At 39.3% G+C, this 72,089-nt stretch overlaps 1 protein-coding gene across 1 annotated transcript; it reads right to left on the minus strand.

The window, feature by feature from the left end:
• Positions 1-6,022: 6,022 nt before the first annotated feature.
• Positions 6,023-50,133, minus strand: RAB11FIP2 (RAB11 family interacting protein 2). The gene is made up of 6 exons (XM_065923410.1): positions 49,191-50,133; positions 43,440-43,882; positions 42,262-42,727; positions 16,426-16,471; positions 10,149-10,386; positions 6,023-6,713 (listed from the first exon to the last, which is right to left on the minus strand). The coding sequence occupies exons 1-5, from the start codon at positions 49,541-49,543 to the stop codon at positions 10,159-10,161; spliced, it is 1,536 nt and encodes a 511-aa protein (XP_065779482.1). The 5' UTR covers positions 49,544-50,133; the 3' UTR covers positions 6,023-6,713; positions 10,149-10,158.
• Positions 50,134-72,089: the final 21,956 nt, after the last annotated feature.

Here is a 72,089-nt window from a genome sequence, read left to right on the forward strand (position 1 = left end):
ACAAGCTCCCTTGCTCTGGGGAGACCCACCCATGGTGCCAACCTGCCCTCATCCTTCACCAATTCAGAGGAAAGAAACAAATAGGTTCAACTTCCAACCGGATTTGTTTCCTCCAAGGCTTAGGATTCCCCTGCACCCAGCTCATTGTTTCCAAGATTACCAAATTTAACCTGATGCTCCTCCCAGACCTGTCCTCCAGGGATGACCCCAAGACACCCAGGTTGTCCTAGTCACGGTTTCCCTCTCTGGTCCACTTCACACAGCAGCCTGCTTGTCCTGGTTCCCACACGGCTGCCGCCGGTACTCTGCCTTAACTTCTCACACATAGTGAAGGAAGCACAGAAGCACAATTCTAATCAGTACTAAAATGCCAATATTTTTATTTAAAATCTATTCACTTAAAGTCAAAGTGACATCTTAATGCCATTCAGCACTGATGAAAATGCCACTCAGCATTGATTCACTTGATGAAAGTGAAAGACGAGTGAAAAAGCTGGTTTAAAACTGAACATTCAGAAAACTAAGATCATGCCATCCAGTCCCATCACTTCATGGCAAATAGATGGGGAAATAATGGAAACAAGAGACAGACTTTATTTTCTTGGGCTTACAAATCACTGCAGATGGTGACTGCAGCCATGAAATTAAAAGATGTTTGCTCCTTGGATGAAAAGCTATGACCAGGCTAGACAGCATATTAAAAAGCAGAGACATGGCCGACAAAGGTCCATCTAGTTAAAGCTATGGTTTTTCCAGTAGTCATGTATGGATATCAGAGTTGGACTGTAAAGAAAGCTGAGTGCCAAAGAATTGATACTTTTGAACTGTGGTGTTGGAGAAGACTTGAGAGTCCCTTGAACTTCAAGGAGATCCAACCAGTCCATCCTAAAGGAGATCAGTCCTGAATATACATTAGAAGGACTGATGCTGAAGCTGAAACTCCAATACTTTGGCCACCTGATGAAAAGAATTGACTCATTGAAAAATACCCTGATGCTGGGAAAGACTGAAGGTGGGAGAAGGAGATGACAGAGGATGAGATGGTTGGATGGCATCACTGACTCAATGGACATGAGTTTGAGCAAGTGCCAAGAGTTGGTGATGGGCAGGGAAGCCTCGCATCCTGCAGTCCATAGGGTCGCAGAGTCAGACACGACCGAGTGATTGAACTGAAAATTGAGAATGCCACTCAGCAAAGTAATTTGCCCAGAATAAAAAAAGAGCTTCATTTTTGGAAAGACTTCCTGCTAAATTTCAGACATTTTTTTAAATTAAAATACAAGGGTTGTCTTCACAAACTCTTCCTGAATATTTCATGTGTTTTCTGCTTTATTTGCTGTGCATATCTTCACAGTGTGCGTATTATTTTTAAGTATTCCTAACAGATGGCTTCAAGTGCTACATATTATATAGCATTAAGTGAAGAGCTTGGTAAACAAATGAGTCAAGGATTAAAATATTTTACAGCTTATAAATCATGAGAGATGTTCAATAATAGTATATTAATAAAAAATCTTTGAATGTAAACATAAAACATGCAATACTGCCATTGGATCGGTCAACTGTTTATGACAAATGAATTATTTCTTAAAAGAAGCGCTAGTCCTATATGGTCTCAGATTATAACCTAAATTAATCTGAGGTTGGCAACTAGTTTTCCTATGAGCCTGGCCTATTCCTGCTTTCTCCATCCAATTCCCCAGGCTTCTCTGCCGTTTTCCCCTCATTAATGCCTCCTTCCTAACTAGGAAAGGAAATGAAATTCATAAGTCAATTTGTTACCATTTGTCCAACTTTAGTAAAATTTTGCTGAAAGAAGTTGAAAGCACAGGTTCAAGCTGAGAATTCAGAATAATCAGCTGTGATTTTAATGATCTATGCTCTCTAGTTCCTTTTCTACAAGAGACTAATCTAGTGATTGGCACTAGAGTTTCCACTGAGGGTTTGTGCAATGATTGAAACAAAGACAACCAAAAAACCCAATAACTTTTGCCAGTGTACTGATGTCTTTGAATCCATTTTACACTGCTAACTTCTTAGCCATTATTCCACCGAGGGATTAAAAACCAGTGAAATAGTCTGCTACTCAGTGTTTCTCTCTTATGTGTGAAAGTGTCAGTTGCTCAGTCGTGTCCAACTTTTGCGACCCGGTGAAATGTAGCCTCCCCAGGTTCCTCTGTCCATCGAATTCTCCAGGCAGGAATACTGGAGTGGGTAGCCATTCCCTTCTCCAAGGGATCTTCCCGACCCAGAGACTGAACCTGTGTCTCCAGCATTGCAGGCAGATTATTTACCACTGAGCCACCTGGGAAGCCGTCCTCTCTCACACTAACCTTATTTTAAATTGTTATTTTCAACCTAGTATGTAATGGTCTTTTCCTAATCGTTCAGTGTTTCTAGAATCTGATGTAAGATCTAACAAGACTCTTACATTTCATTCTCGATTTCCCCAGAAATGAGAACTCGACTCAGTTTTGATTGTGAAAATAATGTCAGCTTTTCATGAACGATCTGACAAAATGCTTATAACCAGCAGTTACAAAGTGCCTGTTAAATAAAACCTCTCACCTTCAGCCCACAAGCTGGCTTCACCCGTATCAAGGTTCACTGCCCAATTTCACATATAAATTCAAAAACTTTATTCTACTGCATTCCATATGTGGCTGCATCGTTTCCTTTCTACACTAATATCTCGTACGTCACTTTTCCAGACCTCTGTGAGGCTGAGAAGGATGCCCTCCTGAATCAAGGTTGGCCACCACATCAAAACAAAGGCAGGCAGGCATTCTGGCAGTTTCACATTAAGGCCTGTGGGCATTTTTGCCGTCCCTATCACAACAGTGAATCTTACTGCACAACAAACATTTAGAAGCATCAGCAGTATCAACTATGTATCTATTCTGCATAATGTATTGTGCATATCTTATAAGCACTCTATCTATATGAAGTTTCATCAGACAAGTTTCTTTAAAATGCAAAATATTCATATCCTCAAAAAACTAGGGGAAAAAAAAAAAAGAAAATCAACCAAAACATGTTCATAAATAAATTCAGGACTGGCAAGGGAAGTTGCTTAAAGTTTAAAAAGAAAAAAAAAAGATTCTCTAAACTACATTAAACTAAGAGAAAAGGGAGTGGGTCTCTATCTCAGTGGTACTTAGATTTAAATATGCATTTGAACCACCTGCAGTTCTTGTTAATAGCGCTTTCTGGGTCCTGTCCCCGGAGTTTCTAATGAAGTGGGTCTGGGGTTGGGCCTGAGACTCTGCATTCTTCCAAGTTCCCAGGTGCCACTGCCATAGCCACTCTGGGGACACCACTCTGAGAACCAGTGATCTCACCAACCAGCTTTCCAGATCTGGCTGGCCAACTCCCCTAAAAGTACAGTAGAATTTTAAACAGCTGATGTACAAAATCAAAGAGACTCTGGAATCAAGGACCACTGTACTTCAACAGAAAAATGTACTTTACTTCCCTAAAACACATCACCCACCACCACACTGGCTTTAGATGACTGGAAGCTGTCACACACACGTGATATGACCTTAACACAGGACAGTACTATGTGCTAAACTGACCGCTGGGATGCTGAGTTTTTACCAAAAGGCAAGACCACCATAAATGACATTGAAAAGTCAGTTACCACAAAGGGGTGTGTGTCAGCTCCTAGGTAGCGTTCTGGAAGGCTCTGATCACCAGAGCAGCAGCCCACGGACTGTCAGTCAGATGACCTGCACCGCCAGGCCTGGAGGCAGGTGCACTTGGGTAGAAAGGCTTTTTCTTTATCGCCGTAAGAACACCTCACATGAGCTCTACCTCTTAACAGATTTTCCGTGCACAACACAGTCTTGTTAACTGCAGGCACCACGCGGCACACATCTCCAGAACGGACTCACCTCGCGTAACTGAGACTTCTTTAGTCATCGAGTTACTCCCTACACTCTCCCGCCTCCCGCCCGAGCCTTGAGCTGTGGTTCCACATCACACGGGCCCTGCATGCCCCTTGGCCAAGCCAGGTTTACACCAGATCATCTGCGCGTGAACTAAAAAGTACACTCTGCACTTGTGATATGACAATGATAGTGGTACATCAGAAATAGGGACGCACTGGACTTCCCCGGAGAGCCAGTGGTTAAGACTCTGTGCTTCTAATGCAGGGGCCACCAGTTCAATTCCAGGTAGGGGAACTAAGATTTCACTCGTGCTGGTGCAGTTAAAAATACTTTTGCTTTTAATTAAAAAAAAAAAAAAAAAAAAAAAAGAGATTCACTTAGGGAGAGACGTGTACTAGTGGCCTACAGTTTTGTTTTTTTTTTAAAGAACCAGTTACTAACATTTGGACATCATATTTCACATAAAAATCTGTGCTGTCAGTCACTGAGACAATCAGGTTTAGCAACCCTGGCCTAATGTTCATTTCTATCTGGCCACCATGAGCTGGGGCTGAGAAGTTCAGCTTTCCCACAACGTCACTGTCCTCAGTAACCCCTCTTCTCCTGCCCCTGGCCTGCCTTCTCCTCCACTGCACCTATCCGGCTCTATAAACATTTCAGTTTACAACCCCTGCCCCAAGGTTGTGGTATAAATGAAAAGTTTGCTGGGAACTGTAAATCTCATGCACTTTCCTGTCATTCACTAGAGCACAAGAGAATGTGACATTGTAATAATGACCATCTTTGCTGTCCTCCAGTTTTTTAAATCATTTTCAAACTTTGGTTCTAATATTATTAAAAGTGGACCATATCTCACACTTGACAACACACCTCTTAATACCTCTGAGAGAGAAATTTGATTTCATGCTTCCTACCATACATTCCGGTTTTTGAGTATGTCTAACAAATGATGAAACCCTTGAAATTTCAAGAATCACATTTTAGGAGTATAAGAACAGAATCAAGCACTTCTAGTTCATGTAATTATAGGTATGTAAAAATGTGGCTTGTAAACATTTATACAATCATAAAAATGTGAAAATATGACATTTGTGTTATCATGTAAAATCATTTAGGGGGAAATGTAGAATGCTGGGCATCCTACAAGCTTATTACTTGAAAAGCTGAACAAAAAACATTTCTGAGAGGCACTGCAATAGAGCAAACTTACATGGAAAATATTGCCACTTTAACAGAATAACAACTCTCTACTCCCAAATTACCCCAAATAACTTTGTCTCAGTAGACTAAGGAAAATAAATGTGAGTGCTAGGGACAGGCAGAAAGGGGAACGACCTAGAGAAATACTAGAGGAGGTGATGAGATACATTAAATGGACCTCTAAAACTGAGGACAATTAGGGGTGAGGAAGGTATTCTGTCTGCAGAGAACTCCCTTGTTTCAAGTGTATATTCCTTACCTTCACAACTACGACGTGTGGATCACATCTCATCTAGAATACAACCACTTAACATCCTGCCACACCCACCATCATCCCACGCCCTTTGATTCCTGCTGCCCTCGGACAGCATCTGGGATGGACAGGTATTGTATGCCTGCACTGCAGGCTGAGAGGGCTGGAAGTGGGCAGGAGTCGGTGGTTTTCGCCAAGAACCAGACCATAAACAGTGGTGAGAAATGCTATGGGACTGCCAACTCTAGTCTACTGTGAGTTCTGGAAGTAGATATTCTGTTAATCGTCTTCGACTTCCCCTGAAAGCTTGTACAGTCCTGACCTTAGAAGGCTGTTGTGAAGAATAAATGAGATAATGCACTCAGTACAGGTCTCAGGTTCTATACAAACATTCAAGATGTAATTTTCCACCAAATCGTTAAGTTCTGTCCCTGTGGGGGATGATGTATTTATAAAGGGCTGCTCAACAGTGTCCACAGTGAGGTATAAGCCACTCTCTCAATGAATTTTCAAAACTATTTTCATAGTGAAATGAGTCTGCAGGTATTATAGAATCCTTGCTGCGACACATCAAATGATAAGGCATCCAAGTACTGCATTTTTAGAAAAGGAGGGCTCATGGACAAACACATATTCATGCTGTGCTATCTACAATAAGAAATTATGACAACCAGACTAAGATTAAACACTTTAATCAACTATAATAAACCAATAATCATATATTATGTAAAAATTCTGACTCATGCATCAGATTACATAAATTACACAACTGTCACATTATGTAATGCTTACATACTTTTGAGTTTGTACCTGCAAAAATGTATACAAGTTACTAGAGCATTTTCCTTAGTAATTGTAATACTCCTCAGTTATAAATAATGCTTGTATTTTTCAAATACCTGCTAAATATATACATTTCTAGATCTGCAGCATTTTTTTTGTACCTCAAAATACAAACCACCTAGAAGACTTAAGATTATAAGCCCAATGTATCGTTTGTTACAGACTTCAGTTCCATTGTAAGAGTGGATTTTTTGACATGGAAAATAAATGAAATAAAATGTCAACTCTAGTTTAATGCTTGAAGAGCTTCTACACTTCTTATTAAATACATCAGAACACTCTTCATATGCAGATTAATTAGTTAAGGTGCTACCTATTGCATATTAAATACTTCCAATGAGTGCATCTGGATTATTAAAGTTATAAATCTGTTAAAATGGGGGCTTTCGGTGTGGGCTGACAGACCCTTCCATCTACAATCATGAGCCAGCAGCACTGCAATCCTTTTCCTTTTACTTCAAAGAGATCGAGGAAATGAGCATGCTTCGTATTTCACTTACACACACGAATGACACCAACCGAATCTATAAGACATATGAGCACACAGACATCAGAAAGTTTCACCTTGTTTTGCAAATCCAGGGTAGGCTGCTTTTTCTAAAAAGCTACAGAGGAAAATAAAAGCTCTAGTGTAACAATTAATAGGTATATTAAAGGCAGAAATTTTTTTCATTTTTTTTTTAAGATCTTTTTGCTGAAGAATAAGCACTCTTACGAGGGTGGAGGAGTTGGTGAAGGATGAGAAGAAAGCAAGTCTGTCACTAACGAGCTGAGTTTTACTTTAGGTTTCCATTCATGAAACCCCTTTAAATACAGGGCAACATTCACAGCTGGAAAATTACAACAAAATCTTCATTTGCTGTTAAAAGCAACAGACATAGTTATGTATAATCTACGGATAATACTACATTCATGAGAGGATGGCAGAACTAGGCTCAATGCAGAAAATAGCAGCAAAAAGCCATACTTAAAAAGAGTTGTAAACGGGTGACACACTATTTTATATACAATTATAAGATTTACTTCCTGGTATTCAATAAATGAACTTGAAGCCTAAGTGGTAGGAGTGTATGTTCAATACTTTGAAGCTGAATTTTAGAACTTGGAGGGGAGCTGGTTGTATAATTACACTATTTAAAAAATATTAGCAGAGACATTTTTAATTACATAACAGAACTGTGTTAGCTTAAGACAGGTTTAAGACTATCACAAATGCAGCAATTTTACAAAAATCCTCTTTTTTGTGGAAATATTTTTGAGCATTCCTTTTTTAAGCATAAAAGCAGAAGTAATCTGTCTATAAGTCTATTGTGCTGTGCATTAATGAGTACATATGTTTTATTTCCACACCTAAGTTACTAACAAAACATACCATTATACTACTTAAAAGTTACAGTTTGGAAAAATAAACCAATGTGATCTTCTGACCTTTTTTCTACAATGCTAGAAATTAATACTACTCCACTTTCACTTCCACTCACAAATAGGAAACACTGATATGTTTACGTAGGAACTCATTTTTACTTTTCATTTTTAGTTCATTATATTGACGAATTGATTATGAAAATACAGAATAAGTCTGACTCTAGGTCATGAATGAAAGAAAGTTCATAAATATCAGAAAGGAACATTTCAGGCAGTGATAAATGCAGATTCAATTTTCAATACAGTTCTTGTCTCAGAATAAAAGATAAAAATATTGATGCAGTTATAGCCAAATCATTCACCAAGGATAAGTCTAATCCTTAACAGTTTTCACAAAAGCCAAGATTCTCTCCTTAAAAATGAATTTCCTCATTAAAAAAATAGTAGTACCTGAATCTTACTTTTTCATGAGCTTTGTTTACACAAAACATTTCCCCAGTACAACACTGGTATCATGGGTCATTCTATAGAAAGTAAATTTGGCCAAAGCATATTAAAATATTTGCAGATAATGTCATAATACTGAAAACACATGAATTCTAATACTTTTAAAAGTGCAAGAAGAGCCTCAATTATACTAACAAGAGAAAAACTAAGAATTGTGCAACATTTAACAAATGTTAACTAAAAATGGCACCAGGTTAAAAAATAAGAACTACTAAGACCTCAAATGAGAAAATAAAATTTTATACCAGACTGTGAGGTTTACTACAGAAATTTAGAAGTGAAGGAAAAAGTTGGTAAGAGCTGTTTTTCCTTCTCTATTTCCTCATATTAAAAATTATTTTTTGTATTAACATTTGGGATATTTTTTCAGAATTTCAAAATTTGTGCTCTCATAGGAAAACTAAAGCAACTCAGAAAAATACAAATAATAAGGAATTTTAGCTTATGAATATAAACTTGGCCAAGTATTATCTGATTCAAAATATTAAACTGAGCAAAACAATTACGTGTGCTTTGTTATTTAACTCTCAATGAAGTCTTAGTAGAGACAAATTTTAGACAAAAATGCATTTGGTAAAAAATTGGGGAATGTATGTCTCTGTATACAGGTGAACTTTTCATTGTAAATTTCCTTTAGAAGAAACAGATTTCAGTATTATACAGAATGTATTTCAGACTTTTAAAGTTAAAAAATGAGCAGAAGATGATTAGTAATATTTTTATATCACTGTTTTTCACTTTAAAGGTTAATTTTGTACAAATATATACAGAAAATTCATGAAAGTAGCCAACATTTTGGGAGAGCAGACTTTATAAAAAGTTGACATACAGTTTTGTGATACTGATTTATTTTTAAAGGGTTTTAAGTATGTAAAACAGTATAAATTGTCATCCTAGTAAAGATCTGTTCTAAGAACTCACCCCTCCTTTAGTAAATCTTATTGTGGTTCAGAACCCAAATGCAACCATCTGTTCCACTATTTATGTAACTTGAAACCAAGTCTAATTCATCATTCCTAGAATTTGCTCATTGCTCTGGGTTATCAGGCATCAGAATGATCACCTACTCCCCCCCAAATTATCTTCAGATATAACTTCCTAATATTTTCTTTGCTAGTATTTTAAAGACATTAAAAATCTCAACAAAACAAATCACATTTGCTTATCTTCTGCTTATGGCTCAAACAAAGCTCAGATATTAAGACAAAAAACTAATTAAAAAAACTCATGCTGTTGTGAAGTTAATGAAGTTTCCTAAAATACATCATTCTTTGAAAAGGGACTTTGAGTCATTACTCTGGAAAAAGAGAAAGGATCTGATGGTAGAATAATATATAGTAGCAGCTTATTTTGAAACCAAGGTTCATATTGTCAAGAGTGATTTGAAGCAGCTTCTCTATAACAAACCATTTAGAGTATTAATAGCAATGCTGATTTGTTTTGCATTGGTAGAGCACACATATATTTCCAGATTAAGAAACCCTAATTGGTATCCTATAATTTTAGAGGCAACCAGTTGCTTTTAAATGTTCTAAAAACACACGTATATATGAGGTATATGCACGTATTTTACATACAAAGATACATGAACATCTAGATATTCATGTACACATATGTGTATATAAAATATGAACCTTTTTTTAAAATTAGTGTTTATAATGATCAGTACTCCTGCAGCTAAATGTCTATAAATTGACTTTTGAGAAACCAACCACAGTATCCATTTTGCTTTACGAGAAACCTGTTCCTGAGGAATATGTCATGTACTTCTGAAGATACTTCTAGGCCTAAGGGAGATTAGTGAGCCAGCACCAGCACCTAAGTGAATCCTAAGGAACGGCTTATTCATGAGAATCTGGCCCTTTTTCACTTTAAAGGTTTAAATTATTGAGCTCACTTCAAAGGTCACTCTTGATAGTCCCTGCTAATATTTACAGGCGAAACGACTTTTCACAATGAAGGAGAGTATGTAATGAAACCTGACAGCGTGGTCTGTCTCTCAGTACCAAGCTTTTCTTCTGTTTTTCGTCCTTTCCTCCTTTCTCTTCCTACCCCGCCCCACCCACCCCCCATTATAAATGCAGTACCATTGGCTTGTTAACTGTTGGAGAACTTGCCAGCTTTTCTGGATGGTTCGTATGGCACTCTGAGAATACTGGGCGTTTCTTCCATCACCCTGACAAGGAGGTTGTCGATGTAGTCCTCCAGCTCCCGGATGTGCGAGTCCTTCCTCCTCAGGAGCTCTTTGTGTTTCACCAGCTCCTGCAGTGCCTCCTCGTAGGTCAGACTGCGATAGCCCGCAGCGGCATCAAAGGGGTTGCTCTCCTAGAACAGGATGAAGACGGTCACTTCAACAGAGGATCAGAGGAAGATGACGAACTATTCTGAACTTCAGCTTTTTCAAACCCTCCTCCCTATCCTGGGCGAGAACCCGTGTGACAGTTCAGAGTGGCTAGCCAGTTCTCAGGAAAGGACTAGGGCAGACGCATGCCTTGATTACAACTCTGAATCTTCTAAAACCACTTTTTACACTGTGGACAAATGTCCTAGTGTTAAGAAATTGACTATATAATTTAAGACTAGATTAACAGATAAAATGTTCTATTATAAATATAATTTAAGAAGATGAAACCAAAAGATCTGTAAGAATCAACTGTAGGAAATATAAGAAGCTATTGAAAACTAGATCTTTGGACATTAATTTAGTCCTCATGGAATTGCTTCCACTGAACTAGAGTTTAATGTTATGCTTTTGCCTTTTTATTGAAGATGGTTACAAGAAACAGCATTATCAACTCTGCTTCTGCAATTTGTTATGAAATGTTGCTGGCATTCAGAACTATTATATACTATTATATAATAATATTATTATGTAATAATAGTATATAATAATAAAAAATCCATGGGCAATCCTTGCAAGAAGTTCCATGGGAATAACTACCATTTTAACTTATAGACAAATAGACCTTTTCCTCCTCTGAGAAACTAGTCTATTTTTCTCCTTCTAGTACTAATACCTGTACAATTTATTTCCCTTTTTGCCCTGGTTGTCAGGAAACTCAAGAGTTCCACTACTATCATGCTAACAATATTAGTATATCTGCAGTCTCCCACTTCACTTATTTTGTTTAATCTTATTCTATTGGTGAAAATTCTTTTAACACAAAGGTTAAACATAAGCCAAAAAGGCACTGATTAATGTTTATTATAAAGCATCCTATATTAATAGAAAATATTTCTCAGGAATTTCATCAAAAAGGCACTGTATCATCATCTATTTAAAGTGTGTAATACTGAGATTTTTCATTATGCAAAATGTAAAGTAGCAATCTTTTTGGCATTTTATATATAGTTCTATCACTACATTCAACAACTGGAATTGGTGTTCATCACTTTCTTTCCAAATATCTCCTTTTGGTTTTAAAGAAAATACACTAAAATCCTGAGCAAACTGACCTTGCTCTTAAGGACTAACAGTGTCTAATCTATTCAGTAGAGGACTGAGAACCAGGACTGATAAATATAGACAGGTCTTTTTCTTTTTCTTGTCATGGAAATTAAATCTGTACTCATTTTGAGGATCTATTTTAATTTGCTATGCATCCAGGAGTTTTCATCAGTAAAGTTAAAGTGTAACTTTTCACCCCCTCCTTCCCTAGACCCTGTGACTGTGCTGCTCCAAAGGCATAAGCAAGAGCACAGACGCCAATACGATGTTTGCGTCAGTCAAGCACACTCCCTTCTCCAGCTAGCATAAAGGCAAAAAAGTATTCTGGGCTGCAAACTTCTCCAAACCACAGAATCCCTAAGGTGTTTTAGAGAAGACATAGCTTGCACTAGACCTTCAAAGATCCTGGAAGGTACAAATGCGTACGGGAATCTCAAGCAGTGGGCTCTGCTTGTTCAAAGGAGGAAACAAAGCTCAAGGCCCAGTGGTCAATAAAGGTGATCAGCAGAGTACGGCTGGGAAAGAAGGTTCAGGGCAGGGCACAGAGGGAGACAGAGACTGAAATGGTGGGTTCCAAACAGGCCACCAAGGATGTCTAATGCTCTCAGACTTGGTGCTATGGGAAACAGAGCCTACTGAAGGTTTAGGAAGAGAGGAAAGATGAGTCAAGCTAAGTTCTAGCAAAATGGTATAGCAGTGGCTAAGACCATTTGGAGGGACCATGATGAGTTACAAAGTTATTTAATAGTATGTGGTGCATGCATCCTCAGTTGTGTCTGACTCTTTGTGACACCATGGATTATAGCCCGCCAGGCTCCTCTGTCCATGGAATATTCCAGGCAAGAATACTGGAGTGGGTTGCCATTTTCCTAGCCCAGGGGATCTTCCCAAGCCAAGGATTGAACTTGAGTCTCCTGCATTGGCAGGTGAGTAACACTGCGCCACCTGAGAAGCCCCCAGTTAACAGTACAGACAAAAGTTAGTAAGAGCCTCTACTGGATTAACAGAATAGAAAGGATGCTAAAAGGAAGTAAGTTTAAATTCTGTTAGACATATTAAAAATAAAGTATTTTACCATTAGAAACTGGTACAGATACAACTTTATGAGTTGTGCTATCTTTGTCCCCTAAACATTTCAAAATATCGTTTTACTACAACTAAAGGACAATTCTGGAGATAAGCTGGTTTACTTTTTAGTTTCTTTTCTTTCAGAGCAATTAACCTTTTGTTAGAGTAAACACACACACATATTTATAAGTTTATCTAATTGGTCATAAGTAGTCTAGAGATATAAAAGTTATAATTTTCTAAACACATTCTTATTGACATTTATTATACTAAGCATGTTTCTGGGGGGGAAAAAAAGGTAAATGTTTAAACCATTAAACCATAGAGGCAACTATATTTAAAACATTAACTGAAAATAAGCTACTCTCTTACTTTAACCAAAGTAATTCTGTACAAATTTGAGACAGAAACCCACATAGGTCTCACTTTTCCTTCTCTGATAAATGAGATGTTCTCCAAGTTCCCTTTCAACTCTTACATCTCCTGGTCTACAAAGTGATTTTTCTGAACTGCATTTAAAAAAAAAAATAATAATGTCCAACTAATGTGATTTCATTTTTCTAATACAACATTTACTGAAAAAATAGAAGTTCTTCTGAGAACTGCAGGGATTAACGAAATTAAACTAAATGAGATTCATTATCAATTGATTGTTTTACTTTTTTTCTTAATTTAACATAATAATACTGTCAGATTGAGCCTCTCTTAATCAAATTATACATTTAAGAACTGATTTCTCCAAATTAATTAAGTGATAATATACACTTAGAAAATCATTTATATTGTTACGTTTAACACTATACCGGCACTACCAGAGAATGTAGCTAAAATAAATTTTTAACATTTCTCTAAAATGGGGATTAAAAATATCAGAAAATTCTTTTATTTTGACATAAGTAGCTTAAATCAATGCCACGATACAAGTCAATCTAAAATTTAATCTCTCAAAATAAACAATTATTATCACACAATATTGTTCAATACTTTACAGTCATAATCTAGAATATACAAATCCATTAACTGGCTTATTTTTCTCTTCACAATAATCTAATAATTATGGGGAAATAGATTTCTTGGAAATACACTTCTGAGCTTTTCAATAAATTTTCCATTTGTCCTTTTATGTGAAAATTTTACCCCAAATTTCTGTATCAAGTTTCTATGCCAAAAAAAGAGAAAAATCTTAGAAACACATGTACTATATATAAACTATGTTCTGGAAAATAATATAAAATAACTAAAAACAGTTTTATGCTTAGCTCCAGATTTATCTCATATTTGAAAATCACGTAAACTTAATTTTAAGCATAAGAGTCTTAATTGACTAAATATATTCAATAAATACAACTATCTTTGTTTTTGATATAATTGCAAATAAAATAAAGATTAATACGTACAATAGGAAATAAAAAATATTTTCTAAAAAATTTTCTAAAATATTTCTAAAATATTATTTTGCTTAAGAACTCTCAGGCAAATATAAAAATGAATTATTTTTTCAAAAGATACTTTCAATACTATTTTTGGAAAAGCTAAAATTGAGAAATCTCCAAACTTACCAGACTCAAATAACTTAATACAGGACTCCTAAGTACTCAATATTTTTCCTCTAGCACTCCATATAGATGGCACATATGTTTTTAAGATGTCTTCTTATATTGAAATTTAATGTAATTTTTCTCTCTATTCCTCTTTCATAACCAATCCTTTTTATTCCTACCTGAACTCTGTTAAAAATTTCCATACACAGATATAAGAAAATAAGTATTGGGTGAGAAAAAAGAATTACTACATGAAGCTTTCTAACTGGAATTTTAAATAACAGTTGTGCAAACGACTTTGATCTATTTTTACCTTACTCATAGTCTAGCCTTTTAAACTAGGAAATGTATATTTTTTACAATATTTAAATTTCAACAAAAGCAAATTATCAAGACTCAAAATAACTGAAGATTTAAAGAAAGGTTGTCCTGGTAACCAAATATCGGTGGGGTACTAACTGACATCCAAGGCAACTGGAGGAGGGAGAGAGATGAGATGAAGGCTTGGCATTCTCTGATCATCTCATTATTGTTCTAATGAGGAACTTTGCTCTGGGAATATCATCTCAGCTACTTTCACATCTTTTGTCCTACTCCCTTCATCTCCCTTTCAGTTCTTAATTAGGCCTTAAAGAGCTCACACTGCCCTTTCAACTGGCTACTGCTCCTGTTTAAACACTCTGCTTTCACAGACAGGTGTTGGCACTAGCATATAAGACATACAAACTTAATTACAAAATACTACGTCCAGAAGGGGGAAAAAATATAACTTAGTGGATGGCTATTATTGGAGAACTTAATGTAAATTACTTCAAACATCTTACAATCTTCAACATAAAACTTGTTCAAATACTTTTTTTCAATAACGATCAGTAGGAGGATGAGCTTTCTCCTCTTAATTGTATCTTGCAGTAAATTAACAACACCTAGTAATCCTTTAACTGTCATTTAGAATAGTTAGTATTCCAGAGAAAAATAATCACACATCAAGGATTCTTTTATCACCTTTAAATCCCTTAACTAAAACAATTTTCACATTTTATTTCTTTAAAGAATTCTAAGGATGCTTTTGCAGCAATAAATCACAAGATTTGGAAAAGTACATTTACAAGCACACAGAAGTTGTAATTAAGGTTACTTAATAAACAATAGCTGCACATTAAATCGATTTTTTGATGTTGCATTTTGTTTGAGATTAAGTAACTGCCTGATAGAATTCATTTTACTATCTGATCAAAGGCTGACTTCATATATTCTGATGTTTCTTGCCAGACTGCCATAATATAAAGACTTGAGTATTTATGAAACATCAAAACGTACAAATCATTTACATAAAACAGCGAAAACACAGTACAAAGTCCTCTGCTTCTATAATGTTTTCTACCATTTTAAAGACAACTATGTTTAGAATGGTTTACACAACACCATGGTTTCTTCTAGGCCTATCACATCACAGAAAATTGTGATATGTTACTGCTTTGAAAAATTCTTATTATACATCTGGATCACACACATTAAGGACAGATGGTTCAAACAGCAACCACCAGCCTCTTGGAATAAAGGCTCTATTTCTGTTACTCAGTGAGAATGTAGTTTCCTACCAAGACATGTGTCCATATTTTATAAAGTAACTTATTTTCTAGGTTTAATATAGTATTTAGAATTGACTGAAGATGTTACTGAACCTCTGAAGAGAGATCGAAACTGAACTTAAAATAACAATGAAAAGAAGTTAAAATATCTGAATAATCCTTGCAAAATATGCGAGTTAATTTAGTAGGTTGCTACCAAGTCTGTTAATATATTTGGTTTCATTCTGACTTAGAAGGTAAATGTCCTACAGGTTCTTTCAAACACACTTTCCTGGTTAAATGGATCTCTTGCCAGGAAGCTTTCCCTATTGTTAAATATTAACAAGCGGTTTTATTTTTCCTTCAATCTTAGTCACAACAACAACAACAAAATGCTAGTTTTCTCCACATGCTCTTATTTCATAACAATTATAATGTTGACTTTGACATATAGCTTTCTTATTCATATTTAAAGAGCCTGCAAACAAAATCTGTATATTCTAAATGAACTTCAATTCTAACTAAAACTGTTTGGGTATACTTCCATAGATCATACCTAAGTCACACCCTATGGTATACTTTGTGTTTCTTTCTCTGCAGATTATCACACTAAACCATAATCTGTAGGTAACGGAGGGATTCACGGAGATGGAGGCCTTTTCAAGAATGTGCCGCAGACAGAAAGACAGCCTGTGGCTTGGTTTTTGGTAATTCTCAAACCCTTGATACAACTTACCGGAATCTTCCTGAGGTCCTCATGACTTGTCGGATTCACATGAAAACTGAGCAATAAAAGACAAGCATAAACGTTAAAAGCATATCACAGTCCATGTGGGAGGAAACATAAAAGCAGAACATTTCAACCAGCACTGCAACAACAATTTCTAAACTCCTACACCACCTGGGTGACTGACATTTAATCCAGGATGTAAAAGAAAAACAAGATTTATGCAACATTCTATACTTTTAAACTTTGAGGGAAAACCCTTCAGTTAATACTAGAATTGAAGAATTGTATCTTTAAATACATAGTTTCTAAACATGTTTAAATATAAGCAAATTTACCTAGTCAGCTACTTTATAAAATTAAAGTTTGTAGTATTATTATTCATTTAATACATACACCCACCTTAGGCCTTCTGAGATAAAACTAAGGAGACTTAAATAAATTTAGGGTGAGAAGCATGTAGAATGAAAGAGCTGAAGCCATCTTTTAAAACAATTATTCCTATAGGTGTTAGAAAAATTAACCTTTAAACATTTTCCTATCAAGGAAAATGAATTCAGAGCTGTGTGAACCATTTCTGTCATTAATGGATTTCTAAGTAGCTGGTCTTCAAAATTTAAATACCCAAATGGACCAAAACAAAATGGATCTCTTCCATGCAGAGGATGAAAACATCACAGCTGAATGTTATAATCATTTTCCTCTTTAACACATGTCCATTAGGAAAGGGACTGCAACCAAAAAGAAGCTAAACTTCAAAGCCATCTGCTGAGTAAATATTTCATCGTTGCTATTCAAGTTTATTTTTTACCCAGCACTTAACGACTATTAACCATCAGAACCTCTACAAAGCATTAATGTCCTAGGAACCTTTTTAATCCCCACACCCCCCCCCCCAAAAAAAAACTTCACTGTAAAAGATATATATATATATTTTTTTTCATTATCTGTGCAAGTAACTGGAATCCTTTGAAGAAATTCACTTTGAAAACTTTTGACTGCATGCATGAAAAGTCTGGACACTGAAAAATATCTATTTTCACAAGTACATGTCCCAAGCTGTAAATCCACAGGGCATGTGTATGACCACCTTGAGAGTTTCTCACATATCCAAGGTTTCATTTGTTATGACTAAGGGTTGTGGTAGTAGGTACCAGAACTGGCTGCTGACCTCTTCTGCCTAGAATTCCTGTGGATAAATCTGGCGTCTCAGTAGAGCCTGGTGACATGGTAGGAAGATTGAGACATGTTTTAAATACCAACGATGCACCATTTATAGGCAAGTTTGGCTGACACATTTTCTCATTCCCTGCACCTCACCGTCTTCATGGTGTTCTGTGTGGTCCCAGACTAGAGTCACTGTACCAGCAAAGCCTCCAAAGTCTGACAAGAGAGTGGCTTAGAAGAAAACAATAACAAATCCAAAATACATCATCATGTGGTACCCCTAGGCCTACAGTGCCTCAGGAGCAGCTGGTAACACGCGCGGTTCCCATCCTCCCTGGTTTTCGGTCCAAGGAGGTCAACACGAGGGCCCACGGGACTGATCTCTCCTTGACCGTTATCTCACAGTGTGCTGTTCTCTAATGGGTCAGGAAACACATTCTGCAGTGGCTCTCCATTCGGCTGTGATACTCTGACGGGCTCTCAGTCCGACAGCACACCACAGTGGGTACAGGCAGAGAGGTGATATAAACTCAAATCCTGCTTCTTCCCTCTACACACTTGCCTTTGAGTGTGTCTGGGTTCCCTCACCTATAAAACGGAAATCCTAACAGGAGGAATGCTAACAGTCCCATGGAGGACTCCTGGGAAGGTCAAATGAGATGATACCAGGTAAAATGCCCAGCATTGGTGGCTAGCAGATAACACATGTTCAGTAAATTATTTTATTGAATGAATATTTGCATATCACTTATACTGTGCCAGACACTGTGCTAATAAGCACTTTAACCAAAATTAACTCATTCATCTTCATAACCCTTAAGGTAGGTATGAGTTTCATTTTCAAAAGAAGGAAGTGAGCCACAGAGAGGTTAGGCAGCTTCTGGGAGGTGGTACAGGAGGTGAGCGGTGGAAGTGACACAGTGCTAGCCCTGTTTGCTGCTCATGGATCCACTTAGTGAGCACCGGCTGCCTGGCTGAAGCCCTGAACACACAGGGCATGAGGCATGAGCCACACACTGTTTTGAGTGAGCACCCAGGAGATGTGCCCTTGCAGAGGGAAGAGAGCACTCCTGAGTTAACTTCTTGGCCCACCCAGAGGAAGGGAGCATTCTAGTGCAGCAAATCAGCCAAGGAGAGTCTAAGTCCAGGAAAAAATAGGACATAACGCTACATGAAAGATAGGCTTGGCAGGCCAGAGAAAGAGGACAGCGAGGACCTAGGTCGTCTGCTACTACAGGACACCAGGAGGCTGGCAGAGGCAGTAGGGTGGGAGGGAGCCCTTGAAGGGGAGTCATGCAGGAGACGAGGTCCCTGGAGCTGATCCGCAGAGCAGCAGGCCACTTGTGACAAATTTAACCTTTCATACATGCTTCTAGATGTTTCACAGGGGCTTCCCTGGTGGCTCAGATGGTAAACAGTCTGCCTACGATGCAGGAGACCAGGGTTCAATCCCTGGGTCGGGAAGATCCCCTGGAGGAGGGAATGGCAACCCACTCCAGTGTTCTTGCCTGGAGAATCCCACGGAGAGAGGAGCCTGGCGGACTACATCGATCCCATCACATCCTTAAAGAATAAACAGTATTACAGCTGTATAAATCTCATTACATGTCTCAGGAATGCATGATTAAACTAAGAAACAGAAATGTTCCTATTATACTTATTGTAATAAGAATTTTAAAGGAACAAGACACTTAGGACAAAAATTTTACCAAAATCACAAAGCTAATAGTATGGACAATCCAACGGCTTTAGCCTATGGGATGAAAGTGAAACTCAGAGACACCTGCAAAGGGTCTGTGAATTGCCAAGAACGGTCACAACTGGAAGGGAAGTAGGTGTGGAGCGCAGAGAGTCCTGGTCTTTGCCATTGTACCCGCGTGTAACCTGAGCGTGCCCACACTCGCAGCCCAGCTGAGGCCAGAGCCCTGGGACTGGCCATTGTCTGAAATCCAAAGGCAGAACCCGTGCCCTGTGGTCGGCTTTATATTCACAAACTGACGTGTCAAACACATGACCAATCCAGTCATTCACAGCTGCCTTTTCTGATCCGGCCTTAAGGGGGAAAAAGAGTGAACTGAACTGGACTGAATTAGCTTGGGGAGAAATAAAATGTCTCTATTTATTGACGTGTGGCACCAATTTGGGACACCTTTCCCCTTGGACTGCTGTCCTCGTGTCAGACAAGATACTGAGGAAGATAGGCTGACTGCTCAACTGAGTTGCTGACAGGTTAAGGAAATGTTTTTAAATCAGGTATAAAAATAAACAGACATGCTCATACTGAAAAGGTCTTACACAAATTTAAACTTCACAATTCAAAAACAATTATTTTTCAAAATCAGGACTAAAACAGTCTGGTGGCAGCAGGAGATTTTAAAGTACCTTTAGACTAATAAAAATATTTTTAAATTCATATTTTAAAAAATATTTTAAACTAATAAAAGGCTTTAAGTTAACATTCTGAGGTTTTTAAGTTTAATAAAAGTTTATTTTTTTACCTTGTGGTATTCCCAAATTTTAAAGAATTTTTAATTAACAGTACTCAAATTATTTCAAGGGATCATCAGTATCTCTTCAATAACGTCACATAAATTTACTTTGAAGTCAGGATAAATACGGAGTAAGTAAATTAGTGAAACTTAAAACTGTCCTTCAATTTCTGCTATGGACTAGCTTCCCACAGATAAGCCAGAAAAGCAAACCAACATTTATAAAGTGATAAAACGACAGAAATCACTAAGGCATTTGGCAGTGACCTGAGTTTTTTTCTTTGTCCTTTCTTTTCTCTTTTTAAAACTCCTTTTGTTCTCTTTTGGATTGAGAATACCTAAGAAAGGGCAGATATGGTTAACAGTGAAAAAGTTTATCAAGACAAAAAAAAAAAAAAAACACAAACCCACAGAAGAACAAAGATCTATTAAAACTGATTAACTGAGCTGCCTTATCAGTATAAGACAATACAAACTATGTAAATTCCTGGCTCTACGATTTTATATCTTTCAAGGAGAAGTCATATAACAACACTTGAAATTCTTCTGAAGGCATTTAAAAACAAGTATTATTACATCTTCTATGATACATCTTTCCAAGATGTGTTACTCTGGAATTATAAAGCTAAGTCCATTTTAGCCTACAACTTGACCCACTTTGTATTTAACAAGTGAATTCAAGTTATCTGCAAATTTCAGGAGGTGTCCTGGTTGTCTGGGCGGGGGTCAAAGAGAGGAAGGGGAGTGGAGGAGCAACTTTCTTAAGAACACCATTTAATTCCTTACGGTATACAGGAAGTAAGTACATTAACTACTGCAGAACCCCTGACATTAACTCTGTTCAAGGGAGGGTGCCCTAATATTGATCTTCCTGTTTAGTTGAGAGAGGGGGCTCTGCAGACCTGGAGCTTCATTTGCGGGAGAAACATAGTTTTGGGGGAGGGGTGTAAACTGAGAATTATAATGCAAAACCTTTAATGAGTGTGAAAAGAGGAAAAGTAAAATATCCCCTTTACAGAGAAGCAAGGGCAGGAAGTAGTGACACTGGTCAAGCCACAGCTGATATTACTGGACTTTAACCATGGTACCAGGTACCTTGGTGAATACGTTACATGCTACCCCCACTTACTCCTTGAACATCACAGAAGAGGAAACAGGCGCGGCAAAGTCAAGGTAACAGCAATGCTCCAGGTAACACGGCTACTAAGGGGCAGAGTCAGGAGTCAGAGAAAATCAGCCAAAGGTCACCATCCAAGCTCTCAGTCACAAACTGTACCTCCCACACAGGGTTCCACTGGGAGCTCAGGGAGGCGGGTCTCAAGGCAGCCAACACAATTCCTGAGCATTCTTCCAATCAGAATGACTGAGAAAAGTGCAAGACGTAGGCATTCTTACAGACAGAACAAAGGCTGAAAGCCACTTCTTTGTCTGTCCCCTCCCAACTCCCCAGCTCCATTCTGCCCACCTCTGCACCCAAGATGGCTGATCGCTGGGAAGCACATCTCCTGGGCCCCCTTGCCCACTGGTTTCCAGCTGTGCTTGACCACTGGGAGGTACTTGCAAGAGACTGGAGGACAGACAGAAGGGAGGACAGTATTTATTTCAGCCCCCCAGTCCCAGCCTACCACCTTCTCAGCCCCATGGCACTACAGCTTTGCCAGTAGCTTCTGCACCAACAGCCACAGCTGTTCCTTCACACCTACGTGTGGCAGTCCCTCCCAGACACGGCCGGTCCCTAGCGCTGTAATATCCCTTCCTGCTGTCCTAACCCCGCCAGCCCTCCACAGGTGATCTCGTCATTCACCTTTCTTCAATTATTCACTTTGAGTGGGTCATCTGTTTCCTGCTAGGAATTCAACGGATGTAAAAATACACAACACATGCCACACACAGTTCACTCAATAATTTAAAATAGGACAGAAAGAAAGAAAACCAAATTGTAGTTCTGAAATGCTATAACTGAAGTGACTGGGATTTGAATACCACTACTATATATTATGCTGCCTTCCAATTTATAATACATTTTCACGAACAGAATTCTTTTAAACATGTTTCCCAAGGAACAGGAATCAAAAGACTGGAATACAGCCTCCCACAGTAAGACCTCACAGTTGAAACCCCGTCTGATCCATCTCACCTTCGGATCCTCCCACTCCCTCGCTCCTATCTGACCTGCTTTGTGGACCCCCACTAACATCCCAATTGTTTGCTAATCCATTTGTATTTACGCACCCCTCTCAGCAGAGCATATTTACAGCCTGTCATCCCTCAGAAGTTTTCCCACTTTTATTTTGCCAATCTCTAACCCTTCTCAAGTCCCTCTCGCTGTCTTTGTTACTTTACTGACTAACCTTTATAACCTGAAACACATCCTCACCACCCATCCTCACTGCTGCTTTTATGAAGGTTAACAACAAATCATTTTTATTTAAGACAATAGCCCCATTCTCTTTAACCTCTCAGTTCTCTTTGAAGAGTATTCTCTCTTTCTAAGATCTGTGATCTGTGATGGCCTAAATTTTCTCCTATGTTTCTGATTACCAGTCATCTTCCTTGTTCCGCCCTAGGTGGGAGACACTAGCCATTTCTAAAGGTCCTGCTTTCAAACTTCTTTTTCCACTCTACCTTGGTGATTTCGTATCTTCCCACTACTTCAGCTGCCACCACTATAAGGACTGATGACGGCTACATCTTTAATCTTCGACCACAACTGCTTTATCCTTTGTAACAATACCTCCTTTACAAAAGTCTGTTCAGTCTCAGACTGGGTATATTACTTGCATCTCAAAGTTGTCCCAAGCCAATCATCACCTCGACTCTTCTATCAGTTCTGACTTTCCTCCTCTGGTACAAAAACGTGAAGCCTCAGAGGCACCCCTGACTCCAGTCTCCAGCCTGCATGCCTCATCAGTAAGCTGCCGGGTTCTCCCTACTCAGCTTCTGAACGTAGATCTCTCATTGTTTCCTTGCTACTCGTTTTCAATGCTGGTTACCCTTCTGCTCATGAGACCACATGACCACCTACACTAAAACAGCCTGGACCACAGTAACAGCCTCCTCTCAGGCTCTACCACCCTCCCTCCATCCCATCTAGCTATGCAACAGGCGTGGGTAGGACATTCTAAAGCTCAAGTCTAACCTCGTCATCCTTCTTTCAAAAAACTGGCTTCCCACCTCCTCCAGGACAATAGCAAAATTTCTTAGCCTGGCTTTCAAATCCTATTGTGCTTAATTATATCTTTTCAAACTTACTGCCCACCACCACTCAGCACCCAGGTACAACCTATTAAATTGCTCTACATTTCGTATTTTATTCTTAATTAGGAAACAAAAACTTCATTACCTATTTCAAAAAATTAGGATTAAAAGAGATTTAAAATGGAACATTTTTTAAATGACAAAGCGCTAAATCCAATGTAAAGTGTATGAACCTAGATGCAGACCTTACATCCTTCATAAAAATTAACTCAAAATCAATCACAGACTCAAACGTGAAGCACAAAACTACAAAACTCCTAAAAGATAACACAGAGAAAATGTAGATGATCTTGGGTATGGTAATCATTTTTTAGATACTACACCAAAGGCATGACCCACGAAGAAAGAAAGAATATACAAGTTGATTAAAATTAAAAACTTCTGCTGTACCAAAAAAACAAAAAACAAAAACACTGTTAATAGAATGAAAAGTCAAGCCACAGACAGAGAGAAGATATATCTGATAAAGGACTGTTATCAAAATATACAAAGAACTCTTAAAAGTCAACAATAATCCAATTTAAAAACAGGCCAAAGATTCCAACAGATCCCATCAAAGACACACAGATGGCATTAGGCATAAAAAGATGTTCAACATATGCTACTGAGGAAAAACAAATGAAAACGAGATACCATCACATACCTACTGGAACGGCCAAAATCTGCAACACTGACAGCGCTGACACCAGCTAACGTGGACAAAGGTGTGGAGCAACAGGAACGTTTACCGCACGATCCAGCCACTGCCCTCCACGGTATCTACCCGGAGGAGCTGAAAACTATGTCCACACAAACACCTGCACACAAATGCTTACAGAAACTTTAGTCCTAACTGCCAGAACCTGGAGGCACTCAAGATGTCCTCCAGTAGCTAAGTGGATAAACTGGTCCATCCAGACAATGGGATATTATCTGGTGCTTAAAAAAACCTCTCAAGTCCTGAAAAGAACGTGGAGGAAGCTTAAATGCAGTCACTAAGTGAAAGCAGCCAGTCTGAAAAGGCTACAGACCGAATGATTCTGTGACCTTCCGGAAAAGGCAAAAACTAGGGAAAGGGCACCCAGACCAGCAGGTTCCAGCTGTCTGGAAGGAGGGACAAGTTAACAGGCACAGCACAAAAGATTCTAGAGCAGTGGAAATACTCCATGTGATACTATAAAGATGGAGGCATAATACTGTAACACTCTACACACTATAAAGATGAAGGCGTATCATTACACGTTTGTCAAAGGCCACAGAATATACCATACCAAGGATGAACCCTAATGTAAACTGCCCACTATGTGTAGTTCTGATGCGTCAGTGTAGGTCCCTCAGTTTTAACAAATGCATCACTCTAGTGGGGAATGCTGATGATGGAAGCGGCTACCTCTGTGTGATGGTAAGATGTATATGGGAAATCTCTGTACCTTCTGCTCAATTCTGCTGTGATCTCAAACTGCTCTATAAATAATGGTTTTTTAAGTCTGCATTCTGGGTATCTATCTTAATCCCTGAACTCCCTACTTCTTTCTACTACAGGCTGCTTGAAGAAAGGAACAATATCTCAATCTTTTCAGTCCAAGCATCTGACACAGTACCTAGGGTATGGCAGATGCTTAACAAATGTATGTTGAATAAATTAATAGCCAGTGTTTAATAAAAACTGAGCTAATAATTGACTGACTAAATAAACACTTGATCAATAAAGGCTTTGACAGGAAATAATCAAGTCCCCAAAGAGCAGAGGAAATCAATTTTCTCAATAATGAAGATCATTCTGATCTAGACCTGACAGCGTATTACTGGAGGTGGGGGGTGAAGGGAGGGGGTTCATTCTTTTTAAGACAGAATTACTCTGATACTTAAAACTGCCAATATGAATTGAAATAAGTTTCAAACTGGTGACTTCTAATAAAATCCATTCCACTAGCCAGTTTATCCAGTTTACCAACCAGGTCTACCAGTTTGGATATTTGATCACAATAGACATTAAATTGAAAATACTCTGGTAAATCCTGAAAAGATTTCATAAAGGTTCAATGTTAAAGGAGTTCAAAGAAATGTTAACAATTTCTTTTACAAAAGGCTTTAAAAATGAAGTGCCGGTAGAGAGATTCCACTGAAAAACAAAACCTTTGGCAGATTTCAATTATGTCTATTACACATGCAAATAGGGCTCGAGTCAAGGTGCAACTCAATACTGCTTTTTTCCTTTCTTTGGAAGGGGGAGTTGGGGGAAGTGAGTACCAAATCAAATTAATGCTACTAGAGATTAAAATACTCCATTATCTCTCCTGGGACTGGGCATGCACACTGATACCTAGATGGCAAAACAGAACCTAACACATAAATGTCCATGGGGATTAACAGTAATTTACTTATTATTATTCTCACAGCGTATCTTTTATGAGATCTCGTAGGCAAGATGATTAAGAAATTGTGGTCAGTGACACCACAAATCATGGACAGCAAATTCAGACCTAGCTGCTTTTCTATCGTGATATGGTAATCACTATGTTATTGAAGAAGTCCTAAAACTTGAGGACTGAGGGATATCCATGAAATTAAGGCATGTTTCATCAAGAATATCATGTTTGATCAAGCTTAACTTACTGTTTTTTCCTGGTGAAGAAAAGAATTAATTATAAGTAAAATGTAGTTAAATTGAATAGCAGAAAACAAAATAAAAAAATAGTCAATTTACAAATTTCCAAACACAAGCCCCTATGAATTCTGAGAGTTCTCCATTTCTTTAAAACTAAGCTTCTCCAAGGTGAAAAGACAGCCCTCACATTGGGAGAAAATAACAGCAAATGAAGAAACAGACAAAGGATTAATCTAAAAAATATACAAGCAACTCCTGAAGCTCAATTCCAGAAAAATAAACGACCCAATCAAAAAATGGGCCAAAGAACTAAACAGACATTTCTCCAAAGAAGACATACAGATGGCTAACAAACACATGAAAAGATGCTCAACATCACTCATTATCAGAGAAATGCAAATCAAAACCATGCAAATCATTACACGCCAGTCAGGATGGCTGCTATCCAAAAGTCTACAAGCAATGAATGCTGGAGAGGGTGTGGAGAAAAGGGAACCCTCTTACACTGTTGGTGGGAATGCAAACTAGTACAGCCGCTATGGAAAACAGTGTGGAGATTTCTTAAAAAACTAGAAATAGAACTGCCATATGACCCAGCAATACCACTTCTGGGCATACACACCGAGGAAACCAGATCTGAAAGAGACACGTGCACCCCAATGTTCATCGCAGCACTGTTTATAATAGCCAGGACATGGAAGCAGCCTAGATGCCCATCAGCAGACGAATGGATAAGGAAGCTGTGGTACATATACACCATGGAATATTACTCAGCCATTAAAGAGAATTCATTTGAATCAGTTCTAATGAGATGGATGAAACTGGAGCCCATTATACAGAGTGAAGTAAGCCAGAAAGATAAAGACCAATACAGTATACTAACGCATGTATGTGGAATTTAGAAAGATGGTAACGATAACCCTATATGCAAAACAGAAAAAGAGACACAGATGTACAGAACAGACTTCTGGACTCTGTGGGAGAAGGCGAGGGTGGGATGTTTCGAGAGAACAGCACTGAAACATGTATATTATCTAGGGTGAAACAGATCACCAGCCCAGGTGGGATGCATGAGACAAGTGCTCGGGCCTGGTGCACTGGGAGGACCCAGAGGGATCAGGTAGAGAGGGAGGTGGGATGGGGGATCGGGATGGGGAATATATGTAACTCCATGGCTGATTCATGTCAATGTATGACAAAACCCACTACAATATTGTAAAGGAATTAGCCTCCAACTAATAAAAAAAAAAAAAAAAAAAAAAAAAAAACTGAAATAAAAAAAAAGAGGTACTGGGGTTTAAGAATTTAACATGTCTTTTGAGGGAACACAACTCAAACCATAATGCTATTTTTTATGAAATAAATATTTTCCCCATAACAAGACACTAAAAAAAAAAAAAAACTAAGCTTCTCAAACTTTGTTCTCTTCAGTACTCTGCCTGATGCATGAGAATAAATCTGACAAGCATAGAATTGCCTTGACATCTCAAATTTAACTTAAAAATTCAGGTAGATTTTTACATTTTATTCCATACCATAATCATGCTTGTCTTAATACAAAAAAATATCTTCTCCTTAAATTTTTAGGAACCTTGTCACTCTGGGAAGTTGTGTTGTGATTATCCTGTTGCTCTGAGTAGACCGTGGCCCACTGTCTGCTGTAAATTCACTGGAGTCTTTTTGAGGGTATGGGAACGGGTAGGAAGCCAGTCCTAGAAGCCCAATAGTGAAGCTGGGTAGGAGTGATGAGAACAAGGCACCAGGGCCCGTCACAGAGCCAGACCCAGCACAGGCGCTCTCTGTGATCAAAACCAACCCAGCCTTGATCAGCCTGTTTCTCTGAGAGGCTGAAGACAATCTGGGCAGAGGAAACTCTTCCATGAAGGAGGGGACAAAAGCAAGTTGGCCCACAGTGCCCTTGGCCAAGAGTACCACAAGCTGGCTCCGCACCCAGGACAAAGCCGCGTCTGACTCTTTTCAATTCTATGGACTGCAGCCCACCAGGATCCTCTGTCTATGCGATTACCCAGGCAAGAATACCGGAATGGGTTGCCATTTCCTTCTCCAGGAGATCTTCCCGACCCAGATATCAAACCTGGGGTCTCCTGCATTGCAGGCAGATTCTTGACCGTCTGAGCCACCAGGAAGCCCAAGTTCTGGGAAAGAAGCCTTGGCACCCTCTAGTCACCAGGACGTTCAAGAACATCCCGCAAGGGGTTGTGGCCAGAAAGTACCAGCTTCCTTAAACCATCATCTCTGCAGGGCTTTCAAGACGAGGTACTCGAGGCCACCAGACTTCCTGGGGCCCCCTCCACAGGGTGACACAAACCCTGGGCTCTGTGTATGTATCCTCCTTGGAAGCAGAGATGCGGGGGTGACTGGGAGATATTCGGCTATGCTACACCTTAGGCTGAAAAGCCCAGTCTTAAGAAGTCTTGGCAAGTTAAGAGCTGGTTTTCCAGGACTATGAAATTGTGCGATTTTGCCAGAAAAAAAATTATTGTTCCATGTAAATATACACTCTCTAGCCTCTTCTTCCAAACAAGAACTTTAAAAAGAAAATAACATTTACGAGACAAGTACCCACTTATTTGGTTAGAAAGGATACACTACTACCTGTGTGAATTTCCTAAGGCAGGGATCCTTTTCCCAAAGCGGACTCAAACTTTGAGGAGTTTTCCATAAGCAGCAGTTATCCTTCTTACTGTGACAGCTTTGAACAATTTAATTTGAACTCAGTCATGTGAGTTTAGAAAAACTCATCAAGTTTTAAGCTAAAGCCACAGCTTAGATCTTTACCTTGCACTGTTCTTATTAGTGTCATGTAATAATTTCTGACCACAGGATTATACACTGCCTTCAAAGTCATGAATTTTCTACTTAAATAGGGAATACTTTTACTTAATTTCAATGTGGTATACAGTTTATTTCATCAAAGATTATCACTGAACATACACATTGAAAAGAATTCTTATGTCTTTCTTTCTACCAAATGTATGTTATCAGTCAGTGAAAAACATGAGCTCCTAAGTTCTTTTATTTATGATTTATGATTTTTAAAGCTGAGAATATAGTTACTTGTAAATAATTTAACTTATTCAAAGCAATTGTTACTGATCCTATAGATGCTTTGTAGTAAGACCATAGCAAGAGCTACCATTTCCAGCTTTTACCATGTGGCAAACCTACCTTTAGCACTAGCACTTTATGGTGCCTTACATCATGTAATTTCTTCCACAACACCAAGGCTGTTATCCCATTTTACAATGAGGCTTAGAAAGGCTAAGTAAGGTCAGACAGTTATTCAACAGACTCAAGTCCAGACCTGAGTCCTAAACCTGAATTCTTGATACCTAGCCTATACACCCTTTAGGATATTCTACTATGACTATATTTATACTTTTACGTAACACAGAAAAATCCTCTGGTAGTAGTAGTTAATCAAATATATCTTCTGAATCAAACATGAAGTTATATCTGGTATGATCTCCATTTTTAATTTATTTGGGGAATTTAATTCCTTTCAAAGTGCAAAAATCTACATGAAGCAATATATTGTACACCTCAAGTAAACAAAACACGTGATTCACCTGAACATCCCCATTCCCACACCAGGCTCCATAACAAAGAGGCTGTTATCCTTCATGCAGAGCTGCTGCCCGGCACTCACTAATTGGCTCCTGCAAGCCTACAGGAGCAGACGCACTTCCCCCGGAACCTACCAGACAGGGGACGACAGACCGAGACTACGACTCCAACTGGAAAAGCAATGGTAAAATTACTGAGACGCTAGCAGACAATTAAAAATAGAACAGTATATAGTCACTGTTATAAAACATTCTTTCAAAATGTATCTCATGATTTTTAAAATAAGCTTTCTTGCTATGTACTAAAAACTACTCTGTCTACTCACTCCCCAAGGTGAAAAATCATGTTCAATGGTCAAGAACAAAAGTTGAAAGGCCTCTTCCTTGAAGAAGCATTTCCCAATCTCTAGCAAGCTCTTCCTCTCCCTTTTCATAACAAACCGTATTCAACACATTTCACTCGGCCTGGATTACTAGTCACTGCTTACATATCCCTCTCCCTAGCTTAGAAGGCTACTTGTAACCTATGAATCTCATCTTCACCTATCCACCTCCAGCCACCGTAGAGTTTTACAAACATGTTTGTTGAAATGACCTTTAAAAATTGGCAATCTGAATTAAGTTTTATTCTGGGTAAACTGACCCATGTAATTGCTATTAAGTGGTATTAGCACTTTTGTCAGAAAGATATCTAAGCTTAAAATAAATATATAAAATACATAAAACATTTTAATTTGTTGTATACTATACTTAAAGTAGTTACATAATACTGTACTTTAACATTTATATTAACTTGTATAATTTACATTATAGTTATTATCCGTTATATGATGTGTGTGCATGTGTGCATGCTCAGTCCACTAAGTCATGCTGGACTCTCTGCGACCCCACGGACTGCAGCCTGCCAAGCTCCTCTGTCCATGTAATTTTCCAGTCAAGAACACTGCAGTCGGTTGCCATGTCCTCCTCCAGGGGATCTTTCCCACCCAGGATAGAACCAGCATCTCCTGCGTCTCCTGCATTGTCAGGCAGATTCTTTTCCACTGAGCCACCTGGGAAGTCTCTGTTATATTATACTCAATTGTATTTAGCATATCAAATCAAAGATAAATAATGTATCTTTAAAACATAAGTTCAAGGAGACAAATGTCAAATGTCTGAATCCTAATATTCTTAGAAACTAGCTAAATGCATATAAGGAAGATGATTTCCAAATCAAATTAACTGCTTTAATTTCTATCATCAGCAGCTATTTAAAACACTCTAGCCACAGGTAACACTACCACCACATGTTAAATACATAAAAATAGCACCTGTATTTAAAAAATTAAAGCTTTATTATTATGAAGGGTAACCACAGGTGATGTGGACACAGTTGTCCAAAAAGAAACGCTCTAAACATCGAAACAGGAGGCCTACAAAAGTGGTGCACAAAGAAGGGAAAATCGTAAAAGAAAGAGAAGTTATTCTCTTAGTGAGAAACTGACAAAAGGGATCCAAAGTGGGCAAGATTTGGTAAAGTCAAAGTCACTGGAGAGAAATGCACGTAATAATTACAGTGTTAAGATGAATACACTTTAAATGCATTAAGTCCATAAGCAGTTATAGAAATGTGCATTCTTGAGTTCTAAGAAGCCAAAGTATTTTCCAGGTTTCAAAAACAAACTCTCATGAACTGTTATTAGGCTGATACTAAGTTTCTTGTCTCCAATAACTCAAAATACCTAATTCCTATTCTCTAAAAACAAAATTCTAAAATAAACAAGACAGCATCACATTAAAAACACAAAAAACTCAAACCTCTTCATCAAGACTGAAATGCCAAGTTTGATTCAAGGACTAAAGATCTGACATTGCTACAATACGGTTTTTGCAGTACTGTGATTCATCAAGTTTAAGACATTGACTAAAGACACATCACTGAAATGATCCTCCTCGTTTTTTTCTCCTTTACCAGTCCCCCAACATCCCTCCCCTACACACACATACACAGACACACACACATGCAGAATGGTCAAATCCCATCTATGTTAGTCCAGAAATGTGTCTCAGAGATGTTCCCTTCTTTCCATCCTCACTGCCAAGTGACCTCTATCAAACTCTCACCTCAATAATCATGGTAACTTCCTAACTTGTTCTCTTGCTCCAAGGCCTCCTCCCTTCTGCCACTCCTGGCCCCAGGAAATCCCCATGCTACAGAATACCGAAGATGTTACTCTGATGGTATCACAACCCAATTTAAAAATCTTTCATAGTACCCCAAAGCTGATACAATGTCCAGTCCTTAGCATGGAATTTAGACCTAATTTTAATGTGCCTGTTTTGATGAGCTCTTAGAGCAGGATTTGTATCTTAATAACCCCTGCTATCCTTATATATAGCAAATATGAAAGTGAACGTGTAGTTGCTCAGTCGTGTCTGACTCTTTGCAACCCCATGGACTGTAGCCCACCAGGCTCCTCCTATATCCCAGCGCGAGACACAGTTCTATTTTTTTCATCCGAAAATAATGAAAATTGAAAACATCATTTGATTATCAGATCTGAAATTTGGAAAAATTCATCCTGATGGACTTGAGCAGACAACATCGAGGAAGCAATAGAATGAATTAGAAGACCTGTAAGGGCTTTCTTCATATTCTTAACCTTTAGAGTATAGCATGTTTTAATAAAGGCTTACAGACTGGGAGTTTTCTGAACCAGATCTCAACTCATACGCCAACAATTTCAAATTTACATAGGAAATATTAGACCAAGTATCTGAAATTGAGACTATCTAATCTCAGACTTAAAGGTACCCTTCAGAGCATGATGGGAGGGACTCTTGCATATTATGTAAAAACCAAATTGATGAAGTCCTCTCTGGCCTAGATCCTGACTGTTTTAAAGCCATCAAAGAAAGTGGACTGCCCATTTGGAACAGGTAGTTTTACTCAACAGCCCATAGGTGAAAAATAAACAGAATAATCGTCTAAATTTAGAGCCTGGTGGGCTCCAGTCCATGGGGTCGCAAAAAGTCAGACACGAATGAGCGACTATGCACAGCGCACAGTATGAATCACAGAAGTTATGTCTTTCTAATGTGTTGTTCTCAAAGTTCATTAATGGCAATTAATGAAGATTATTAATCGATATGTAACAAGCTTCCTGGCTTGTTGATTTTACAAAGAAATAATTCTCTCAAATTCTATCTTAAAGCAAAAAATTACATATTGATTTATAAAAATTAGTGCATTAAGGTCACTGGAATATAATCTTAATATTTACCTATCAGAAACTTCAAGAAGACTTACATTCTACATCTGTATTTGATCATATCGTAACAACCTGTTCTCTCTAACTGTTGGACTCGCTATGTGTTATCCTGTGTCCACTGCCTAAGAGCTCGTTAATTACCTAAACTATATCTCCATAGGTCTTGTTAATTACCCGTCTCCTGTCTCAGAGGACCTTGTTAATAACTTGTACAGTCTCTCTAAAGAGGTCCTAACAACACATTAAAATTAAAGATGCTTTTCTTTTAGCACCTGTCAAGTGCTGTAAATTGAGAAATTTTCACATCAGTTTATTAGCCTACAGTAGTTTTTGTGGATTTTTTTTTTTTTGGCTTGTTTTCTTTTCTCAACAGATTCTCTGTGTATCTGAATCTCTCAGCTCAAAATAATAATAACTTAGCAAAGTTTGTCCTTTTCTGTTAGGGCTTTTTTTGTTTTCAATTTTGACGTCTATAAATATCAATTTGCATTATTAAGTCAGCAAAAGGATAGCACGGTTGGTATCTTCAAATTAACCCATTGGGAGATGTACCAATTAATGAGAGCTATTATAATGAGTATTAGGATGACAAAGGGTAAAAAAGTTTCAAGTCATATCTGGGGAGTTAAGCATAAAAGTTCTAGTTAGTGTTAAGGGAACTAATCACATCACGTATTTCAGGCTCCCAGTCATCCTTTCATTAGATACATTCTGTAAATCCCTGGGCACTAATGGATTAATGGCTCTAAAAATCATCTCAAAAGTTTTTGTTTTCTGTCTCATAAATGAAGTTACAAATTGTCAGCTGTGTAAAAAAGATTTATAGGCTGCCATGAATAACAGGTAGATTATCTTTAACATTAGACAAATACAGACAAAAAGTAAACACTGCTATTAAAATAAACCTTATGTGGGGTGAGGTTTATTAAACCAAAGACTGTGCTTTAAATTTAAATAGGAAAAAAAAAATGTTGTAAGGAACATTATAAAAATGATGGCTTTAAAACTATGAATAGGGTCTTTTCTTTAGGATGATTTGTTTATTATAACTTTGAAAAATAAATACATAAGTCTATTTTTTAATGGACATATTATACAACTTCATAATAATTGTTACATGCTCAAAAGCCTATGGTGATTTTTGCTGTGAAAATTAGAAACACATTTAAATATATACTCTAGGTAACTCATTTTTTTTGTTTTTTGCAGCATCTAAGAAAGGCATGTTACAAACATCAAAGGTACTGGAAAAGACCCTGATGCTAGGAAAGACTGAAGGCGGGAGGAGAAGGGGATGACAGAGGATGAGATGGTTGGATGGCATCACCGACTCAATGGACATGAGTTTGAGTAAACTCCAGGAGTTGGTGATGGACAAGGAGGCCTGGCATGCTGCAGTCCATGGGGTTGCAAAGAGTTGGATACGACTGGAAGACTGAACTGAGCTGATACCATTATGCAAAACTGTAAAGTACATAAAAAAAAAAATTGTAAAGTATGTATGATAAATATGAGATCTTGATCTCAGACACTATGCACTGCCCTAAAAAATAACTGGCTTAAGTTCAGAGCTAAGAAGTGGACAGATTCCTCCACAGCAGATACTGCAAAGGGGAACACAGGCATACACACCCTAATAAAGTCAAGGATACCAGGAATGTTATACAACATACCACTAAGTTCTCATAGCACAACTAAGAGTTTGTTTACATGGTTTTCACAACTACAATAAGGCAGAAAATAATGAAGGGAAAGCAGGTTCTTTGTGCAAGTCTTAAAGAGGATATTCCCAAAACAAAGTTCTCTGGTAAAAATATCTCCCATAAGGTCTTGCTCTTTGATGAGCTGCCTCTAACCTCTAACAGCATTAGCTCATCCTACAGTGTAGGCTTAGGTTCTTGACTATATATTTTTTAAAAATTTCAGAATAAGACACACACTACAAATTTTTTCCTTGTATGAATGACTTCCCTTAACCAGGAGGAGTTCTTCAGTCCTAAACTGGAACCTCAGAAGAATACACATCACAAATGGAGATTCTCTTCAATTTCTTACAGGTAGCGTACAAACACAAGCACGTTTTTTAAATGTTGTCCGTCATGACTGATGCCTAGGTATCACCTGAACCCTAAAAAACAATTCATTCACAGATGCCATAAATACTCAACAGTCAGACATTCCTGCCTGATCTTCAATGCCTACTATAATTTAGTTGTTTCTTAGCCATTCGACCAAATATATACTCCTCTCAACATCCCTGTTTATTAGTCAAGCTGATCTCCTCACTGATCCCTCTACTTACTCAGGGCCCTGCAGACAAAGCTAGTATGATTAAACTGTCCCTTCAACTATGAGTTTACCAGCAAAACTCCTGAATCCTGTTCATATATAAGTACTTACTGAACTTTCATGAAATAGATGATGTAATTTAGATCAACAATTTTTAAGCCTGAGAATCAGCAGGAAGTCTTTTTTTTTAACATTGACTTTTATTTCTGGGCTTACCCACTGAAGATTCTAATTTAGCCTTGCAGTAGGACTCAACTGAGATTTAAGCAAAACAAAACAAAAAAAACCCAGGTGCCCCTGATGATCAGCACTGAGGACCTGCAGTGATCTAGGTGCTGCGTGCATGTGCTCAGTCGTGTCTGACTCTTTGTGACCCCAGGGACTGTTGCCTGCGGGCTCCTCTGTCCCTGGGGTTTTCCAGGCAAGAATACTGGAGCGGGTTGCCATTTCCTTCTCCAGGGGGTCTTCCCGATCCAGGGATCAAACCTGTATCTCCTGCACTGGCAGGCGGATTCTCTACCACTGAGCCACTGGGGAAGCCCATGGGTGCTGCAGGCACCCACAAAAGAAGATACAGCACAACTGTTCAGTAGTTTACACAGGTTAGTTGGGAAAACTAAAACCGAGACAGAATAAACACTGTTCGTCAATTACGTTCTGTATCAGCAGAATTCCACAGAAGGGAACACTATGTTATCAATCAAGATAGATTAAAGAGTTTTCAACATCAAGGATAGTCTGAGGACACTCAAGAGATGAGTGAAGAGTACATTCCACAGCTGAGCCAAGGAACGGAATTGGCCAGGCTTACAGAGACCTCAGGGTAGAGAGGTGCAATAAGGAAATGAACCCACCTGGAACAGAAAGGTGAAGTACAGTAAAAGAAAAGCTGAATAGTTAAGAAAAGCCTAAAACACAATAATCCTTGACAATCAGAAACAGCCGTTTGGGTCTGGTGTTGCAAACCAGTGATGCTGAAAGTGTTTTGAATTAGGCTTCCTTAAACAGAACAAGAGGCATTATGGCCTAAATGCTAAATAACAATGCTATGTGCTATAATACATAAATGCAAACATCACAGTAATTTAATATTCCGAAAATTTATTATTCACAACAAGGTTCAGCAGTTGTTGTTTATGAGGTGGCCTTCCACATGCCTTCAGGGACCCTATCTATGGCTCTCCAAAGACCTCCATCTAGTTAGTACAGGTTCAGCAGATTATCTATGTAAAAGGTCAAGTAATAAATATTTTTGACTTTGTGGGTCACACAGTCTCTGTCATAACTACTCAACTTTACTATTACAGCACAAAAGCAGCCATAAACAAATGGGCAAGTTGCATTCCAATAAGACCTTATTTCCAAAAAACAGGAAGCAAGCCAGATTTGGCCCACAAGCCTAGTTTGCCAACCATCTGTCCAGGGTATGGTGGAAGAGAGGAATGTGGAGGGCTGTATAGGAGGCTTTCATGGACTAGCTCTAAAACTGGTATACAGTCACTCCCCGGAATCTGTAGGGCATTGGTTCTAAGACCCCAGATTACTCAATTCTCTAGATGTTCAAGCCCCTTATATAAAAATGCCTAGTATTTGCATGTAACCTACACACATCCTTCCTGTATACTTTAAATCATCTCTAGATTACTTATAACACCCAACACAGTGTAAGTGGTATGTGAATAATTGTAAATACTGTGTAAATGGCTGCCAGCAAGCAGCAAGATCAAGTTTTACTTTCTGGAACTTTCTAGAATTTTTTTCCCCCAAATATTTTTGACCCAAGATTGCTTGATTCCATGGATGCAAAGAACCCAGGGATATGGAGGACAAACCATTCTTCTTTTCCACTAAGCCTTCAGTAAGCCAGAACTTGGTCACCTGTCCCCACCTAAGAGAATAATCTAGCTGTGACTCTCTTCTTAAAAAAAAAAAAAAAAAAAAAAAAGCAAATCTGCTTTGGTGAACACACTTACCTATTTCCACTTTCCAGAGGGAAAATAGCCCAGTGTTGAAGAAATAGTCATAAACAAATTATTGAAAATGGTATAACAAATATTCAGGAATACTGGTTTTGGGAAAGTTAAATACTGCTGATGTAAAAAACAATCACTATTTTTTTAAAAATTATTTAACTGTAGGGTTAATCACATAACATTAACTGATACTGATGCTGCTAAACCACCTGTGATTTATAATTAAAAACAGGAGCAGCAGCAATTTTGAAACACAAACAACTCAACACCAATAGTTAACTGATAAAACATTCTTCTTAAAATTGTAAGAATTCCAGCTACACTTTCACATACATGTATAGTAGGACTTCTATAGCACACCAAGTGTTAGAATGTCATCCAGACTTCTTAGAGCTGGCATCCAGGACACACACACTACTGTGCACTCACGCCCAGCACTCTTCTCTGGGTCTGCAGCTAAACCGTGCTTCTTAACTGGCGGCACGCAGGCTAGGACATGACTGAACACTGCCCAGTGGAGCAGCAGCGGAACAAGTGATGGGCACCACTGCCAGGCCTGGCACATAGAGACATCCACGTGATCCTCCACTCTTCTTCTCTGCTGCACAGCCCTGGGGGACGCACATTAAACAGCAGCATTACAAGGAAGGAGCCTGGCTCCTGAGCGACCATGTGGAGCCGAGAAACAGTGTGGAACAAAGCACTCACATGTCACGCTAAGGAGGGACAGACTTCTACTGGAACAAGCCAGTGAGATCTAAGGCTGTTTACTGCAGCTGGAAACCTATCCTAAGTGTTACAATACAGAATTCTTAACAAACTTCAGAAATGTGCCAGTCAGAATATGAATATTACCTTTTAGTAGTCCTTTAAGACTCATTTAGATTTCTATCATCTTTTGTTGTTGTTGTTTAGTCACTAAGTTGTGTCTGATTCTTTTGCAACCCCATGGACTGTAGCCCACCAGGCTCCTATGTCCGTGGGATTTCACAAGCAAGAATACTGGAGTGGAATGTTTAGTTGTACATAAAAATACACACATCTGCCTTTATGGAGCTGTTGCTGGTCTATCAGAAAGACTTTCACAGCCCATACTGAGCTGGAAGCAGAGGGCTAAGGGAATGAGGGGATGATACTAGTATTTTAGGAAATCCATCTGCTATACCATATGCATTTATTCAAAAACTGCCTTCCAATACCTGTTACCTACTATTATGCTGGAGATTAAGGGTTAGAAGGTGAATGAAAAGGAGGCTCTGTCGTCATGTTGTTCATGGAGGTGAGAGGGGTGGGGTGGTCAGGTTAGTGAATAGGGGGACGTCCACTGAAAGGAAGACCTAGAGAGGACCAGGCTGCAGCACAAGGAACAGCGGCTTCGGGTCAGAGAAGTGGGGGTGGGCAAGAGGAAAGGGACTGAGAGTCAGCAGCTGCGGGGAAGGGATTTCAAGGAGCCCCACTCTGTTGAAGCAACCCAACAAAAAGCTAGTTCATTTCCCTCTGTTTTACCTAAGACTAAGGGATCTATTCCAAGAACTGAAGCAAAATGCTCTAACTTTTGTGACTACTAGGTGATTTCGTCAGCTCGACTTTACTTACAAATAAAAACTCTAACTTTCAAGAAAGTATTCCTTAGTACAATTTTTTTTTGGCATAAGGAAAATTCTCCAGTTGTGATCACACACATTATTCAGCCAGAGGGTAACAATATGGTTCCCACGTATCTGCGATCACAGGGAACCAGTTTACTCAAAGAACAAAATTCAGTTCCATACCTACGTATTTCACCCTTCACTTTGTTCAGCTTTCTCACAGACATCAGTCACAGGAGTCCCGAAGACTCTGTAAAGAGATCTATTTAGCATTACTGGAAAAAAAAATAATTCACAGTGTGTGTCCTAGTGATGTGAGTCTATAGTTTCAAAAGTGCATTCGGTTTGGATGTTAAGGTAAGAAACTGAAAATGTCCCATATAACTGAGGAATGCTACTAGAAGGAAAAATATGAACAGACTATATCCTATATGAACAGATATATCCTATATCTTATCCTTTCTAACTCCACTTGAGACAAAGTTGCTTTCCAAAAATTCGAATTGCACTATCTTCCTAGATCTACTTATAGTCAATCCTTCTATTAATTTACCTCTAAAAGACACATGCTCCTTGGAAGAGAAGCTATGACAAACATAGACAGCGTGTTAAAAAGAGACATCACTTTGCTGACAAAGGTCCGTAGAGTCAAAACTGATTTTTCCAGTAGTCATGTACAATGTGACAGTCGGTCCATAAAGATGTCTGAGTGCTGAAGAATTGATGCTTTTGAACTGTGGTGTTGGAGAAGACTCTTTAGAGTCCCTTGAACTGCAAGGAGATCAAACCAGTCAATCCTAAAGGAAATCAGTCCCGAATATTCATCGGAAAGACTAAGGCTGAAGCTCTAATACTTTGGCCACCTGATGCAAAGAGCTGACTCATTGGAAAAGACCCTGATGCTGGGAAAGACTGAAGCAAAAGAAGGGGGTGGCACAGAGTGAAATGATTAGAGAGCATCACCGACCCAATGGACATGAATTTAAGGAAACTCCAGGAGTTAGCAGAGGGCAGAGGAGCATGGTGGGCTACAGTTCATGGGGTCAGAAAGAATTGGACACGACTTAGTGATGAAACAACAATAAACCCCTTTACCGCAAATGTTTTCCATTTACCACGGAGATGGTTTGTGACATAAAAAGGAAGAGTAACTTCGCAGGAATCTACAGATGTTTTTGTCTTCATAGTTGGCATCTTATGAATATGAAGAAAGAAAATTTTAAAATGAAAAAGCTATTGTTTTTTCATTACTTGCAATCATTTTATACATACATCATCTTGCTGTTGTTCAGTCACCAGTTGTGTTTGACTCTTTCGATCCCAGGGACTGCAGCATAACAGGGTTCCCTGTCGTTAACTATCTCCCAGAGTTTGTCCATTGAGTCGATGATGCCATTGAACCATCTCACCCTCTGCTGCCCCTTCTTCTCCTGCCCTCAATCTTTCCCAGCATCTGACTCTTTTCCAATGAGACAGCTCTTCACATCAGGTGGCCAAAGTATTGGAACTTCAGCATCAGTCCTTCCAGTGAATATTCAGGGTTGATTTCCTTTAGGATTACAGCTCTAATTTTGATAGACACAGCATTAATACTGAAGTAACCCAAAATAAAGCCTCAATTTGGCAAAACACCACACTCACTTTTAAAACATTAATTTTTAAGTTCATGTAAATAGCCAAGTGTAAGGCAATTACAAATTTGAGGACACCTATTTTTCCACATACTGCCATAATTTAAAAATCATTTTCCTACCATGTCCCATTGTTTTCATTTTTCTTTGACTCTAAAATTATGTAAATTACCCAATCTCTAAGTTATCTCAGATAGTTCTTGGCAATAACTTTGTTCAGAAAAAGTTCAGTTGAGGGGGAAAAAAGCAACTACATTTCTATTTACCTCTGTAGTTTCTTAACACAATATGTGAAGTATAGTATGTAAAATACCAACATGAAATATTTGAGAATAGCATATCAAAACCATGGACTTCTCAATAAAATATTAATACCATATGATAAAAACATATTTCTTTGAAGTATAGTCTATAAAGAAAACTGAACAATACTTTCCAAAGCTACAGTGAATACCCATTTATTTTGATAAAAAGAAGACAAAAGAAATACTAGCTTTCCCTGGAAAACTCTAAATGCATTTTTTTTTTTTCTTTTTTTTAATGCATGTTTTAAGAGATCAGAAGACAGGCAGGAGATCACAAGCCTAAAAGGGCGATTATTAGTACTATTTTCTGTTTATAGTGGGACAAAACAAAGCAACATTCTTGAACAAAATATGACATGGCACTATATAAAACGTTAACAGCAACCACTGTTTACGGGTTCCCTATTTGGGGCCTGGCTTTATGCCATGTACTTTATCACTTATCGTCCCCCAATCCTACTGAGAATGTCTCATTTTCCTTATTTCAAAGACAGAGATGCAGAAGTTGAGAGAGGTCACAGAGCCACTAAGCAGGTTTCTCGCTAGAATCTGACCACCATACGTTCTTGACTCGGGAAAGAACATCTATGTTTCAAGGCAAACAGTCTACCATGCTCCTCCATGATAACTGCATAAGATTCCAATAGATTCATCTTATTTTTTGCTTGTGGTTTCCTTAATCAGCTATTCCACCATTCACTTCTGCAAAATGCATCATCTTACTTAAGCCATACAGTTTATATAGTGCCAACCTGTACTAAGGAATTAGAAAAGTACTATTAATATAACTGAAAACTCAAGGATTTTGACAATCTAAACCTTATCATGATAGATTATTTCTGCTAAATCATCATTACAGATACTCTGTGATGTATTTATAGTACCCCCAAAGTTCACTGGATTCCAATAAACATTATTCCAAATAGCCATTTAATAAGGATGTATGTGCATGCTAAGTCGCTTCAGTCACGTTCTACTCTTTGTGACCCCATTGGCAGTAGCCTGCCAGGCTCCTCTGTTCACGGAATTTTCCAGGCAAGAAAGCTTGAGTGGGTTGCCATGCCCTCCTCCAGGGTATCGTCCAGACCCAGGGACTGAACCCACGTCCCTTCAGTCTCTTGCATTGGCAGGTGGGTGCTTTACCACCAGTGCCACCTGGGAAGCCCTTAATAAGGACAGTCAACACCTATGAAGAAAACCATGGGCTTCCAAGGATAGAGAGAACTGACAGACTTCAAGTCCATGGGGTCGCAAAAAGGTGGACACAATTGAGCAACTAACACTTTCACAAAAACCATTAATACTTAAGTTAGTATTTCTTAAAGAACAGTCCATAGGCTGCTACTGGCCCACAACCAATCAATGAAAAATAACATTTAGAAACTCAACTCATCACTTAGATTTCTGGCTTGAATTAACACCCACTGGTGATTCCCTCTCACCACACCTCATCAAAAGCTACGTAGTTTTCTCCATAAGTTTCTGGCCAACGTTAAGTAGAAAGAAATATAATGCGGTGGGGATTAAGAATCTTTTATCCTTGTAAGATAAAAAGTTCAGTTCCAAAGATGTACACACCACCTGGCTCCAAAATTAATTCTAAAAACAAGATTAGCATTTTTCTCAAATAAAATGAAAGGAATTTAAAAAGGATATTTGATACTTTCAAGTATAATATTTTCCAAAATAGCACAACTTCCCCATGTTTAAGCTTACCTTGAAGATGGCATTATATTTGAAGCCCTGAATTTTGTTGTAAACGGATTGGTTGACTCATAATCAAAATAGTCCTGCCGATGTTCACTAAATGCATTAGGTGATTTCAAATCACAAGGGCTATCAGCTCCCCCGTTGTTAAGTTTATCAGATCTTCTATCTTTCTTTCCAGTCACTCTTTCAAAGAGGCTGACTTTCTCCCTTTTTTCTCTCCTGTTTTCTTTCCTTACTTCAATTGATTTTGAAAATAAATTCATGCTGCTGTCCCATGATTCACTGCTTTCTTCAAACGGATTTTTCTTCCTTGGCAGTGTTGCAAATTTTTGGGGTAATGAAGCAGTCACATTTGTAAATGGGTCATTTTGTCTTCCGAAAGACGATTCACCTTCATCCACACTGCTGTCAGGTTGGTTCATTTTAGAAGTATCAAAGCTTAATGTTCTTCTGTGTGGAGATTTGAGACTTCCTGCAAACAATTTTGTAGTTAGTACATAATCAGTGACACATTATATCACACTATTTGACACATCCTGTGTGCATACTGCTGCTTTTAGAATGAGAGCAATTAGCTATTTAAAGATATGAACCTTTTAAAATAGTCAAGGAAAACAATCTTAAAATGCTAAGGTACAGCAGTATGTAGGCTAATAACAATTAGTATCTTGCTAGACAATTAGTAATTTACTCAGCTCGGAATGAAACAATCACATAAACAAATTATAATGTCAAAACTAAAGGTTCTGCTCAGCATTATAGTGCTATATAAATTCTCACTGTTTTTTCATCGGTATTATTAAATTTACTTTCTTACTTCTCAACAACAAGATTCTTTTCTAGGAAAATTCTGATGAAATGGAATATTCATTTATGTTTCAGGCTTCTGCGATAGGAGAAATGACAGTTAAAAAAAAAAAAAAGCACCAGCCAGGCCATGAAAAGAGATGAAGACTCATTTTTATTATCTAATTCTATAAATACAGTATTGAATTCAGACCAGCTCTGTCTTTAAACTTACCAATTTTGAGTATAGTAGGTACTCAATAAATATCTGATGACTAATTTAGAAAATGCTAGCAAGAAACCTCAATTTTTACTAACTTTAGAAGTCAAACTTTAAAAATTAAGGAGGTAGTTCAGATCACAGAGGATCAACTAGAAAGAATGCATACATCACTTACCACTTTCCGGAACTGCTCCAAAGGAATCTATCTGACGGCCAAGAAGATGCGTTTGAGCAACGGTGCCAGACTTCAGCTTCTCCGAGCATACGTGGGCCCCAGTTAAATCAGACATTGAATGTGCTGAAGAGAGTCGCTGAGGACCCAAAAGGAAAGGCTTTTTTGGTTTAGATTTCATCTGTATTTCACTACTTGAAAATTCAGTATTGGCATCAGGCATGTGAGAACTTGGAATGATTGCAGAAGATGTATCAGAAAATGTCCCATCATTTTTTCTACCTTTCATCTTATCTTTTAATTTTGCAAAAGGAGATCTTGTTTTGTCCTTCATTGATAAGTCAAACATACTTGCTGTCATATTGTTCCTCATAAATTGAATATTGACCTTTATCTCACCCCTGTTTTTGGCTCTTTTTCCTTGTTTGGATTCTAATCTAAACCACCTTAAAGAGAAGGAAAAACTGGGTTGTAATATGTAATGAAGAGAGGATTCTCGAGCTCTGTTGTATACAAATAGCTTTTTAGGTAAAGTTACTCTACATCAAGGCAATCTAAGCACCGAAGGAGAAGCTGCAGTCAGCCAGAGTGCTTCCGGTTTTATTCATGGCTTCATTTAAAACACAGGGAGGTCTCTGCCATGTACCACATACATAAGGAATCAGTCTTTTTTGAAAAGCTATTTAGACAATTTTTTCTTTCATGATTTGAAAATCACGCATCAAAATTTCTTACCAATAATAGCCATTATGTTTCCATCTAGTGCAAGTGTGGCTCATGGCTAAAGAATATTTTTTAGCATTAAAAGACACTGAGGTAGAGACCCTGAAATAATTCATCAATACATAGTATTTTTGAGTACCATAAAATAATAAATAGCAACCAAACCTTTAATAAAATAATATTCAGCCTCTGAGCCAAAATAGTTCTTCTGTAAAAGCTATTAAAAGAATTATGTTAACAGGGGAGACTACTCCATACAGTGTGCTCATCATGAAAATTGCTTACGATGTAAATTGTGTGTGTGTGTGTGAAGTCATTTCAGTCGTGTTCGACTCTGCCACACTATGGACTGTTGCCCAACAGGCTCCTCTGTCCATGGAATTCTCCAGACAAGAATACTGGAGCGGCTTGCCATGCCCTCCTCCAGGGGATCTTCCCCGCTCAGGGATGGAACCTGTGTCTCCTGCAGCTTCTACATGGCAGGTGGATTCTTCACCACTGAGCCAACGGGGAAGCCCACAATGTAATTAAGATTTACATAAAATGGGTCAAAGCCTCTTCCTGAATAAAATATGCAAAATAAGTAAAATGCAAGAAGTGACAAATGGTAATAAGTCTTGTAAAGCATTTTTGAAGGAAAAAAGAAAGCTTAAATGCTTCCTCTTACAATCTCTGTTTCAATAACTTGCTACTGTGACAATGCCAAATAAAGCTTATTTTAACTGGACCCAAATCTCATGCTTTTAGTCACTTGAGTGAATTACACTGCCCATTTTCAAATGATGTGTGAAATGCAGAATTTATTTTGATTTACAGTATTTTTATCCATGAAAATTTCTCCAGTTGTTGGTGTCATAAATGGTCAGTCTACAGGGCAAACAGCCAAAAAGACTACAAACTCCAGCAGAGATGAGAGTTCCTACAATGTTTTCACATCACTTAAACAATGAAGAATATCCATTTCTGCAGATAGGTCATTATTTAAATACAGTTCTACAAGTGTTAACTTTCTTAAATAACTCAGATCTAATTTTACAGAATACACCAGAAGAAGCTACATTACTATCAAGTAGAACACTAGTTTCAAAGATCTTTCCAGGCAAAAGAAAACTGGCACATAATATATAAGTGTGTGTGTATGTGTATATATAGATATATACACACCAGCTATATCTTAGAAAGTAACATGCAAGTGAAATATTTTCAATTTAATCAGTTAAGATCTAGCTGCATCAAAACAAGCAACTTTTAAAAAACAGAAAGTCTTATAACAGAAAACATTAACCTGAGACCCCAAATAGAGAAAACCCTTTATCTGAGGCAAATGGTGAAATGTGAGGATTCAGAAACTAGAAATAAACGACAGCAATACACTCTGTGGAACAGAGAACCTTCAACGACACAAAGGTGCGCACTCCCAAAGCCTGAAAACAAAGCAAGGTTATATACCCAATTACTAACTCACAGCATGTCAGATCTGTGTATGTAACAAAGCATAGCAAATCTAAGGGGGAAAAAATCGATAATAGAATTTTAGAAATGAGACCAAATAAATCATTTAGTCCAAAATCCTTATTTCACAAAGAGAAAACTCAGGCACAGAGAATAAGGAGCATCTTAATGTCAGACTGGAGTTAACAAGGAAAACAGACAAAGCTGACCAGTAACAGCTGCATGAAAATAGTAGTTCTTTTGCATTTAATGAACCACATATATGTTAATAAGGTTAAACGCATACCAGGTTGTATATCACAGGACACTATATTTAATCAGGAGACTCAATCACAAGGGCAACGTAGGTTTTGTCTTGCTGGAGTGTAAGCTTCTTGAAGGCAATTTTCCTTGCACTAAATAAATGTTAACTGAATTTTCATTTCTAAAGCTATATTCTTAAAACAACGATACTACAGCTCTGCATGTCTGTGTATATGCTGCACCATTTTGTTCTCTGGTTAAGAAAAGCTGAAGACTTAGGTACACTTTAATGGATAAAAGCAAGTCAGTGTTTGAGTATAAATTCTAAATACAGTATTTTCCATCCTCCTTGACCAAAAAAAGTAAAACACACACACAAAAAACCCAAAGACCCAACTGCAAAGACCTTTAACAAATATACCAACTTAAAATACAGGCATGACAAATAACTCTAGCTGCTTTGTTTGGAAACTGATATAACAGGGAAGTCTTAATGAGACCTTCAAGAATCATTCCAGAGATAGCACTTGTTTTCCTTGGCTTCTAAAAAGATAAAAGGAAGACACAGCATTTGAGGCTTAGTGGATTAATGCTGATTTTATTTTTTCACCTCTGGAGTGTTAGATTTAAACTGTATATGGCCTCTGTTCAATTTTTGAGTGGGCACAGGTCCATGTTCAAAAACCACCACACATGTGGGAACTATTCCCAAGCAATTGGTGCTGTGTGGTCAGAAACGGGACAAGATTGGCAGGAAGGGTGCCAGAGGCCAGGACGCAGGTGCATGCACAGCCGCACACACAAGTCCTAAAACCTGCATGTGTCTGAGTCATACCTAACTTTTGGATGAGTATGGTTGGTTATTACTTTTCATGAGCATTAAAAACAAACAAATGAAAAAATCAACATGGCCCACTTCTGCTGTTAAAAAAAAAAAATCAATTGATACAACAAAATAGCATAAACAATTTTACCATTCTATTAAGTACTGCACTGTTTTCTTAAATCTTGTGCCCAAACCAACCCAGACGCCCATTAAAATGTGAGATACAGAAAAGTTCTCTTTCCAGGTCCCACTCATGAAAGTGTTTTGGCTCAGGCCCTTTATCCCTCTCCTTGAAAGAAGGAAAAAAGCTTTTAATTCCAAGGTATAAAAATAAATCAAATGATACTTTTAGCCACCACACTTCTTTCTTATCATGGAAGACAAGCTGTAAATCCTTGTCTTTAGTGTCAAGAGTACAAAGTGTCACACCCAGCAGTTACATGGGACTTCCAAATCAGCTGGTCGCCTTCATCACCCACACCCATTTTCTAAAAAGCACTTGGGAATATGCTGACAAGGCTCAGCAATGTGCAGAATATTAAATATCTTTCTTGCAATACACCGGTGGCTCAAGTCTGTCTCTTACTGGGCCATATGTATAGCTGTGCTGCAAAAGGAAGCTATTAACTATATTAAAAAACTAGAAATATTACGAATAAAGAGATCTCATCAAATATGTGGTCTCCATTTATCCACAAATACTAGAGATTTAATAACCTGAAAACCACTTTGAATGCAATAACATCACAAGCACTGTTGATAAGATTTAAACACATTTTCCTCCCCAAAAGTTCTAATCCATTTTTTTTAGTAGCCAATAGAGAATTTCTGTAGGGAGACGATGATATTAGAATATTGCTTACAGCCAAATTTATTGTAACTGTGATGCTGCCAAAGATAAGGAGTAAAACAAGAAGAAACTCTAAAAGTGTATTCCATCTTCAGAATCCCTGGGTTCACAGTTGGGCCTACTTTCATTTGGAACATTTATATTACAGAGAAAGCCTGTAGTATATCATTCATTAACACTAAAAGTACTGTAAATGCAGTATCAAATTTGAAGATGCAATAAACTTAAAAAGCTTACATTCAAAACACTTCTAAATATTATTTAGTCAGGTCATCCAGAATCGGCAATTTGAAAGAAATTAGTCAGTGATTATCCATTTTTCAGTTTAAATTTGATTAAGAACTCCTCAGAGGTAACTGAATGCTACTTCATAGCTATCAATCAGTATTATTAAAATCACTGATATATATTCAACTTAACACTTTATTTAAACCGTTTTCTCTCCTTCTAAAACATTTTCATCTCTTCAGTTTCCTCTGGCATTCCTAGTATTACTTATCTCTCTACCATTTTACCTTACATATATTAAACCTTTAGGTCCTTAGGTAAAGACCTGATTAAAAAAACATTTTTTCAATAAAAGCAAAAATTTCAATCAAGAGAAGACTGCAGGAAGGTATGTATAAAAAACCATGACATGGTTTTAAAATATAAGAAAATAACATGATCTCCAAGAAAGTTTTTGAAAGTGTAAATATCAGTTATAACAGCAAAGCTATTTTTGAAATGTTACATCCCCTTATAAATTCAACCTGTATTTTTCTCCCATTAATTCCATCCACTTCAAACATTCCTTCAGACTAATTATAAGTTTAAGAAAGGGGTATCACTATCTCAGAAAACATACTATTTTTCAATTTAAGACATAATATCCTAGTTTTAACTTATATTATGGTTTTTTAAATTAGAATATATCTAACCTAAGCTTGGAAGTCATATTATAAAGTCCATGTTTTTATTGAATATGTCATTTCATCACCAGAATTCAATCACTGTCTCCAAACTGATAGCATTTAATATGGTCTACACACACTGGCTTTGCAAAGCTAACTTTGAAGTAACTATGTTCAAGAATGAGGATGTCTGTACATACTTTTAAAACTTTTTTCTTTTAATAGCTTTAGACTCCACCACGATGTACTGACCCTGAAATCTGAGCCAACAATGTTTATGATGCTGAAATAAAATATTGAGTTCTAAATTTGGTAATTCACCACTTGACAGCTTCAGAGTTCAACTACAAAATAAAATATATAAATAAATATATAGAGAAGAGATTTACTTTTCTGATGTTCCATTTTCTGAAAATTGTAATGTTTAAAGATCATAATAATTTAAGTTGATCAACAACACTACGGCCCAGTCCTCTTATAAGTAGTGAAACAATGTTAATTTACTTAAAATCCTGCGAAAAATATTCAATTATTGAGGATGTTTACCTCAAACGAGAGTAACGGATCATTAGACTCCACTTTAAAAAAAATTGTGTCTTCACAAGGGCTATTTTTACTTCAGATTTATGCAAATTTGGTGCTTAAAACTGGGTCATATTTCAGTCCAAAAACCAATGCCCCTAGTAGACAAATAATTTCCAAGAACAGAAAATCCATTCAGATAATAGTTAAGCTCCCCCCAATTCAAAATAAATTACATAACTTACTCTGTTTTCCTTCTTTGTTTGTCCTCAAAGATGTCATTGAGATTGATGGCCACCTGCCCTAAAAACTTATCCAGCCCCACCAGGGACCTGTGCATAACTATGAGGAAAAGGATGTATTTCTCTGGATTCCCCTGCATTAGCAGCCCAGGTAGCTCAAAAGAGGCCTCTTCCTTCCAGACTGGCTCAAGGGTTTTCTCAGCTACAGAGGTGGAGTACTTTTCCTTCCCCAGCTGAATTATAGTGTATGTGTCATTGGTGCCACTTTTGCCTTTTGGCTTAAGATCTTTGGCTTGGAGCACGGTGACCTGCACATGGGTCGGAAACCACTTTTGGGCTTGCTCGGAGAGCATCATTCTGTCCTTTTTCTCTGCACCAAGTTCACCAGCGCAGGAAGAGCCCCTCCCGCAGGGAGAGCCTGATGTCTTGATCACTGCATCCTAAGGGCACTTAACGGAGGCAGGCAAAATCACAGCTGCCCGACTCCCTCTAGGGCTGAGGTCCAAACGCCTGGCTGGGGAAGCCCAGGGACACGGCTGCTCTGCGGAGGGGGGGGTGGGGGGGGGTCCCCTTTCCTCTGGAGAAACACAGGGGCCCAGCATCACCTGGCCGCGCCGTCCAGGCCTCGCGCCCGCACCTCCACGCTCCGCCGCGCCCCCCCTCGCCCCGGGACGGGCCCTAGGCAGCGGCGGGCGGCTCCCGGGCCTGCCAGGCAGGGGAGGCCCGGCCACCAAGGCCCCGGCGGAGGGCGGCGGAGGAATGGAGTGCGCCCCCACGCCCTAATTCTCAGTCTTCGGCCTCCCTCCGGCCTCCCGCCGGCCTCCTCGCCACCGGAGCGGCCCCCTCCCGCCTCCCCCGCGCCTCCCGTTCGCCCTGCGCGAGTCCGCGCGGGCCCGGCCGGGCTCCTCCTCCCGACCCCGGTAATACGAACCGCCGCCGGCTCGCGCGGCCTCGCTCCCTCTAGCAAACCTCTCCCTCCTCCTCCCCCACACCTCGGCTCCTCCTCTCGGGCGGGCGTGGCGGCGGGGGCCGATCGCCCGGGGCGGGGTGTTGGGGGGGGCGGGTGAGCGGACTGAGACCTGGGGCGGGGGGCCCTGGCTGCCTCGGCGCGAGACGACCGCGTGGCGGAGGCGGCGGGCTGCAGGGCGGCGGGAGCGCGGCTGGACCTCGCCGGGCCGGCGGCTCCTAGCACCGAGCGGGAGGCGGCGGCGGCACTTCCGGGTTGTCCTTCTCCATGTTGGTCTCGAGAATGCGACGGGGCGGGGCCGGGCGGGGCCCGGGGGTCAAGGGTCAGCACCTCCCTGGTTGCCTTGGTGACCGGGGGCTTGCCTCGCCGGAGCCCGGGAGAGCTCAGCGCCGGTAGATTGAGTGTTCGTCCTGCTGGTTCGCGCCAACTTGGGGCTCAGCACTGCGCTGGGCGCTGGGGACCTGCAGGAGCTGGCAGTCGGGAGGGGGGGAGCCCTCCGGGAGAGGAGGCAGCCAAGGCCCGGAGCCTGCCTGGTCTGGGGAGAGACCCATTTTCGATCTTTGAAAGCCGTCTTTGCTGTACCCTGGGTGCCTAGTATCTGGCACCGAGCAGACATCGGATGAATGATGGTAAAATGAATCAGTCACCTTCACAGGCCGAAAACATACTTTTTCCCACCCCCCTTATCCACTTTTCTATTTTTGAAGAGAGAAGGCTGTTGATTGACTGAAATGACATCCCCAACTCAAATGACAGTAGAGGCAAGCAGATAAAAGTTTCCACAATGATTCAGAGGTTAATTAATTATATCCCGGGAGGCACTGGGCTGAGTCCGGAGACCTGGCTCTGATCCCACGTCTGCCACCATCAGACTGTATGACCCTAGTCAGGTCGTTTCCCCTGTCTGAACCTCGGTTTCTTCACAAGCAAAGCACGTGTCCATCGTGCCTGAAACTCTATGGACTCAACGTCCAAGGACCCCCTGGGCGCTCAGTCTGGTAGTCTGCCTAACTTCAGAAGCCAAACCTGTATTCAACGAAGTCAGCTAAGAAAAGCAAACAACCTCCTTCACCAAGGGGAGATGACAAGTTTCTTACCTGCCCTGAGGGCAAGGCCTGATGGACACCAGTACTGTGTTAAGAGAAAACAAATGGAGATGTGCTAATACTGCATTTTTTCCAAAACCATTCTGACCTAGCGGGAGAAGGGTAGGTAATGACTGATAAGTCAGGAGCCTTGTTTGATGTCCTTACTGCCAGAAATTCCTGTCCAGGGCTCATGATGAGCACTTAGCTTCCTGAGACAAAGAACTTAGATTCTGGGAGCCTGGATTTCCTTGTCCATAAATTGTCCAGAAGATTGCTACTACAGAGTTAGGAGGGTATTAAGAGATAATTCATGGACATTTCCTGGCATAGTATGGAACATAATTCTAAGCCTGCCTTTGTCCCTCTATTTCTCTGTTACAGGAGATATTTATATACTACACTTATTGTATTTTTCCCTGGTGGCTCAAACAGTAAAGAATCTGCCTGCAATGCTGGAGACCTGGGTTTGGTCCCTGAGTCAAGAAGATCCTCTGGAGAAAGGAATGGCTACCGACTCCAGTATTCTTGCCTAGAGAATTCTGTCGACAGAGGAGCCTGGCTGGCTACAGTTGATTGTATTTACTTCTATTTATGTCTTATCTTGCCAAGGCAAGTTGAATCTCTTTGGATTGTCCTGTGTATCGTGGATTATCCCTTCAGAGTGCTTAGCAGGCAATAGACAGTTAGTGAATAACTCAGTGCCTTTCTCCATTTACAAGACTAATTTTGAGAGTAAAACAGTATGCTAGAGGTGCATACATATTTCCAACTGTAAATGACTACAAAAGTGTAAAGTATTATGTTTATTATTTTCAGGTGAGGTTTAAAATGTTCCCACTTGAGAAGAACATTGTATTCTCCATGTTTTTGTTTTTTTTCCCCCTCAGTGTCGCCATGGATAATAGCTGCAGAACTTAAAACTCTTTAAGAAACAAGGTCTTTTCATATTTTTTGAGTGGAGATTTGGGAGAGTCCAATACATTTGTGTCAGAAGAACAACCATACAGTTGAAAAACCTTGGGGGAGAGGGGATAACATTATATATTATTTAAATCTTGCAGAAAGAAGGTACTGGCTTGAGCCTAAAGAAAGTGAAAGTGAAGTGAAAGTCACTCAGTCATGTCCAACTCTTTGTGACCCCATGAACTTTACAGTCCATGGAATTCTCCAGGTCAGAATACTGGAGTGGGTAGCCTTTCCCTTCTCCAGGGGATCTTCCCAACCCAGGGATCGAACCCAGGTCTCCTGCATTGCAGGTGGATTCTTTACCAACTGAACCACCAGGGAAGCCCTGAGCCTAAAAAACAATACCACAAATCTCAAAGCCTGCTCATGTTGCAGCACATTCTTTCAGGGACCCACTGACACTTGCTGATATCTATAGATTTCATTTATTGGCAACCATAGTTTTTTTGGTACTGCTTACGTGCAGCAACTGGTGAGAGTTCTCCATGAAGCAGGCTATCTAAAAAGAGATGTTAGATTAATTTATTGGTGTTGAGTCGCTAAGTCTTGTCCGACTCTTTGCAAACTCATGACCTGTGGGTTGCCAGGCTTTGCCTATGGGATTTTCCAGGCAAGAATACTTGAGTGGGTTGCCATTTCCTTCTCAAGGGGATCTTTCTGACCTAGGGATCAAACCCTTGTCTCCTGCACTGGCAGGCGAATTCTTTACCACTAAGCCACCAGAGCAGCCCTAGGTTAATTTACCACCAGGATATTCAGGGAACCAAACTACAGATAAATCTTGAATTATCTTGAGTCATCTAAGATGAAAAGACCTGGTTTCAGGTCATTCTGATGAAAGTTAAAATCTAAAAAAGAGGCAGAATTTTCCATCTCTGAGAGACAGTCTATGAAAAAGCCATGTGTGGAAAGCAGAACAAAATCATCATACTGTAAATATTGCATCTGGATTCCAGAGTGGGCAGTTGTTAGCCTTAAAGAAAAATATTCTGAGGAATTTTTAAAGAGTGCATTGGAATAATCAAGGGTGGAATTTCAACCAGGTTGTCTGGGGAGAAATCAGTTGACACCTGAAATTTACAAAAGCAAAACAAACATCATAAAAATAAATTTAAGTTTAGAATTGTTATAAATTGCATTTTAAAAGTCTTCCTCTCTATTAAAAGCTGTAATTAAGTAAGCAATAGGCAACTGATTACAATAGTGAATGTGTGCTTTTAAAGAGCTTAAATTATTTGGTAAGCTTTATGATTACAAACTTGTTTACAAGTATCATTTCATTCATCTGAAATATAGCCATCTCTAGGGTGGAAGTTGGCAGTTATGGTTCACAGCAATGCAGTAACACACTCTAACACAATTCAGGGAATACTTTAAGGGCAACAGCTGAACAACTGGAATTACTAACATCTCTTCCTGTTGCACCTAAGTTTCTTTTGAGTTTTCCCAAAACTTGGCCAGAGCCAAAATAGTTCAGTTTTACTATCTGGCAAGTTCACAAATTATGACTTAATGTTCTGAGCCATAATAAGAAAATAGTTTATTTTTGCCCCAGAGGAAGCAAATAAACAAGCAAATCAAAATGAACTAAAGAGGGTCTTTAGTTGCATTTATAAAAGTGATTTCCCATAAGAAAGATCCTTTTCTTTTTTGATTATTTGTATTAAGAGTAAAAACATGTCAGTCGGGTCAAATATATGGTTGACTCATTGTGAAATATAATGGTAATTATGCAAGATCTGAGATGAAAGTGGTTCTACAAAAATGTTTATTGTCTTACAGTTTAAAGGTACTTTTTACTAATTGAAAGATATACATGAACCATAGTTTAGACAGGGAAAAAGGATTGCATATGTTGTAAGGACAACATAACTTATGAATGGATGAGAGTCACTTTTTAAAGTTATCCTATGACTAATGATATGTCTAGAAATGCTTGATGAAATTCCAAAATTAAGGGTTTGGGAAAATAACATATCATAAAAGAGGAAAATGCTGAAATTTCTGTTAACAATACTGCTACAATGAATAAGAACTATTTGTTCAGAAAGTACAAATAATACTCTCCAGTAGTGGAGGATTTCATAGATGAAAATATTTACTAATGCTGCAGCTTTAATAAAATCCCACAAGGAGACTTATGCTAAACTTCATTGTGAAAGATCCCTACCCCTTCTTTGGGCATCAACATCTTTAAAATTGAGACTTAAATATCTATTATAGGACAATTATAGTGCTCTTAGTTTTTAAATAGCCCACATATACACTGCATAACATTTACATTACATAACAGATACTGTTTTTCATATGGAGGTTCAGAGACACAGGGCCACAAGAAGCTTTCCCGATGTATCATTATAGTCTTCAGATACACACACACACATGCTGCAAATATATATATATAACTCAAATATATATAAAATACATATATATACATATATATATATATATATATACACACACATATATAGGTGCATGCTAAGTCGCTTCAGTTATATCCCACTCTTTGTGACGCTATGGACTGTAGCCTGCCAGGTTCCTCTCTCCATGGGATTCTCCAGGCAAGAACACTGGAGTGGGTTGCCATGCCTTCCTCCAGGGGATCTTCCTGACCCAGGGTTTGAACCCACTTCTCTTATGTCTCCTGCATTGGCGAGGGGGTTCTTTACCACCAGTGCCACCTGGGAAGCCCTTGTACACACACACACACAATTTGGCAAAACTCAGAATTACGTTAGAGATTTGTACATAGATAATTTCCACATAATCAGTTGAAAAGTAACTTGCAAAACTGATTTGAAATTATAATTGCTATAAACTAGTATTGGGGTTTTTGGTGATTGTCTTGTTTTCATCACTGATTACTTTGTCTCTGGGACTGGGCAGTGTAGGACACAGTTTGTGATGCAGGAGAAGCAGTGTGGTGTGTAGTTGAAAGTGCTCTAGTCAACAGCCTGGATCTTAATCCCAGGGCTGCCTATTACAAGTTTCATATCTTTAGGGAAGTAATTTTCCTTCTTTGGACCTCTGTTTATTCATTTGTAAAGTAAGAGTCTTTAACAGGAAGCACTTAAAGCATTCTCTATCATTTAATAATTCTAAGTAGTCCATTCAGAACACAAGGAAGCAAATTGCATTATCATTGTCTAATTGAATTTGCTTGGTATACTAAAGCAGATTCCCCTTTTTATGTAATTTATTAATAAAAGATCTTCTAATTTAGTAGGAAAAGATCTCTCTCTCCCAAATGAAAATGATCATTATAGAAAGGAAGTAAATATAACTTGTGTTTATAGACCCTGCATGAGGATATTGACACTAGCAACTCAAGATTTGGAAGAAATTACATAAAGGTGTAAGGGATTTTGAAAAGCCTTAAACTTTTCATTTATAGAAATAAACATAACTTCTATTCATATTACAGGTTTTTCAGACTATGAAGATATGCTGAGAAGGGTCAGAGTTGTGGACCAGGATACATATTTGTATGTAAAAATGTTTTATAAGAGTGCTTTTTAAAATTTCCCCTTCATAGTATCATACTATTATGTTATGCAATTTTTGTTGCCTCATCAAAGTCAACTGAGTGACTTCAGGTTTCCCTGGTGGCTCAAAAGGTTAAGAATCAGCCTGCAACGTAGGAGACCCAGGTTCGATGCCTGGATTGGGAAGATTTTGCAAATACACAGGTATTTGTCTTCAAGTTGTGATTATCTCATTGTCATGAGCCTTGCTGAAATCTTCTGGAACATGGTTACTTTTCTGGATTTATGTGAATGAAGTTAACAAGGACTGTATCATACTTGATTATTGCTGAAAGGTTTATCAGACTAACATAAACTTATCATCCTTGTACTTTGAAAACAGCTGATGATATTTTTTCATGACCAGTTAAAATCAAAGATGGAGGATTTTAAAAAACAAATAAAGGATTAGAATGACAATATTTCTGAAACTAACTTAGGTGTTCCTTTGGAGAGCATTAAACCGGTAAGCAGCTGGCAAAAGCATTTGGTGGGATAATTTTCTCCCTGCATAAAATCTAGCGCCCTTTCTCCCTTTCTACTTATTTAATCTATACAAAGCAAAGTAGAAGACTTTAAAAGTAGTGTTATATTTTGTGTGTTTGATATAAAACCGGGTGAAAAGTGTTGCATTTTGAGGGACAGACCCAACGCTTCTTGTCCCAAGGTCAGAATTCAAACTATTTCTGCTAAGCAGTTTTCAATCGGCCTGAACAGTATTTTAGTCCATCTGAATGTCTGATAATAAAGGTAGTTTGGGCTTAGAACCAGGTGCTTATCTTTTACATGGTCTAGATTAGGTCACCTTCCAAGCACTTACAGTTTATGATTCAGGGACAGACGGTTTTGAACCTGTATTATAATCATTTTCTCATCATTGAAATGATCTCTGATGATCTATGTAGCCAAAATTAAGCATCAGAGTTAGACAGGGCTTCCCTGGTGGCTCAGACGGTAAAGAATCTGCCTGCAATCCAGGGGAACTGGGTTTAATCCCTGGGTTGGATCCCCAAGGTCCCCTGGAGGAGGGCATAGCAACCCACTCCAGTGTTCTTGCCTGGGGAATCCCCATGGGCAGAGGAGAGCCCATGGGTTCGCAAAGAGTCAGACATGACTAAGCACAGCACAAGGTTAGTTGGCCAATGTAGACTGGAAAGCAATACTTGCTTCCAGAAGGTGAGGCGATAATGGAAGGGGCATTGAATGGAGAAGGGCAATCTGCCTTAGCCAACCATTGGTGTGTATGACCTTAAGCAACTTAAATTCTTCTTTAGTAAAATAGGAGCCTGTAAATTTCTTCTACTTCCAAACCTGGATCTCAGATTATGTAGAACGGCTTCCCAGTAGACTCAAGTCAATCTTTTGCTGTGGTTGTTGATCAGGCTTATCTAGAAGAATAAGGTATTTAGATTGTGTAATTTGTACCGATAACTGTGCTCTTGTAACCTGAGTTCTTAATAAAAATTAAGGATGTTTATTGAGAGAGTAGCACTGAAACATATACATTGCCATATGTAAAATAGATAGCCAATAGGAATTTGCTGTATTAGGCAAGGAGCTCAATCCAGCGCTCTATGACAACCTAGAGGGGTGGAATGGGGTGAAAGGTGGGAGGGGGAGGTTCAAGAGTGAGGGGCCTTATATACGCCCATGGCTGATTCATGTTGATGTATGGCAGAAACCAACACTATTGTAAAGCAGTTATCTTCCAATTAAACATAAATTTAAAAAATAAATTAAGGAAGTTTAAAAAAAAAGAAACAACTCTTGTCCAAACTGCAAAGTACATTGCTTGATTTTCTAAGCTCAAGTTTTGACTAAATCATTTTTGTAATTTCAAGGGTCTTTGTTTCTCTTTGTTTATATACATTTGAACACTGGAAAGGAATGGGACAAACCAGCTTTGTAAACATGAAGTCTGGAGCATGAGACATCTCAGGAATCAAGGGCTGCAACATTTTCTAAAGCAAGATTTTCTCCAAAGTTCCTGGCATACAGACACTCACTCAGATGGAAACATTCACTCAGCTTTCATTGAGTGCCCATCCCAGGAAAGGTTTTGTCCCCTGGGTGCTAACTACTAGTGTGACCTTTGGAAAATTATGTAAACTCTCTAAATTTAGGCTTCCTCATCTGCAAAAGGAGTTGTTGGGAGGATGAAATGAGGGGTCAGGTAAAGTTCAGGGAAGAACTGGCACCCAGGAAGTGCTCAAAAGATGTTCATTGCTGTTGGGTTGGTGGTGTAATTACACTTCTCTTTGCAACAATTTTCCTCATATCTGAAGGTAACAGCCAGCAGCACAGTTGTTCTGGACTATTCTTCACCAATGAGTTAAGGATCTGGAGCTGCAGCTGGTAGGAACTCCCTACCAGGTAAAGAATCCTCCTGCAATTCAGGAGTCTCAGGAGATGTGGGTTCGATCCCTGGGTTGGAAGATCCCCTGGACGAGGGCATGGCAACCCACTCCAGTAATCTTGCCTGGAGAACCCCATGGACAGAGGAGCCTGGAGGGCTACAGTCCATGGGGTCACAAAGAGTCGGACACAGCTGAAGCGACTTAGCACACACACACACACAGCTGCAGCCGGAGCCTCACTAGGTCAGTGTGTGAGAGTAGGCCAGTGGAGACTCTGAGTTACTTTAGTTTCAAGCCAAACCTGATGTTATCAGACACTTTTTCCAAATAAAAATAAAATAACTCCTTAATATTCAGACCTTCATTTAACATTTAACATTAACTTTTAAAAGTGTCATTTTAACAACTTAATTAGATTTTGAGTTGCAGAAAAATAATGAAGACTCCCTAAATTATGTAACTTCTTTCTCTGCAAGTAGCTGAATTAGAAACTTAATAGATCATGTACCAGATAGTGTTTTAATATATTAGATTTTTACTTAGAATTGTGATCAATTTAAAAACAAAAGCATGATATCCTTTGGTACACCTAGTAACAAACATTCGGTGACTGATCAGTGTTTTCAAAGTTCCACATACCACTCTAATTTTAAGTATGTTGTCTCTATATTAGGGCCTCTCCAGTGGCTCATCAGTAAGGATTCTGCCTGTAATGTAGGAGACATGGGTTTGACCCCTGGGTCAGGAATATCCCCTGGAGAAGGAAATGGCAACTCACTCCAATGTTTTTGCCTGGAGAATTCCATGGACAGAGGGGCCTGCCGGGCTACAGTCCATGGAGTCACAGAGTCAGACATGACTGAGTGACTAACACTTTTAATTTCTAATATTCTTGCCTGGAGAATCCTATGCACAGAGGAACCTGGTGGGCTAAAGTCCATAGGATTGCAAAGATTTGGACACAACTGTGTGACTGAGCACTCATGCATTTCTATATTGATAATAATAATAGCCACTATTTGCTGATTGCTTACTTTATGCTAAATTCTTTAACATCACATACTCATTTAATTTGAAAGAAATAAAGCTACAACCAACATAAACATCAATCACATTTTTTTTTTCTATCCCATCACAAAGAAGAAGCAAGGTTGTAAGGGAGACTGTCCTCTCAGGCACTGCTCATATCAGGATGAGACAGAACACTTGGAAACCAAATTCTTCTTATCCTTAGAACAACTCTTGTACTTCAATTGGCTTTAAGCATTATCGTAGCATCCTTGACACAATCCCAGAGCCTAACACTGCGTTAGTGAAAGCACAGAGGCAAGCAAAAGAATCAATCTATTTTCTAACACCTGGCATACTCTCTGAAGCAGCAGCCTTTACTGTGGTGTTTGGCATCCGTAAACTGCAGGAGATGAGATTTCCCTGGCAGTCCAGTGGTTAAGACCTCTGCACTTCCACTGCAGGGGATGTGGGTTTGATCTCTGGTCCAGGAACTAAGATCTCCACAGCCCTCTCGGCATAGCCAATAAAAAAAAGTTATGCATAAACTGCAGAGGGATCAACATGTATCAGTGAACCCATCCATTGGGAAAAAAGTCACTTTTGACATCACTTCTGCTTTCATAACCCAATGGTGGGAAGTTGTTGGGTTTTCATTCAGAAGACCAAGGTTCACATACCACCTTAATCCACTAATTATGTTTGTTAGAAATTTGCCATAGAGTAAACTGCAGTAGTGTATGGAAAAGCATGCTGTAAACTCTAAAGAATTTTATAAATATGAAATTTTATACTTGTGTACCTACTAGCATTTTAGCATCAATAGTTAGATGAGTTGGACAGATTGAAAAACCAAGAAAATTCTCCCTTACCATCATTCAAATTAAGTTCAACTCAATTAAATTTATAAAGTAATGAATAAATAACTTAGCCACATGGATAAATGTATGTGATGGGTCAAATATATTGACAGAATATACTGTATTTGGACAGACTAAATATAAATGTATTGTGGAATGAAAACCCCCATACTCTCTTAGAAAAACACACCTTAACAGACCCTTGTGGCTGTAGGGTTGATGATACATTAATACCATCTTCCATGCTTCTCATTCTTAGTTATACAGAGCCCCCTTGAGACTTTCCTCCTAGTTTGAGGAAGAGCCAGGCTTACAACGCTAAGGTCCAGCATCAACTTTGCCATGTCAAAGTAACCAGTAAGGGAAGAGGTAACAAAAGCCATGGTTTATGCAGTAAATAAAAAATGTTTGAAGAACACATTGGTGAAAGAATTAGACTGGACAAAGATTTTACTGGTCAGGGAGAAGGGGAAACAAATAAGAATACTTGCACAGAAGGTCAAGCTTGTTGGATATTTTCTAATGCTTCTGTGACATTTCTCTTCTCTCCCTTGTTGAGCATGAGTATTGGGCATATTGTTGATAAAACTTTCAGACCAAAAGTAGTTATCACTTGTATCCTGTTTTCCAGGAAGGTCCTTGAAAATGAGCTGGGTACTAGAGCTCCCCAATCCCTTGCACCATGCTGCCTTGGAGCAGCAGCGTAGCAAGAGAACATCAGGTCAGGTGGCCTCTAGACAGAGAAGATCCGAGGTAACCCCTGAGCCTCTTGTTATCAGAGAGGCACCAGACAATCTCTTGAGAATTTCATCTTCTCTAGAGAGGTGAGAAAATGACGAAGAAACCACTGGTAGACCTACATGATCATCCAAGTCATGATTGGAAGGGTTTGGAGCACATGGACCAAAGACCAGGAGCGGACAATGATGGTGTACTCAGCTGCTCAGTGGTGTCCGACTCTTTGGGACCCCATGGACTGTAGCCTGCTGGGCTCCTCTGTCCATGGGATTCTCCAGGCAAGAATACTGGAGTGGGTTGCCATTTCCTCCTCCAAGGGATTCTCCCAACCCAGGGACTGAAGGGGTTGCGTCTCACCCCTTGTCTTCTTCTCAAGGTTTTGCATCTTCCATTATTCTTTCTCCCTCCTGCATCCTCAGCTATTTTCTTCTCTACTGGATCAAGTCTTGGTAATATGCATATTCTCTAATAACTCTTAAAGTATAACAACAATGGCTCAGAAAGTATATTGGTATACACCAGGGGCTGGGGTGGGAGGGGGATTGGGGACAGGACAGAGTTTCAGTTTAGCAAAGTGAAAAATTCAGGAGATGGATGATGGTAGTGGCCAAACAATGTGAATGTACGTAGTGCCACTGAACTATATAGTTACTATGCTTAAAAGAGTATGTTTTATGTTATGTGACTTTTACCACAATAAAAAACATTAACAAAGAAAAAAAGCAAACAAATGAAGCGACAACAATGGCTCATTTGACCTTGTGTCCCCTCCAACTACTACCCCACTTTTCTATTTCTTTTTGGAGAAAAACTTCCTGAAAGACTTGTCACAGCTTGCTCTGTCTTTCTCCTATCTTCTCTTGAACCATGCTCCAATCAGATTTTTGTCTTTCCCACTCTACACATACATGTTGCCAGGGTCAATTTTCAGTGCTCATTTTAGGCTAATTAGCAACATTTGGTACAGTTAATCACATAGCTTTCCTTCATTAGATAAAATTCAATGTTCAAATTTAGGAAACAAAGACATCTTAAAGGAAAACCAAGGTTCAGAACAATGGCTTACTCTGTTGTAATATTGGCTGTATTACAGGTTAATGTCACTGTGCCATATGATGATTATCAATGAAAATATAAACCAAGTCTAATTTCCGGGACTCATTTAGTGTATTTTTCATTTATATTTAAAATATGTTTTGTATCCACCTGTTAAAGGAAGGGAGACCCCTTCCAGGGCCCGAAACTGGGTTCTTGTCTAACACTATGAAATGAATTGTCCGCAGAGACACATGTGCTGACAAAGCAAGAGATTTTATTGGGAAAGGGCACCCGGGTGGAGAGCAGGAGGGTAAGGGAACCCAGGAGAACTGCTCTGTCACTATGGTGTCTGCTCTATGGTGATGGGATTAGTTTCCAGGTTGTCCTTAGCCAATCATTCTGACTCAGAGTCCTTCCTGGTGGTGCACGCCTTGTTCTGCCAAGATGAATGCCAGAGAGGATCCCGGGAGGTGGTCGGATAGGTGGTGTCTCCTTTTGACCTTTCCCGAACTCTACTGATTGGTGGAGGCTTATCAGTTCCCTCTTCCTTACCAGGACCTCCTGTCATAAAACAACTCATGCAAATGGTTACTATGGTGCCTGGCCAGGGTGGGCAGTTTCACACCCACGGCTCCCACCACAAAAGTTGTTAAGTCGCCTTATACTAGGTGTGTCTCTGAAAAGCATGATTAGTAAGAGAACTCTTATTTAGTAGCTCTAACAGGGGACTTCGGAGAAGGCAATGGCAACCCACTCCAGTACTCTTGCCTGGAAAATTCTATGGACGGAGGAGCCTGGTGGGCTGCAGTCCATGGGGTCGCGAAGAGTCAGACACGACTGAGCCACTTCACTTTCACTTTTCCCTTTCATGCATTGGAGGAGGAAATGGCAACCCACTCCAGAGTTCTTGCCTGGAGAATCCCAGGGATGGGGGAGCCTGGTGGGCTGCCATCTATGGGGTCGCACAGAGTGGGACACGACTGAAGCGACTTAGCAGCAGCAGCAGCAGCAACAGGGGACTTGGAGCTTGGACTTCAGGGATGAGTATTTGTGTGTGTATGTGTGAGTCACTCAGTCGTGTCCAACTCTTTGTGACTCAGCCAGCAAGGCTCCCCTGTCCATGGAATTCTCCAGGCAAGAATACTGGAGTGGGTTGCCATTTCCTTCTCCAGGGGATCTTCCTGACCCAGGGATCAAACCCTGGTCTCCTGCATTGCAGGCAGATTCTTTGCCATCTGAGCCACCAGGGAAGCCCATTAATATCTGTATTCTTGCACTTTCTCTAGTTTGGTGTGATATTAAGCATCTCATAGGCCCAAGTCAACTTTTCTTGAGGCAGGGCATATCAGAGTAGCTCTGACTCTATTCCTGTGGATGTGGCTTGATGGAAGGAGAGAGCTAGTGGGCCCCACAGTCTGTATAGGATTTCCACTTTATTAGGGGTGTAGGCAGAGCCGGTCCTCTTGGACTAGGCTGTTGTAGGCAGCTACAGTGAATGACATATAAAACATTAAAATACAGACATTAAAGACTTTTGGTGTGGTTCAAATTTCAGGGTCAAGCTTCATTTAGGAACAAAAATCATTTTACCTCTCAGCTTAAATGAAATAAAGTGTTCAAAATCACTAAATATATGCTCTTGTCATATCAATGTTGTATGATCGAAGCACATATTATTCCAAGTATTTATTTCTATATTCTATTAATGTTTGTAGACTTTTTTCTTTCAATTGTTAAAATAATAATGACTGCAAATTATAATTGCTAATATTCTCTAGAGTAGAAAGCTTTCAAATCACTTCCCAGGATTAATACCTTTAAAAAAAACAAAACTGAGTTGCATTTGGAATTTCCTGGATTCTTCTATTTGTCATGCAAATATTCAGTTCTGCTCTTTTTATGATAATATGAAATAAAGTAGTTTCTCATAGTAACATTGTAAATCATTTGCTTTCTATTACATACAGCTGGTTTTGTTACTGTAATGATTTTCTATGAGTGCACATTGCAGAATGCATAAGATGCAATGTGATATTCTTTTATTTAGAATTTATATGTAATTTTTATTTGCCCAGAAATAATGAGACATTTGGAAATACAGTAATTTATTGTAATGCATTTCTTTTTAATATGTATCTATATGAGGAAAAAAAATCTTAATTTGTGAAAATGAGATGCCATCTCTTTTTGTAGTAGAGACCAGAGTTTTCATCTCACTGAAAATTCAGAATCAAAATCAAAAACAGCTGAGGTAGTTACTCGGGTGCCTTCCTTCAGCTTATTCAAAAGAATATAGGATGAACGGTAAGAATTAAGTAAACCACAAATTATTTTGGAGTGTCTGGTTTGCATTATAAATAAATTTTTCACTGCTGGTTGTTTTTTCAAAAATATCGCCTGTATTTTTGATATTCATTCCTGTGATCTAATGTAAACTATGTCCTACCAGTTTAATGTATTGTTTGTTCATGATTACATTTTTTATTACACTCATATGCTATAAATATTTCTCACTCTTCTCTTTTGGCTCTTCCCCAAATACCAATAGTCTTTAAGACATGTTGGGAAAAGTGTTATTAAGAGAGCAGTCCTCCTTTTGCGTTGGCACATACTAATTTCACACCTTGAATAGAATCTAACTGCATCAACAACAAAGTATTGATTTTTAAGACATGGAATTAAAGATTATTTATTAAAAGGAAACAGCAACAAAAAGGCAAAATAGAGTGTCACTCTGGCATAAGTCAAAATAGAGTGTCAGTCTGGCATCAGAAGTTTCTTCCTTATTGGTCTGGACAAGAATTTTTAAATACTTGATGGTAAATTTGCATTAGTTTGTACTTTGAGAAAATCAGTGTAGGTTAGTGTTTGGTTTTGAAGTCTAAACGCTTGCGAACCTTTTCTTATATACTTGAAAATGGTAAATTTATATAATATTTTCATATTTCATTCTTAACTACAAAGGTAGTATCACCCTTCACAATGCATCACATATGATAAGGAAGAAAGAAGACTTCTAGTCATTGTCTGTGGGCCACATATTTTAAAAGGGTGTTTAATTCTCACTACAACGTTCTGTTTCATTCTCATTTTCTTGGTAGTTCTGTGGCTCCACATGAAGAAGCAGAAAGTTTATGAGAGGGGGCAGTGCACCAAGAGAGATTCGGGGAGGCAGGTATGATGGAGAAGACTGTCTTCTTGGAGAAGGTCATCAGTGACGGAGGGGCCAGCATGATGCAGACTGTACCCAGAGAAAGCCACGATCACCACCTGCATGGGGGCCACCTTGTTGGTGGATGTAGGCACACATGGAACCAGCCAGAGCAGCAACATGAGAAAAACCTCTCCACGCAACCAGCCAGTGCCAGTTAGTTACCTTCCTCCTCCCAGAGGTGTTAGTCCTTCCAAGGGGGAAGGGGCATCCCAAGCCATGTCTCCTCCCCCCCTTGCCTCACTCCCATTTAGAAGGAAGGACATTAAGTAGAGTTCCCTGTGCCATACGGTATGCTCTCATTAGTTACCTGTTTTATGCATAGTATCCATAGTGTATATGCGTCAGTCCTAATCTCCCAATTCCTCCCTACCCCCCCGACCCTTTCCCCCTCGGTGTCCATAGGTTTGTTCTCTATATCTGTGTCTCTATCTCTGCTTTGCAAATAAGATCATCTAAAGAAAGGCCAACCCATCTCTCACTCCCAGGTTCCTTAAGCCACACAGTGGGGTGAGGGAAGGTTGGGTGAGTGCTTTGAAGAAGATATAAATTGGACTTTACAAACTAGATCACATAGGCTTGTGTTTTAATTCCAGAATGGCCAGAATATTATGAGAGCTGCTGAAGTTATTCTGAAGGGATGTGTTGGCCATTAATTTCTTTAAGAGCCACCAGAAAACCTATCGATCAAGCCAAGAGAAGTTTATTAAATCTACTGCAATAAGAGAAGAGACAAGAGTACTGGAGTGAGTTGCTCCAGGGGAATCTTCCCAACCCAGGAATCGAACCTGGGTCTCCCCCATTGCAGGCAGATTATTTACCGTCTGAGCCACCAGGGAAGCCCAATAGAGAATACCACCTTGACAAAGTCTCAAAGGGGTGCCTCAAAGCAGGGCAGTTGGGAAGGGGCCTAAGGTTCTGGGCTGGTAACACTGGGGCAAGTGCTGCAAGGCAGTAGCAGTCACTGTGTAAGGAAGGTTGTTTATGATGTATCAGCTTTGGCTAAGTGCAAACAAAGGCTCCCATCTCACAATGAGCAAGTAGTTAGTCTTGATCAGTAAGCTATTTTGTTTACTCTTGTCTTTCAGAATGGGTTTATGGTGTGATCTTCCAAAACAAGTCTTTTCTGGACCAAACAGCCAAGTGATTTTGCTTGATCTCAGTAATATTTAACACAGAGACAGGACATTTTCCCTGGCTTATTAAACAGATAAGACATTACAAGCTTTCCAATGAGGAAGAGAAACTTTCCCAAAGTAATGTTAAAAGCAGTGGTTGGATTAGCATAAATCCATTTCATATGTATGCCCTACTCTGTTGAGATTTTGAAATAAGTCAGTTATACTTTATTATTATCCTTATTTGCAATTATAATCTAAACTTGTCCAAGATCACAAAATGAAACAGTGGAAGAGTCAGGATTCAAATTCAGGTCTGTGTAAGAACCCTCTGGCTGCGAGATTTGTCCCCTCCTCCCCTCCCACCCTCGCTGACTACCTGGATTGGTACTCTCTGACCTTAGAAGTCTTTCTTCCCCACCCCCACCCCGCACTGTACCATACTATCTCTAATGAAGGTAGAGCTAAGCCATTTTTCTTAGCAGAGCTACATTATCACTTTCTTTTTTCCTTTAGTGCTTAAAAAAAGAATATGTCCTTGGCAGGTCACATGTTGGAACATCCTTATGTGCTGTCTTGCCTAATCCCTTATTTCTGCCTTTTCTCTTTAATAACATTGCAGAAAGCTGAACCTGCTTCTCTTACTTCTTTGATATCTTCCAGCACTTATAGGGTGCTGAACATAGGTTGGGCTTTCCAGGTGACACTGGTGGTAAAGAACCCTCCTGCCAATGCAGGAGACAAAACAGACGTGGGTTCAATCCCTGGGTTGGGATGATTTCCTGGAGGAGGGCATGGCAGCCCACGCCAGTATTCTTGCCTGGAGAATCCCATGGACAGAGGAGCCTGGTGGGCTTCAGTCCAAGGGTCGCAAAGAGTCCAACATGACTGAAGTGACTTACCATGCACACAGGCATAGACTAGGAACACAGTGTTACACTGAATGGACTTGAAATGTTTACCACTCCTTGGGTAATCACATCTCCACTACAGGGTTGTAGCTACTATTTAAAACACAGTTGCTCTGCCAAATATTTGTTGTGAAGAATAAGCAAATATTTCCCAAAATGTTCAGGCAAGCACATTACCACTGTAAACAGATTTTTCACTGGGAAGTTTTTCTCTTACATTCAAAATCTTTAAAAAACAAAGTCTCAGTGTCTCCTCTGCATCAGAAATAAAGATAAAACTACAAACACATTTGTAAAACAAAGACCAACTGGCATTTCAGCTCCAAAACACAGGGTGGAATTTGTTCTCCATTTGTTAATCAAACATGGTCTCTTCAGCCCCTGCCCTGTGGGACCAAGAGAGCAACTCTGGACATGGTGGCGCTTGTCCCCCAAATATGCTAAAACAAGCAAAATAAACCCTGTTATAGGACTGATGTTGACACTGAAACTCCAATACTTTGGCCGCCTGATGCCAAGAGCTGACTCATTGGAAAAGACCTTGATGCTGGGAAAGATTGAAGGCGGGAGGAGAAGGGGACGACAGAGGATGAGGTGGTTGAATGGCATCACTGACTCGATGGAAATGAGTTTGGGTAAACTCCAGGAGTTGGTGATGGACAGGGAGGGCTGGCATGCTGCAGTCCATGGGGTCGCAAAGAGTCAGACATGACTGAGCGACTGAACTGAACTGAACTGATAGGAAGTGGGGTGAGGATGGAAAAATGTGTGTGTGTGTGTGTGTGTGTGTGTGTGCGCGTGCTGGGGTGGGTGGTGGTGCTGGAGGTACTTCTTGCCCTGAGAACATTCTTCAGAAGCTATAGCCTTTCAATGCTGCTCACCTGCCCTTCCTCACCTCCGCAGACTACCTTCAGACCTTCTGGCTGAGCTTTTACTGTTTAGGGTTGCCACAAAGATTCATATCAGTTGATTTTTTTTATTTTACCTGACTTAAAAAACATGCAACCTGGGACTTTATGTTATGTTATTTCTGGAGGGTCAATGTCATCTAGGGGCAGCCGGAGATCCAACCATTTTCACGAAAATACTTGCTTTCTGTTAGATTTTGAATTGTTAAAAGATGAAGGAAACCAGCACATGGGTGCCAGAGGTCACTGAGTGCTTTTGATGGTTTATTTTGAAGTTCAGTGACACAGATTGTCCTGTCAGCATTTTAATGGTGCTCACACATTTCTTCTTCTCTGAGGAGGCAGCGAGGTAGTTAGAAGTGGTCCTTAACCACGAGGAACAGATAGTGCGTCCACCCAGTTAAAAACGTCAAAACAAAGGGGCCATATGCATTTCAGACTCTGAGAAACCATTTGTTCTGTTTCCAGTGAAGATCAACCAGCAGAGCAGAACGGAAAACTGGGCAATTTTTTCAGATTCAAAAGCTTTGATTTCAAATTACCTAGAAAATATATGGGTTGCATTTTTGTGGCGGTGTCAACACTGAAGCAATTGTTGGCGTCATTTAGCAAACAGCTTTAATTATCTATTTTGTTAAGTGATCAGACTTAGCAACAAACATGCAGGGAATTCAGAAAAAAAAAAAAAAAATCCATTCTTCCATGAGGGCAATTTGATACAGAAACATACTGTTTTTATCTGACAGGTGAAACATACTCCCCTGCTTCGGAGAGAAAACGCATTGACTCTCTGTCTCCCTGCTTCTTTCTTTTTGTCTCTTCTTTGGTTTTTACGTCTCTCCACCTACCCTCTACTTCCTGTACAAATTCATTGTTTTACTGCTCTGAGTTCAAAATGCTTGGAGTTGTATAGACAAAACATTTCACGGTTTGATAAAGAAATTGCCCTTTTTAGACAAGGCCACGTTCAAGTTACTGCCTACAGTGTCATTATGGTTTCTTCCACATTTCCCTCTTTGGAGCCTCTCATTTCAAACGACACCCTTTTAACCAGAAAAAGAAACTAAAATGACTTGCCCTGGGTGGGCTTTGAGGAAGGGCCTTTTCTCACAAGACCCTCGGCGAGGCCACATGAATGTCACAGAGGCTTTTCAGGTGAGGGGCCTGACACTGTCTAGATATAGAAGCTCTGCAGAGAAATTTTTCTCGAAGCATTTGTGGGCTAGGAGGGAACGAACACCTCGATCCTGAAGAATGTCACCTGCTCCTCAGCTTTTATCTTTGTTTGGTTTTCAGGGAGTTGGCCTCAGACTTGATAACAGGTCCCGTGCGTGTCCTGTGACCAGACCTTCTTGTACCTGATCCCCGTGTTTTGCCTTCTCATTGCCCACCCTCTCCCTTGTCTCCTTGCTCTGACCTTGGTTAATTAACCTCATTAGCTCAGGCGGCACACACCTCTGGCGGAGGCCAGCTGTACCCTTCAGGCACACGGCTGCCCCCTCCCGACGCGGCCGCTGCGAGCCCAGGCCCGGCTAACCCAGAACAGACACCTTCACTTGGTTAGCGTCTTCCCTCAGGGAGCCAGAGTTGAGTTCAAGCAGGTTAAAGCATTACATTTGTAAATTTGTAAAGGATCAAGTTGTGAGAAGGAGGGCAATCTTGTTCTTTGAGACTTTATTAGCCAGTAAATGCAATATGATACATTTATAGGAGCGAAGACCCAGATTTTCTGAACTTCGCTGAGCCAGAAAGATGTGTTTTATTTCACAGAGTTTATGGAAGAACTGCAGCGCAGGTATGTTTTTACAAGACATGACACTGACTTGAGGTAATCATAAAGTAAAAATGGAAAATGACTACCTTCAGGTCTAAGTATAATTTATATATGAATTCACCCGATCAAGTGCAAAGACCCTAAACCAGATGTTTTTAATTTTTGCTTTAATTTTTAAGCTCTTTAGTTTTTTAAGCTTTTTAGTTTTAAGCTTTCTTGATGTAAAAGAAGTTGGATTAACTTTTATAAAATTATTGCTTACAAGCTGGTATCATAGTAGAATGCACTGACTATGGCAACGAACATTCGTATCAGTAAAAAGTGGCATGAGGTCATGTGACAAGATAGATCAGAACACTTTACAGCTTGTTATCATTTTGCTAAGAAAACAGAGCTACTGAACCTTTTAGATGGAGAAGCTGAACATGGGCAAGAATAGCTTCACGGATGATCCCAAAATTCTAGAGCTATGTGAATGACACAGGTCTTCTTTGATAGTTATTTTTATTATGTATTCTTGCTATTTTCCAATACTAGTTTAGTCTTTTCATGGCTTCTGAAAACTAAATGTTCTCAAGGGATTGTTGCTGTTCAGTCACCAAGTCATGTCTGAGTCTTTGTGACCCCAAGGACTGCAGCATGTCAGGCTTCCTTGTCCTTCACTATCTCCTGGAGTTTTCTTACATACATGTCCATTGAGTCAGTGATATTATTTAACCTTCTCATCCTCTGCTGACCTTTTCTCCTTTTGCCTTCAATCTTTCCCAGCATAAGGGTCTTTTCGAATGAGTCGACTTTGCTTCAGGTGGCCAAAGTATTGGAGCTTCAGCTTTAGCAGTAGTCATTCCAAAGAATATTCAGGGTTATTTCCTTTAAGATTGGCTGATTTTATCTCCTTGCCAACCAAGGGACTCTCAAGAGCCTTTTCAAGAGGAAAACTTACAAATTTTAGGACCAGCATATGCTAAGTCGCTCAGTCATGTCTGACTCTTTGTGACCCTATGGACTGTAGCCCGCCAGCCTCCACTGTCCATGGGATTCTCCAGGCAAGAATATTGGAGTGGGTTGCCATTTCATCCTCCAGGGGATCTTCCTGACCCATGGATCAAACCCATGTCTCCTTCTGTTCCTGCCTTGCAGGCTGATTTTTTACAGTTGAGCCACTGGGGAAGCCCAGATAGATAGGTGGTTACCCTTAATTTCAGATCTCTTGTTTATCATTTATATGCTGGAAAATTAGCTGACTCAGCAAGAAGTTTGCAAGGAAGACCATAAACTTAGGTACTTAGCTTAAAATGTTTGGTTATTAAAGTGATTTTTCCATTTGGAATATGGTAGCACTTCGTTTATTTCTACTTCTATTATGCATTCACAGTGCACATGGAATAAATCACATCACACTAAACAAACGATGAGAGTTTGATTACCCCTGTGCTCAAGTCCCACTCAAAGGGGGTGTGGTCAACAGTTGGAGGTACATTCCTTTCGTTCCCTTCTGTGTTTCATACATATATGTACATATCTCTCTCTGTATATCTTGTTTATATACAAAAAATCAACACATATGACAAACTTAGCTGCTGCTGCTGCTGCTGCGTCACATCAGTCGTGTCCGACTCTATGTGACCCCATAGATGGCAGCCCACCAACCTCCTCTGTCCCTGGGATTTTCCAGGCAAGAGTACTGGAGTGGGTTGCATTGCCTTGTCCGACAAACTTAGAGTATTAAAAAGCAAATACATCACTTTGCCGACAAAAGTCTATATAGTCAAAGCTATGGTTTTTTCAGTAGTCATGTATGGATGTGAAAGTTTGTCCATAAAGAAGGCTGAGTGCTAAAGAACTGATGCTTTCAAATTGTGGTGCTGGAGAAGACTCTTGAGAGTCCCCTGGACTGCAAGGAGATCAAACCAATCAATCCTAAAGGAAATCAACCCTGAATATTCACTGGAATGACTGTTGCTGAAGCTGAAACTCCAATAATTTGGCCACCTGATGCAAAGAGCCAACTCATTGGAAAAGACCCTGATGCTGGGAAAGGTTGAAGACAAAAAGAGGAGGCAGAGGATTAGATGGTTCGATAGCATTACCAACTCAATGGACATGAATTTGAGCAAACTCTGGAAGACAGGAAAGGAAAGGGGAACCTGGCGTGCTGCAGTCCATGGGGCGGCAAAGAGTCAGACGTGACTTAGTGACTAAATAACAACAAAATATATACAAAATACCTCAGTTTTTTTTTTTTTTAATTCCATTTGTCATGGAGCTCTTTTTAGGCAAGTACACAAAAGTCAAATTTTTAAATTTTATTGGTTTCATAGGATTTCATAGCATGAATCTAGCATGAATCAGTTCTCTATTATAGCATATTATTGTTATTTTCAGTATATTACTGTTATAAAATTCTACAATGAATATCCTTGTGAATTGCTTT

Source organism: Muntiacus reevesi, chromosome 2, assembly GCF_963930625.1.
Source record: "Muntiacus reevesi chromosome 2, mMunRee1.1, whole genome shotgun sequence".
NCBI classification, from domain to species: Eukaryota; Metazoa; Chordata; class Mammalia; order Artiodactyla; family Cervidae; genus Muntiacus; species Muntiacus reevesi.

Excerpts from the sequence above, each read along its gene's own strand:
- RAB11FIP2 (XM_065923410.1), bottom strand. The coding sequence starts at position 49,543 with ATGATGCTCTCCGAGCAAGCCCAAAAGTGGTTTCCGACCCATGTGCAG. Across the intron at positions 16,472-42,261 it reads AATATAATGCCATCTTCAAG|TTTTCATGTGAATCCGACAA; the intron begins GTAAGCTTAAAC and ends TTTATTGCTCAG. Across the intron at positions 10,387-16,425 it reads AGGACCTCAGGAAGATTCCG|GAGAGCAACCCCTTTGATGC; the intron begins GTAAGTTGTATC and ends ATCCTGTTCTAG.